This window comes from Phoxinus phoxinus, assembly GCF_949152265.1.
Source record: "Phoxinus phoxinus genome assembly, chromosome: 3".
Lineage (NCBI taxonomy): Eukaryota > Metazoa > Chordata > Actinopteri > Cypriniformes > Leuciscidae > Phoxinus > Phoxinus phoxinus.
The window spans coordinates 42,056,450-42,127,429 of NC_136878.1; the positions used below are offsets into that span (position 1 = coordinate 42,056,450).

At 39.3% G+C, this 70,980-nt stretch overlaps 6 protein-coding genes across 8 annotated transcripts; 3 read left to right on the forward strand and 3 right to left on the reverse strand.

Annotated features, from left to right (window-relative positions):
* Positions 1–3,137: 3,137 nt before the first annotated feature.
* LOC306995062 (sodium- and chloride-dependent GABA transporter 2-like) lies at positions 3,138–23,974 on the reverse strand. Of its 2 annotated transcripts, XM_079606285.1 has the most exons (14): positions 23,723–23,974; positions 22,457–22,591; positions 21,983–22,123; positions 18,176–18,263; positions 17,906–18,038; positions 17,069–17,203; positions 16,830–16,933; positions 16,618–16,742; positions 15,880–15,992; positions 9,793–9,930; positions 5,020–5,122; positions 4,825–4,925; positions 3,626–3,796; positions 3,138–3,397 (listed from the first exon to the last, which is right to left on the reverse strand). In XM_079606285.1, exons 1-14 carry the CDS (start codon positions 23,859–23,861, stop codon positions 3,275–3,277), a joined length of 1,749 nt encoding a protein of 582 aa, XP_079462411.1. In that variant the 5' UTR covers positions 23,862–23,974; the 3' UTR covers positions 3,138–3,274. The 2 variants fall into 2 exon arrangements, with proteins under 2 accessions (XP_079462411.1, XP_079462412.1); XM_079606286.1 differs by lacking the exon at positions 22,457–22,591 and having other exon boundaries at positions 23,723–23,938.
* A 3,943-nt stretch (positions 23,975–27,917) lies between these two features.
* Positions 27,918–30,772, forward strand: LOC306995063 (serine/threonine-protein kinase pim-1-like). Its single transcript, XM_079606287.1, has 5 exons — positions 27,918–28,368; positions 29,037–29,182; positions 29,325–29,703; positions 29,889–30,065; positions 30,184–30,772. Exons 2-5 carry the CDS (start codon positions 29,129–29,131, stop codon positions 30,321–30,323), a joined length of 750 nt encoding a protein of 249 aa, XP_079462413.1. The 5' UTR covers positions 27,918–28,368; positions 29,037–29,128; the 3' UTR covers positions 30,324–30,772.
* Positions 30,773–31,055: 283 nt separating this feature from the next.
* On the reverse strand, positions 31,056–33,898 carry LOC306995625 (uncharacterized protein; the record flags this gene model as incomplete). The annotated part of the gene is made up of 4 exons (XM_079607381.1): positions 31,056–31,185; positions 31,833–31,971; positions 33,435–33,575; positions 33,865–33,898. The coding sequence occupies 4 exons, from the start codon at positions 33,896–33,898 to the stop codon at positions 31,056–31,058; spliced, it is 444 nt and encodes a 147-aa protein (XP_079463507.1).
* Positions 33,899–37,028: 3,130 nt separating this feature from the next.
* Positions 37,029–38,845, forward strand: LOC306996275 (serine/threonine-protein kinase pim-1-like). Of its 2 annotated transcripts, XM_079608605.1 has the most exons (4): positions 37,029–37,393; positions 37,617–37,793; positions 37,912–38,000; positions 38,225–38,845. In XM_079608605.1, exons 1-4 carry the CDS (start codon positions 37,060–37,062, stop codon positions 38,240–38,242), a joined length of 618 nt encoding a protein of 205 aa, XP_079464731.1. In that variant the 5' UTR covers positions 37,029–37,059; the 3' UTR covers positions 38,243–38,845. The 2 variants fall into 2 exon arrangements, with proteins under 2 accessions (XP_079464731.1, XP_079464730.1); XM_079608604.1 differs by having other exon boundaries at positions 37,912–38,845.
* A 904-nt stretch (positions 38,846–39,749) lies between these two features.
* Positions 39,750–49,057, reverse strand: rwdd2b (RWD domain containing 2B). Its single transcript, XM_079607822.1, has 6 exons — positions 48,402–49,057; positions 46,975–47,231; positions 46,828–46,895; positions 43,975–44,340; positions 41,946–43,362; positions 39,750–40,083 (listed from the first exon to the last, which is right to left on the reverse strand). Exons 2-5 carry the CDS (start codon positions 47,167–47,169, stop codon positions 43,122–43,124), a joined length of 870 nt encoding a protein of 289 aa, XP_079463948.1. The 5' UTR covers positions 47,170–47,231; positions 48,402–49,057; the 3' UTR covers positions 39,750–40,083; positions 41,946–43,121.
* Positions 48,867–54,216, forward strand: zfpl1 (zinc finger protein-like 1). Its single transcript, XM_079607821.1, has 8 exons — positions 48,867–49,241; positions 49,609–49,717; positions 49,912–50,023; positions 50,205–50,398; positions 50,948–51,023; positions 51,687–51,848; positions 52,409–52,532; positions 52,790–54,216. Exons 2-8 carry the CDS (start codon positions 49,616–49,618, stop codon positions 52,974–52,976), a joined length of 957 nt encoding a protein of 318 aa, XP_079463947.1. The 5' UTR covers positions 48,867–49,241; positions 49,609–49,615; the 3' UTR covers positions 52,977–54,216.
* Positions 54,217–70,980: the final 16,764 nt, after the last annotated feature.

Below are 70,980 nucleotides of genomic sequence, written 5' to 3' on the forward strand. Positions count from 1 at the left end.
TTTCAGGTCATGGAGAGGGTTTAGCCTTGCGTCTGGCGGGCTGACACAGATGACCCCTACTTCTCTCCAGCCTCAGCGTCTTGCGGGGCTGGCAGGCTTCGAAGTTTCTACCACTGGCATCCGGGTCCCAGAGAGGGTGTTTCACACAGCTCTCTTTCTCAGCTGCCTTGGGCCCAGAGATCCTGTCAGGGCTTCTCCAGAATTCCCAGTGAAGACAGCCATAAAGTTTCCTGTCACTGCTGCTCCAAAACCTGCTGAGGCTCCACAGAAATCACTGTGAAGGTTCATTCTGCTGCAACTCCAGAAAAAAATTTCTACGGTTCTAGAGCTTTGCGTCAAATAAGCTCAGGTTGCTAAGCTTCCCAGAGGTTCCTGACATGACCACGTTTCCTCCCAATGGTGCAGAGGTTCATGCCACAGTTGCCAAAGAAGTTCCAGCCAATTTATATATACACCTGTGTGCCACATTAAAAACAAAATGTTTCTGAAAATAAACACTATGTGTTGTTTTATCAGGGAAACGTGATCATTTGGAAACATTAACCATTCCTATTATGCTTCAGTTCTAGAGACATTAAGCCTCTTATTTTACCAGTTTCACCAGGTAAGTAATACCAGGTAAGTGACATCTCAAAGTAGAGTTACACTATAAGGCCCTCCATTTAATATTTGAAGCCCAAAGTATCTACATGTGATTCACCTGCAGACAAGGTCCAAACGCCAAATTTGGCTTTAGCGAGGAAATAATGCTGGATTACCTGATAGTGGCAGATACCTTTATAGGAAACTATGTGTGTATATATATATATATATATATATATATATATATATATACAAGTGATTTACATGAAATTCTATGAATAACAAATTCAAAGACATACAACCCTAAACAAAATGTTTCAACTTGCACATTCTTACCTCAATGGGAAATTACTATTAGACGATTTGGTATTCCATTTTATAACCCTCCAGGAGATTGCAGACAGTCATAATGTAAAAAAATAATTATTTTAACTCGGTTGCCTTTATGTAAAACTGCCATTGTGAAAATGAAGAATGAATTAAGTTTTAAGTATTGTTAACTTCTCTATCAGTCTTTCGACCATTTTTGTTAATTTGCTAATTATTCAAGTAGTTTTCATGAGTATTCAACTCATTTGGGTTATTTAATTATTTTGCTGTAATTTCAAATAAACTTTGTTTTTACATAATCTGAGTCTGAATTTATTACACATAAAAAAAATATGCATAAAACTCATTCTGCTTTATAGACATGCTTCATTCTGGTATGTACAACGTTGATAGGTCAGGGTCTGTGACCGTCTACATATAATAATTAGCATGTCTTCATTAATGGGTGTCTACGCCTGCGTGCCTCGAGTGAGGACAGTATGGCGCCCGCCAGTGTAAGGTAGCAGGAGGTGCAGAGAGATGCATATGTGGGTGGAACAGTAAATTAGGCAAACTGAGCTGAGGCTGAACTGAGGTTGTGATCTGTGATCATTTCATTAACAATAAGTGCTCAGTGGTGGAAAGAGTACTAAAAAATTATACTTAAGTAAAAGTATTGCTACTTAAGAAATAAGTAGAAGTACTGGATAATAAGTAAATAAGTAGTTTGCTGAAAAACTACTAAAGTTACTACATTACAAAGTAGGCCTACTTAAGTGGTTTTCTATTTTTATCCAAAATGAGGCAATGTTAGCAATATGGAGCGTAACACATTCTCATTTAATTTGTTTCATTCATAGGCTACTGGAGGCCAGATGGCGCCCTGAAATATCTTATATTGCTCCATCCATGCAATAACTGCATCCTTGAATGAGCCGAGTTTTCGATTTACTTCAACTGCTCAGTGCTCTAGTAATATCAATGGTACGACCCATTTCAGCTTAAAATCAGATTATGAGCATAGCTCACTTACATTCACTAAAATATTGAAACTTAGAGATAATAATTCAAAAAGCGAGCGCCAGTGATTGGGGGCTTTGATTGGTTTTGAACTGCTTCAGACCTGTCAATTATTGGCTGAACTGCTTCAGACCTGTCAATTATTGGCTGAACTGCTTCAGACCTGTCAGTTATTGGCTGAACTGCTTCAGACCTGTCAGTTATTGGCTGAAGCGCTTCAGACCTGTCTGTTATTGGCTGAACTGCTTCAGACCTGTCAGTTATTGGCTGAACTGCTTCAGACCTGTCAGTTATTGGTTGAACTGCTTCAGACCTGTCAGTTATTGGCTGAACTGCTTCAGACCTGTCAGTTATTGGCTGAAGCGCTTCAGACCTGTCAGTTATTGGCTGAACTGCTTCAGACCTGTCAGTTATTGAGCAGTTGAGCACTGAGCAGTTGAAGTAACCAGTAATCGGGAAGAAGTCTGCTGCGGAGTCCGCATCAGTGCGGACTCAGCAAAAGTGCGCATTGAGGCCGCAAATATTGGCTGAACTGCTTCAGATCTGTCAGTTATTGGCTGAACCTCTTCAGACCTGTCAGTTATTGGCTGAAGCTCTTCAGACCTGTATGTTATTGGATGAAGCACTTCAGACATGTCTGTTATTGGATGAAGCGCTTCAGACCTGTATGTTATTGGCTGAAGCTCTTCAGACCTGTATGTTATTGGATGAAGCACTTCAGACATGTCAGTTATTGGCTGAAGCTCTTCAGACCTGTATGTTATTGGATAAAGCGCTTCAGACCTGTATGTTATTGGATGAAGCGCTTCAGACATGTCTGTTATTGGATTAAGCGCTTCAGACCTGTCAGTTATTGGCTGAAGCTCTTTGGACCTGTTATTGGCTGAAGCACCAAAATATAAATGTATCAATTATATTTCAAACAAAATTTACAATATAAAAACATAGCCTATGCTATTGGAAGAGGAAACAAGTGAATACAATAAAATCATGCTGACATATGTTCAGGTAAATGAAGGTAGATTTTAACTGAAAAGATGAACTACTGTATGTTATCAACACACTGGTATTTTTAATGTCAATCACAAGTTTTTTAAGTGGTTTATTTTATGTAGTCAATACTTTAATATATCTTGTGAATCATTAAATATTCTGTATCATTAAGTTTGACATTATGTAGAGATTATTGTCTTTCAGAAGCATTAATAATGCTCATTCAAACATGTAAAATTTCATCCATTAGTCTTTATTCTGCAGGAGATATTTTTCAAACACGTGCTTGCATATTTTTTGAACCAAGTCAGTTTTACTTAATTAAAAACAATAATTGTGTTTATATTTTATATTCTAAATATGTAATGCTTTAGTTTGTGTTGCTTCTGACTAAGTCTTTCATCTCGGCAGTGAAAGTTGTCTCCTGTATATCAGCTCGTTGCTTACAGGTGAGAGGGAGGTTTGTGTCAGGACTGCACAAGTGGCGCCAACGCTGTTAAAAAACAGACAAAGGGAAACAATTTATTTACATATTTATTTATTTATTAGCTTGCTTTGGTTCAATTATTAGTTTACATCCATCTTTTGCAAAGTTTCATTGTTTAATTCAAATGGGAATGTATAAACTGATTAAATGTATACCTCAAATGCAAATGTAAATGTCTTTTGATAAAAGCGTCAGCAAAATACATAAATAATGGTTGAACATTTTCATCCTCACCTGTTTCAGACTCCCTTTCCCATTACACATTTGGCCAAGCGCCCATCCAGGCACCAGCAGAATGGAGGACAGGGCCAGTAACCAGCCTAGTGCATAAGCCCAGTCCGGATACACATACAAGCGGTTATAAGTGAGAGGCTTGTACTTAACCATTGAACAGACAAAAGACACCTGAAAATGAACAGAAGTGAAAGATACTGTGAAGACAGAATGGAAAAAAAGAATGTAAGTAAGAACAGAGTATGTGGTTTTTGTGTACATGTGGTTTAATTTTTTTGTAAATTTAGAATAAAATTTAGAACAAAAGTTATTAACGTGGAAATGTTCGTAAGCAGATCTTTACGCAGATCTGCAGTGATGTTGAGGCAAATGTATGCAATGCATTTATTTATGTAACATTATTTCCCTTTTGTATAGTTAAAAAAAACATTGTTATGTGGGAACTATAACAGGGGGGGAATATCTCCACCGTGGAACACCGTGCACAGAAATGAAAACTGAACTACAGGTAGCCCTAATACACATTAAATGTAGTCACACAATAATGATGTAGTTAACATTAATAATTTGAGAACAAAATATATTTTTCACGTTTTGACGTGATATAAGCAATCGTTAGATTTAATCAGCATGATATAGCCTAACGTTACTGCAATGCTTCCCCCCACCCCCCGAATTTGGTCAGAACAAAAGTGAATGTTACTTACTTGTTCAGATGACATTTACAGATGAAAATTATAATGTTGGTTATACACTTTCAAAAAGTATACTCTGAGATTGCTGATGACAGTACAGTATCCACAGCGACAGGTTCTCCTCAATACATTGTGTTCATCCGCGCTGTTTCATGCCGATTTACTACCCACGCACAGTTAATAATTCCACGAATAACTACAATTGCAGATTTCAAACAGAGATGGCGACAACGAGGAAAAACGACGGACTGCAGCTTTAAAAACACTAGTTTTTTTTATGTGAGTATTTGCTTTAGCTAAATGTTGAATTTACCAGAATTGTGTATATTTCATTAATTAGTGAGATCTAAACAGTTTGAACTTTTAACTGAAATAAGGATCTCCTTTGATGGCACTGAGAGAACTGACTTTGGATTGGAGAATTGTTTAAAATCAGTTGAGAAAACCAGTAAAATGTTTGTTTGACCAAGTATAAGCATCTGTGAATCCAAAATATATACTTACCAGGGACACAAGAGGAGTCAGGTATTTCCAGCACAACATAAATATGTAGTTGGGTCGTGAATTTGTCATGTCTTCAATGACGTCAAACATTCTCGCAGCCCCTGTGGCATACAGTAGGAGAGGATGCAATGGATTTGACATTTTGCATTTAACTTTTCATTTAAAGTTAGTTCCTGAAGTTTGTTTGCAACTCACCAAAGACCCAACCAATGACCAGAGACTCGAACATAGACAGGAACAGCAAACAGGCTCCATTACAGGCATAGTAGTCAAACAACTGGAATATGTACATCCCCCCCTGCAGGACATAATAAAATATTGCAACTCTAGATATAGTGGAAAAAGTTTGATTTGAACTGTAATGCTTACAAGGTTAGAAATATGCTTGAATTGTTGTTGATTACACATATGATATCCATTGTTTATATCTAGAGGTAGTGGGCAGTTCTCAGAGTATAGATGCATTAATCAGGATTTTAACCTAATTTAACTTTTAGATATCTGTAAATTATAAAGTATAAAGGCCATTTATTAAATGTATTTATTTAATGACTGGCCTTAATCAAGGACTCACTAGATGTGCATCTCTCTCATAGTCTCACTGTCTAGTCTTGACATTGGGTCTCATTCATGAAACACGAGCAGAACGAATTTTTGTGTAAATCGTGTGTAAAGTGGTTCTGGCGTAAATTTTCGGATTCATTAAAATGTTCGTATTTTCCAAATGTTAGTTGGTACGAAAGAAATCTACACCTGCTCCCAACCACGTGTAAATAGTGCGTTTAACTTCCGAAGTATCCGAACGTTTTGCTCATTAATAAGGCTGCATTTTAATTCACCTAATCGGGTACATTTACACACAGCATTTTGAAAAAATATTATTAGCCTATATATAGCAATACATATGGTTTTTCTTTTTACTTTTATTATGAGAGCCAGTAATAGCATCTGCAAACAGTACACTTTAATAAAATAATTAATTGCTTTCAATAGGGCTGGGCTATATTTTTTCGAAGTGAACTAATTCGTTTTTTGCAGTCGCTTCATGTCGAACCATTTTCTTTTCACTTCTGGGACTGTTCGATTAACAGATGAAACTCCATTAACTGCATCTGTATGCTGCCAAGCTTCCTTTTTTTAGGACCTGATACGCCACTATAGGCTACGCTTGAAAATAAAATGTGGCGTTTTTAATGAACTTCTGATAATAAAACTTCAATTTCTGCATCTGAGAAATTGTTCTTTTTCATTCGCTTTTGAGAAGACATGTTGAAATCCTTCGTTTGGTGTCATAATATGATGCCCATATATAGTTGTCAGTCGGATTTAATGGGCGGGATTTATGGTAATTGAGAATGAGCGTGCACGCGCGTCCCATTTACGACTGATTGGAATTCATAACACACACACACACGTTTCACTATCACATCTGACGTTTACGAAATATTTGTGAATCAGGAGAAGAGTTTTCGGGAAGGTCTCTTTACGCGCAAATCACTCACATATTTACTCGTATATTTACGAATGTTTCATGAATGAGGCCCATTGACCGTTCTCACCACACTACCATTCCGTAGTGTTCCTTGCTGGTTGTCTTTCTTGGATTATCTCCAATTTCAACATACACTGCAGTATATAGCCAAAAGTATTGGGACACCCCTCCAAATCATTGAATTCAGGTGTTCCAATCACTTCAATGGCCAAAAAATGAAGCACCTAGGCATGCAGACTGCTTCTACAAGCATTTGTGAAAGAATGGGTCGCTCTCAGGAGCTCAGTAAATTCAAAAGTGGTGCCGTGATAGGTTGCCTCCAGTGCAATAAGTCCATTTGTGAAATTTCCTCACTGCTATATATTCCACGGTCAACTGTTAGTGGTATTATAACAATGTAGAAACAATTCAGAACAAAAGCAACTCAGTCACGAAGTGGTAGGCTACGTAAAATCACAGAGCGGGGTCAGTGCATGCTGAGGTGCACAGTGCGCAGAAGTTGTCATCTTTTGTCAATAGCTACAGACCGCCAAACTTCGTGTGGCCTTCAGATTAGCTCAAGAACAGTGTGTACAGAGCTTCATGGAATGGGTTTCCACGGCCGAGCAGCTGCATCCAAGCCTTACATCACCAAGTGCAATGCAAAGCGTCGGATGCAATGTTGTAAAGCGCGCCGCCACTGGACTCTAGATCAGTGGAGACGTGTTCTCGGGAGTGACGAATCACGCTCCTCTGTCTGGCAATCTGCTGACGAGTATGGGTTTGGCGGTTGCCAGGAGAACGGAACTTGTAGTGTAAAGTTTGGTGGAGAGGGGATTATCGTGTGGGGTTGTTTTTCAGGGGTTGGGCTTGGCCTCTTAGTTACAGTGAAAGGAACTCTTAATGCTTCAGCATACCAAGACATTTTAGACAATTTCATGCTACCAACTTTGTGGGAACAGTTTGGGGATGGCCGCTTCCTGTTGCAACATGACTGCACACCAGTGCACAAAGCAAGGTCCATAAAGACATGGATGAGCGAGTTTGGTGTGGAGGAAGTTAGTCCTGACTCTAATTCATCCCATAGGTGTTCTATCAGGTTGAGCCTGATAGAACACCTATGGGATGAATTAGAGTGGAGACTGCAAGCCAGGCCTTGTCATTCAACATCAGTGCCTGACCTCACAAATGCGCTTCTAGAAGTATGGTCATAAATTCCCATAAACACACTCCTAAACCTTGTGGAAAGCCTTCCCAGAAGAGTTGAAGCTGTTATAGCTGCAAAGGGTGGGCCAACTCCATATTAAACCCTATAGATTAAGAATGGATCATAAAAGTTAATGTGCGTGTAAAGGCAGACATCCCAAAACTTTTGGCAATTTAGTGTATCTCTTCTGTTATACTTACCAGTGTGTCTTGCAGTATCTGTAATACACGTATATATGATCCTCCACTTGAGTTTGTACCACCATCATGTCTTATTATATGCTTCCTGATAGAAGTCTAGACCATGAGCCCACAAGCACCAGCCCAGCTGGATCTGAACTCCACCGAGCAGCCAAGACCATCAAAACTCGGGTGCTGCAGCTCTGCCGATGTCACCCTGCTTCCTTATCCCCTCTGAAACCTCATCACGCATTGCCCACAGCCTCCATAATCCATGCCCAAAGAAAACACTCTAAATGTTGTGCTTCTGGTTCTTCCCTAGTGAATCCCTCTACAGTTCTGACTTCACCATCCATGTTTCTCAGCCAATTATCCAGTCCTCTGGCCACTACAGCTAATTATTCTGGCTCAAATGGACAGATGGAGAGTGTCTCTCCTCGATCCAGAACACAGCCAGACCCAGAGCGCAGCCCACCACCACCCTCGGCCGCAGTGAATTCGCTAGAGCCCCGCACACACGGAGAACGACCGGCCACCACGCTGATTGAGCCAGAGCCCGAAGAGGAAGGAACAGCGCCGACCATCGCCTTGGAGACGGATCCCCAGAGTGAGTATGACCAGGGGTGTGAGCCAGCGACATCAGTGGGAGAAGGAGTTCTGGTGGAATTGGACAATGAGGACTGGCTGATGGATTCGGACACGGAGGTACTGCCTCCCACCCGGTATTATCTGTCTGTTCTGAATCATCGCTGTTTCAAGACAGCACTGAGACTGTTTTGTTGACCTGTTGGGAATTGTAATTACCGTCATTGATCACGTCAAGCTTACCTCTGTTACCTCTTACCTTTTCCTCACCCGAGCGCAAGTATCCTTTGGCTCTGCATCCGACCTCTAATCCTTTCGCTCCACCTCGGCCTGTCGATCTGATGGCTAAGTCTTGGCTCTACCTCAAATGCGCGTAGCCACGGCTTCACCTAGGTCTCCAGTTCCAGCGATGTGGCTCAGGTCCATCAGCTCTCTGTCTGTTCCCTGGGATCCATGGGCTCCTGCTCCGTTGGTTGTCTGTTGGTTGTCGTCAGCCATAGCAACATCTACTCTGCCGTGGGCTGTCGTCACTGCCAAGTTGTGGGTTTGCTGCATCGGGCTCTTACGTCATCGCCACCGGGGTTTCGTTGTCCTCCTGTCACTGTCCCTTCGCCATCTCCTCTTCCGTCTCCTAAGCCTCCTCCATCTCTCCAGGCCATGAGGTTGTGCCTTTCAGGAGGAGGCGTTCTGTTACAAGATATCAGTTATGTTGGTTCTTAGATATGTTTTCAAAGACTTTTAGTTTGTATTCATTAGTCACACGTGTTCCTTTGTTTGAGTTTCCTGCCACTCATCAGTTTCCATGGATACTAATCTTCATAACAGCTGTTCGTCGTTTAGTTCATCACCATGTGTATTTTAGTTCCTCACCTTCACTCAGTGTTTGTCCAGTCTTGTTTGCGTTAATGTGTTGATACTACCTTCTGTTATTTGCCTGTTGGATTATTATAAACCCTGCATTTGAACTTTATCCTGATCTTCATCTGTCTGTCTGCAACCTTGCTAACACATTGGAGTCCTATTGTCTCAATGACAAAGGAAACCTCCAAAGCTCCATCCCTGCACCATCTTCTCACTGTAGCTCTCAGCCTCCAAGCTAAATTATGACTTATGACTTGTCCATAACCGGGAGTTGTTGGTAATCACGCTGGCACCGGAAGAGTAGCACCACTGGATTGAGGGAGCCCATGACCCATTTCAAATGATCACAGATAACCGCAACTTAAAGCTCCTTTGTGATGGAAAGCGGCTGAACCTTCACCAGGCCCAGTGTGCCTATTTTTTTTTTTAGCAAATTCTTTTATGCCACAACGTTTCATCTAAGATCTATGAACACAAAAGCAGATGTCAACTTCTGCTTCATCTTCTCATCTTCTACATTACTTCTCTTGGTTTGTCGTGCCATGCTGGATGCATTGTTGCATATTGATAAAAAAAATAATATTAAGCATGGATTTTGATCATCTCTCGCTCTCTTCCTCTCTCTCTGTCTCTCTCTCACACACTCACACAAACAGCCCTCTGACCTCTGTAACTAGGATGAGTTCTCCAAAGAAGCAAGTGAGACAGAAGAGCAGGAGGAAAATTTCTCGTCGACCAGCTCTGCGCAGCACCACGGGGAACAAGTCCATCACTGATGTAATTATACACTCCACTGCAACAAACTTTAAGGAATGCAACACAAATGTGTTAGAACTATGAAACATTTCTTTTGATAAGCTTATTGGTGTACTAATTATAACCTGACCTGTGTGATCAGATTTAGCAACAAAAAATATATTTACCTAAATAAGCAATTTAAACAAATACTACATATATAAAATATATATTTTTAATACAGTTTAATGAAAATTATCGGTTCAAAACAAGTTACAGTCTGCATCATTTGTGGTATAATGCTGATTAGCACAAAATTAATTCCTTTTCGAAACTTGAACTCGTATTGCGTCTTGCAAGACGCTATGGGGAAAACTCATTTTTCTCTGATTATCGAAGCCTTTTATTTAGAGATGTTCCAATACCCTTTTTCCCTTCCCGATACCTGGACTCAGGGTATCAGCTGATACCGAGTACTGATCCGATACCTGGGTGTGTATCTATACAGCTAAAATTCATACTAGCCCTGTATGAATTGATATAATTCTTGGTGTGCTTCAGACTTATCCCTTAATAAAACATGAACAAATACATACAGTGAACTAGAGTATTTTTATTATCTGACATACATTTCACAGCAATATATTACTTATTTTTCTTAAGTGAAAAAGAACTTCAAATGCAGCCACACATCTAATACTGTAAACTGAAAAAGGTATTTTAGTTTTACAATATAACTGTATAAAAAAGTGCAACAAATAAATCTAGGAATCTAAAAAATATGGTAACAATTCACAAAATTCATGGTTCGGTTCGATACGATACACTGGTGTCACGGTTCGGTACGTTTTCGATACAGCAAAAAGAAAGAAATGGCAGAGAAATTTCCTTGATTTACATTTTTTATTTTTTTTATTAAAACTAACATCATAAAGTATGATAATTTTTTACTTTATGCAATGATGGAGCTATATTTGACATATAAAACAAAAACAGCTCCTTATAAAAAAAATTAATGTAATGTTGATGTAGTTATAAACAAAGGTTTAATTTATTTCAGATTAACATTTGAGGGCATCAATTTTATTCATAATGTCAAAATAAAACCGACGTAGCGCTACTTGAAAGCACAATGTTTCTTCAACGTCAGCGCTGTTTGATCCGTTAATAACGGAGAAATGTGAATGCTTCTCACTAGATCTCGCAGCGATGTTATTACTTCAGTGGCGAATTCAAATGCTTTCTTTACTGGATCTCTTAGCGTTGTGTAGTAACCTTGTCGCTTGATCAAGATCGGCTCGCACTGCATTGGTCCAAACTGATAAATGGTCCGTGAAGCGCAGTTTTGTTCCACTCTCATTACGTTTGCCATTTGATGTTGGGCGCCAGCGTCTCTTACATTATGAGCGCGCTTGCCGCGCGCCTACATTTGAAATAACAAAATTTTGGTCGGCAGGAAAAATGGTCCAACGAACCGTGTTGAAGTTGCTAATACTTGCCACCCCTCGAAATTGCAGTATGGCATTTTAGACATGTCGCCGTTTTACTGACTGGTTGGTCCAGTCTGAAATACTGCCTAACAGCGGAAATGCTCTTCTTCTTTGCTGCTCTAAACAGTGGTTGCTTTTGACAACAGCACAACTTCCTGTGTTGCCACAAGCAACCACTGTTTAGAGCAGCGAAGAAGAATTGATCTCCGATTTGCAGTATTAAGCAAGTGCATAATAAAATGGTATTGGATCGGTACATGGGTAGATGTACTCGCCGATACCAATGCCAGAATTTGTACGCAGATCGGCACGCTCAGGCAAGCTGACTCTGTGCTGCTCTCAGGAGCCCCTCTGCACCCATCTGACGAGCACAGTGAGTGCATTCCGTCTTGGAAAATCCCATGCTGAAGCCGAGCTCACAGAGACAAGCTGCTCTCACTATGAGAGTATGTCTCCCTCTACTCTCCGATCGCTTTCTTTTCAGAGAGCGACTCCGCCCCTCGCGATCTCCAGGAACCTCGGAGGAAGAAAAAGCGGAGCCAGAGGACTGAGCGATCAGATATGAGTGAGCTCCCGTCTGCGCCAGTGTTGTGTGTAACGTAACTACTTTTTTAGGGTAAAAAGTAGTGTAATGCGCTACTACTGAAAATTTGGTAACAAAACGTAGGCCCTTTTTCAATTCGGTGCAATGTTACTTTTCCCAGGGACAGATTTGACAGCGACATTGCCTTCTCAGCTGCACACTTGCGCAATAGTCACAAGCTCCACACGGTAAGTAACAGAGGCTGGAAGCAGAGCAATCATGGCAAGCGAGAAGCAGCCAACACTAACTTTTGAGGGATGGAGGGATTCCCACTACCATTCAGATGCGAAAGAGAGCTCAGTTCAGAACTCACACGCTGTATAGCTGCCTATGTATACGGCTGCGCGCTTCGGGTGTGCGCGCATAGAATACCATACTACCGCGTTGTCACTCTTATTCAGATCTATACATGTCTGCTCTTCTCTTTCTCCCAGACATTTACATTACCACGAACGCAGCCGGACATCAGTTCTGACTGGATCTCTTCCCAAATCGTCATAGTTTTTGTCATTCAAAACTGGCTTTTATTTAGTTATCGTCTGTGAAAAAATGTCGTTGACAAAAACAATGACTATAACTATTCGTCAACACTATTAGGCATATGCCTATTCATTAACGGGCATTTCTTCATAAATAGTCAATTTTGATAAATGCATTATGCCTCCCTTGATAGAGTGAGTTGTGTGTCTGAAAACTAAGCTTATGTCTTCTATATCATTTTGTCCTAGGCTATCAAGATGCCATTCACACCGGTGTCGCAGAAAAAGTCGTCAGGAAACAGTGCAGACTCAGCAGCCAGCCAACCAAGCCAGTGCCTGTGACCGCTCAGCCACAGCCACTGTCTCCCGAACTGATTCCTGCCCTAGACACCCAGGGCAAGGCTTGGAAAGACATCCCTGGCGTGTCAGAATGGGTTCTAAACAAAGTGACACGAGGTTACTCGCTTCAATTCGCATGCAGGCCAGCTCGCTTAGAGGGCATATTCGACAATATAGTAAGGAGCGATGTAGTACACGTCCTCCGCACCGAAGTAATGAGGTTGCTGGCGAAAGGAGTTGTATAGACAGTTCCTCCTCCCCACAACAAGTCAGACATCTACAGACGCTATTTCTTCGTATGTCTGGTTCCAGTCGGGCTTCTCAGATGGTAAGAATAAAAAAGATGTTTTTATGGATAATGCAGAAATCCTTCCCATTTTTACAGCTTAGAGAGCAAGTGTAAAGTTGAAGGAAATAATTAGACAACTCTCAATCTTTCTGCACAGAATGCTCCCGCTTTATTCAAGGTTCCCTGAAGAGCGACCCAAAGCGGAGACTCCATCTGGATGAGATGCTCTCCCATGATGGTTCAAGGTACTGAGGCTATGACAAGCTAAAATGATTTTGAAGATATATTTATATTGGCCTATTTATTGGCTTTTTGTTAATTTGGCTTGATTATCTGAATATGGACATCAGCTTCTTTACATTACCATTCAGTATCTGCTGTAACTGTCATATACTTAAAGGTACACTGTGTAGGAATTTCTCCCATCTAGTGGTGAAATTGTATTTTGCATTCAAATGAATAGTGCTTTCCTCGCTTTTTCCAATGTGTGTTGCAACTACGGTAACCGTTATGTACCAAGAAGCTATAACGAAAACATGTCTTCTAATAGCACTTCATTGAGTTTAACTAAACATGCTCTACTGTTATGCTGCCTATATTAGGGCTGTCACTTTTTGTTCGAAAATCGATTGCACAATCGATCGGACCAACCAACACAAGTTTCGAAAATGAAAATAGGGAATCGATTTTAACGGCTTTCAGGACGCAGAATGCGCGACGCTGTTGCGCTTCAGATACAACGCGATTTGCACGATTGAACTTTGACCGCGGCGTGCGCACCGCTTGGTCGACCCAGCAACAAAACGTCTCGCGCTATCTGTAGCCTATTGAATGGCTCAGCCATTGAACCGCACAGTCCAATGACATAGATCTGACCAATTGTTGGTGTGTTTTGGAGGTAAAAACAAAAGAGCTGCTTTCACAAAACAGAATGTCTCGCAAGCCATTGAAATGAATGGGTCTCATAGCGCCGCGAATGCCGTGCCCTGTCTGAAAGGCGCTTTCTCTCAGAGCGCGTCCAGCTCGTCACGATACGCCCGCAGCGAACGCGCATCACACAGCAACTGCAGGTTCTGATAAACACACATAACAGCAAATTATAGCCTACTTCTGCATAAGGTGTCGCCAGTATTTAGAAAATTTCAAGCATAGGCTACAGATAGCTTACAGACTCGGGCTACAGGCTACGTAGGTGAAATTTGTTTGACATTTCTAATCGTGAAAACAGCCATGTTAAAGCCTGCAGTAATGTTGGTCATTGATGTTATGGCAGTCCACTCTGCTTTTCGAGAATGTTACACTCCTGTTTGTAATTGTACACGAAATTTCATGCCAATAAATCATCAGAAATATTGTGCGTCTCAAGCGCCCTCTTTACGTTCGTCCTAATGCCTGTTAGTTGTCCGTGGATTGGCCTATATTTGGCGTTGAAAATGGAAACGTCTTTAGACATTGAAAATCGATTTTACAATCGATTCAATGAACACTTATGTCTCGAAAAATCTAAAAGGATTTTTTCACAAAAGTGACAGCCCTAGCCTATATAATGAATTACACAACCAAGCAATGAAAAAAAGCTTGTAATTTAGACCATCACAAGGGCAACTTCATTGGCCCTTTCAAACTATTTCTCCTTCATTAGCTCTTTCCACCTGGGAAAACCTATCCCGATATTTACCCTTTGTTTTTTGAATTCGCCAGTCACGTTTCCTTTAAAAAAAAAATTTTGTGCTTTTTTGCTTTTTTTTGTCTCTCTCTGCTATTATAGTTTTTCAAGATGGTGGACCGACATGGAAGCATCCATGGACTTACCCGTCCCATGTAAATAAAGATAATAAATTCTTCAATTACGGGGATAAGTCAGATCATTGGCAGAGATAATTTTACACCAATGAGGACTTATTTATGAATAAAGACATTGATATTAGCTAATAAAATACTTAAAAAACAACAGTGTACCTTTAAACATAGAACGGCATGATTGAACTGATTCCCTATAGCGTCTAGCAAGACCCAATATGAGTGAATGTTTCGAAAGGGAACGTCTCGGTTACTAATGTAACCTAATGTTCCCTGAGATAATGGGAACAAGTATTGCATAGACAGCCGTTCCGCGGGATGCGCCCGATGGCTCGCGCAGATGCGCCGAATCGCCATAGGTTCATAGCCAATAAGCCTGCAAAGATCACTCCACTGTAATGGCTGTGCAGTAGCACTGTGTTATTGAATTAAAGGCTTCAATAATCGGAGAAAGAGAAGTTTTCCCCATAGCATTTAGCAAGACGCAATAATCGTTCCCGTTAACTCAGGGAACCAACGTTATTTTAGTAACAGAGACGTTTAGAATTGACCGTTCGCAAAAGCCACGCCCCTTAGTTATTGTTACTACGCCCGTCAAACAATTGAGAACCATAACCATGGCTGGGTTGAGATCCATACATTAAGTGATTGGTTTTGGAGTAATGCAGCAGACATATCCTCCAGTGCACGACAGAAAGTATAGACAGAATAGCGCACGGGAGCACATGCACAAAACAGTTTTGTAAAATTATATATCAATAATTTTTATTTGATCATATATCATTTTACAAAACTGTTTTGCACTGCATTGTGATGTCAATTACATTTTAAGGCTAAAGTGTCTAAATACTGTATATTTAAGATCTATATTTTGGTTTACATATAGAACATTTGATTGTATATGAAATACTGATTTTACTTTAACGTATAAAAATTAAACTATCAAGAAAAGTATATTCAACTAGTTTTATTATTAAAAATTACACTATGTATATTAAAGAGTATTAATAAAAGTGTATGTGTTAGTTTTAGCTCACCTGTGTATCTAGCCCCAGCAAAATAATCATGATGAAGAAACAAACAGCCCACAACTGGGGGAGAGGCATCATGGCTACTGCCTGTGGATAAGCTATGAACGCTAGTCCTGGACCTGACAGAGAGAGAGAGTGAGATCTGATTTTAAGCATTTTGTATTCTTAATCATTAATTTAATGTTGTCTTCACTTGCCTTATAATAGGCCTACCTTCTGCGTTTTAAAGCTGCAGTCGGCAAGATTTTTTTGATCATATTCACTGAAACTGACACTATGCTCCAACAGAACAACATAAATCGGCCTGTTATAGAAAAAAACCTGTGCTTCTACCTAGAGCCATTTGCTATTTGTTTTGCAAAAATCCACTACTCCCGGTTCTTCTGGTCCGATCAGCGCAGGGCTGTGTGAGATCTGACTGTCAATCACAGTTCGTGCACACGCCAAAGATCTCCCCTTGCACACGCCTGAAGTTCACAGGTGTGTTGGATTGTACGAAGCATGATGGCGAAAAGAAAATCTACTAACAAGCTTTCAATTCCTTGGTTAAAAACCAGAGCTAGGTCCAAAATAACCAAGGAAAAGAAAACACCGTGCGCACACACTGACGAGCACGAACTCAATGGTAGGGTGCTCGGCGGTAGTGGGGGAGGGGCATGAGAGTTGTAAACATTCAAAATTTTGGCTAAGTCCCCTCAATCTGCCAGACTTGCCGACTGCAGCTTTAATGAAATGTTTCAGTACCTGGTTCTGCCACCTCTTCAATGGGGACACCCTGCTCTTGGGCCATGAAGCCTAAGACTGAGAACACAGCAAAGCCAGCCACCAAACTGGTGCCGCTGTTCAAAAGGCAAAGCCACCAACAGTCTCTGATAGACATAGATTATACAAACACATAAGTTAAACAAATCCAGCAATTCATTTGTGCACTCATTTTCATTTATTTAATTACTAACCTGTAGCAGTTGTTGTTGTATTTATTATAGCTGCCTAGTACAATGAGAGTGCCAATACACACACTATAGGAGAAAAAGATCTGAGTTCCTGCCTCCATCCAAACCTAACAAACACACAGCACCCCAAGCTGTATATTAATAGTCTGGTGTTTTAAAGCTTTAATATGTGTTGCTACTTTTCCTTTGCATTTATGTGGTTATAAGGCATCAGGGAAGTAGAGGGCACATGGTGGGGTTACCTGTGGGTCAGCGAGACGGGCCGGTTCAGGGTACAGGTAAAACACAACCCCCTGCAGAGCTCCAGGAAGAGTCAACCCACGAATCAGCAACACCAGTAGCATCACATAAGGAAATGTGGCTGTGAAATACACCACCTACAGGCACAATACAATAATATAATAATATTGAAACTGAGAGCAGAGTAGCGTTAGTTCTGGCGGGTCACGTTAGTCAAGCTCGCATCAGCTGACTCTCAGCTGATCCAGATCTACCTATAGGAATACAACGCCTATTACCGTATACATATATAAGCTCCTTCAATATTATCAGCAGCTATCGCGTTTCTCAGGAGCTAATTACCCTCCTCCATCCCCAGCTCCTCCTCTCGCCCATTCAGGATTTGGCATTCTGATTCCCCTTGAATCAGAATAAATTCTCGAATTATGTTGGACTTTAAAATCTTGAATTAAATATATTTGTATACATTCATGGTGGTTCTGTTCTGTTTACCCCAAGGGGGGTTATTGGTGCTCTCCCTGCTCTTATCCATGCTAGGCTGCATGGATGTGCAGGGAGTTCTCGCCCAGAACGGAACCATACCGCCAATCCAAACTGTATGCTAACTGTCAATCATATTTGACGATAGTGGTCCTGACAGAAATAGAATAAAACATGAACTCATCCTCAAAACACAAAAAATCTACCTTTTCAACTGAAGAATAAAAAATATATATTTTTAAAGTCGATATATTTTATAATATAGAAAACAATGAGGAGAAACAATCTATGCCCAACTTTTAAAAATAAACAGGTTATTATCTCTAGACAATATTCTCTCAAATAATATTCTTCCATACCTTGCCTGTAGATTTGACTCCTTTCCAGATACAGAAATAACATATGATCCACACTGCAAAGAGACACAGAAGAATCTCCCAGTTGATCTTACCAATCTCCTCAATACCCCCAGAGAGAGCCAAAACTCTGCGCCTGTACAATGTGACAAGAAAGAGAAACCGTAAGCATTTTTTATTTTAATTCAAATTACCGGTAAGAGTTTTATTTAGTTTTATTTAGCTTATTGCTAATGTTCCTTGAAAACACTTTATCAATTTGCGTTTATTTACTCCCAGAACTCAGTAGCTGCAGGTGTTGAATTAATTAGAGATGTCCGGTTGAGGGTCAGATTTCTTGTTGCAAGATTTACACAGTCATCTAACAAAGAGAAATATATATATATTTTTAGTTTTATAGAATATTCAGCAGTGATTATTAGCAGATTTTTTTTTTTTGGTAATATGAAGACCATGCTTATATTGAATTATAAAGGAAATAAATAATATTTATTGGGCCCTATCTTGCACCCAGCGCAATTGACTTTGTACACCGACGCATGTATCATTCCTATTTTGCACCAACGCACAGAGGACTTTTCCCTCCACAGACGCACGTCGGTAAATTAGGGAATGAACTTGTGCTCCCGGGGGCGGTTTAGCGATAAGAGGAGGCGTGTTCTGGCGAAAACGCTCCCTGGTGCTATTTTGGAGTTCAAAAAAACAATTCCACCACTGACCAGGAAAAACCCAGTCTAAAGACAGTGGCGCGTTGCGCAATAGTCATATGCTATTTTAAGGGCGCATGCTTGGCCATTATGTAGCGTGTGAACAACGTGCATACACTTTGATTCTCTAATCTAAACGGGACGCAGCAGTTTTCATTTTTGCAAATCATACATTATTACAAGGAAAAATATTAACACACGACGGAAATCATTGTTGTGTCCATGAAGATGTGAAAAAATAGGCATAAATCTAGCTTACACATTTACCCAAATTATTACGCCTGTTTAACCGAAGCTAATTTGGGTGTGTTTCTCCCATCCCCAGACATTGTCACTTCTCTGTATTTTACGGACCTGACGAGAACGTCGGCCTCCTCGGCTGTGAACCGCTCCTGACGTGCACTGGCAAATCCGCCGTTATAATAGCAATCCGCCATGGCACAAGCGCGCCTGCTCTTAAAGGGAATGTGAGAGGACGCTCTGATTGGTTTATTTCACGTTACGCCCAAACCACACCTATGAATAATGAAGCTACTTCAGACCAACCCATTTTAGATTTGCGTCGGGCGCAAGAGTCATTTATCCCGCCGGTATAGCAACAGCGCCGGGATCCGCCCAGAAAGTTACTTGCGTTTCGCGTTTGATACTTGCATTTTAGATCGTTAAAATAGGGCCCATTATAATAAATAAATTAGAAATTATACAAATAATAAATTATATTGAATAAAGGAAAACAACCCGGTGGCCCACCGAGAGGAGGGGTGGAAGAAGGGCCAAACCAGACGGACTTCTTGGTAATGACTGGAACGGACACAGGCAATGATTTTAAGATTTTTGACCAGCTGGAAGTGGGCATTGCCATGGGATGCTCGATCTCTCTAATCCTGTTTGTAGCAGCCTTCGAGATTATCCTGATGGGGGCAAGGGTGATGGTTATGAGGTATGAAGCTACCATCAGGCCAAAAGCTAACACCAGTTAGAGATTATATGGACGACATTACCAGCATTCTCCAGACAGCAGCATGTACAACAAGACTGCTGAAGAGGATTGACGAGCTTGTGGGGTGGGCAAGGATGAAGATCAAACCCACCAAATCACGCAGCCTGTCCCCCAGGAAAGGGGTTAGAAGCGACCATACCATCTTTGTCGCAGGCAGTGAAGAAATCCCTTTGCTGGCAAATCAGCCCGTCCGTAGCGTGGTTCGTAATTACACAGCAGACCTCTCTGATAGGCAGATGGGAGAAACAGTGAGGAAGCAGCTCGCAGATGGCCTCGCCAGGATCAATCAGAGCCAGCTCCCCGGCAAGTATAAAGTATGGAGCTACCAGTTCATACTGGACCCAAGGGTGATGTGGCCTCTGAAGATGGCAAACAAGATGGATGGGCTAGCAAACTCATTCATCAGGAAGTGGCTGGGTCTGCCGAGATGCCCATCAGATGTAGACCTCTTCGGCAGGAACACACTATAGCTACCACTGCAAACCATTGGCCTGGGATACAAGCAGGAGAAGGCTCGGATAGTGCTGGAGCTGAGGGAATCCACTGACCAACTGGTGAGAGCAGCTGGCCCTTAGATACAAACAGGGAGGAAGAGGAAAGTTCAGGAAGAGGTCGACATGGCAATTAGCAGGCTGAAACATTGTGAAATAGTTGGCAGAGTCCAGGGGGGGTCGAGCAGGCCTTGGGAGGAGCAAGACCACCCTCTTCTGCTCAAAGGCCTCCAAGGAAGAGCGGAGAGCCATGGTGGTGGCAGAAGTGACAAGGACCAAGCAGGAGCGACCTTAACAACAAGGCGGTGTCTCAGAGCCGGCAGGGAGGCTGGATGTCATGGGAAGGTGTCACAGACAGACATTTGTCATGGTCTGATCTGTGGAAGATCCTCCAAGCCATGCTCAGCTTCCTGATTAGATCCCACCTATGACACCCTACCTTGTCCCAGAAACCTCCACCAGTGGTTCGGCACTGTAGAACTTTGCCCCCTTTGCAGTACCAGCAATGCAAGCCTCCAGCACATCCTGTCGGGCTGCAAGACAGCATTGTCCCAAGGCTGCTAGGTGGCGACATGATCTGGTGTTGAGGAAGCTAGCAGAGGTGGCAGAGTCATGTAGACAGGAGGCTAATAGTAGACCTTCCGCGCCAACGAGAAGTCCCATCCTGTTTGCAAGGGCCGGAGAAAAAATCAACCACCCTCACCAGAGAGCAACATCTAGAGTCCTCTCATCTCTCAGTGAAACATGAGGGTCGAACTGGGGAGGCAGCTCCAATTCCCCAGGGAGATCGTGGAAACTTTGCTCCGGCCAGACCTGATCATGTGGTCAGAGCCATGCAAGACTATCTTGTTGGTGGAGCTCACTGTCCCATGGGAGGGGGGAATGGAGGCTGCCAACGAGCGGAAGCATGCCAAGTAGCAGACCTGGTAGAAGACTGCAGAGAGGCTGGCTGAAAAGCCACCACGTGTCCCGTCGAAGTGGGATGCAGGGGCTTCGCTGGGTCCTCAACGGTTTGCTTGCTCCGCGAAATGGGTTGTACAGGAGCAGGGTGTCGAAAAGCTATTAAAGAACTGGCAGAGGAGGCAGAAAGGGGCAGCTTTTGGCTGTGGCTAAAGAGGAAGCATAGGGGATGGGGCCAAGACTCATTAAGACCTATGCATTATAAAAACAGTTATGGTTACATTTATTATTTTTTATAATTCCTTAAGTCAGGCATTTGCTTTTTCAATGTGCATACTCATAATCCATTATACACTGATTTATAAATGATCAAATATAAAATAGTTCCAGTTGCTGTACCAATTAGTTATCAATTATGTCTTTACATTTACATTAATGCATTTGGCAGACGCTTTTATCCAAAGCGACTTACATTGCATTTCAAGGTACACATTTACATTCTTATCAGTTCTTGCTTATGATTTCTTAACATTTGCTTTAGGAAAAAAAGTATGTATAAGAACACAACACGACTATTAATAACAATATATTCACTTACAGAAATAAATCTGAATGACTAAAAAGTTATAATTATAATATAATAACATTATAGCAATGCGGGTTGCATCTTTAGAAATACATTCATGGAACCATACGACTGAATAATTCATACTTATAAATCAGTGCATAATGGATTATGAGCATGCGCATTGAAAAAGCAAATGCATGACTTAAGGAATTATAAAAAATAATATAACTATAACTGTTCTTGTAATGCAGTATAGGTCTTAATGAGTCTTTATAAATGTATTTATAAAATAGTAATACTTATAAATAAGCATAAATGGCGTTATAAATCATTATAAGCATGGTCTTTATAAAAGTGTTAACTATTTTTTAATGCAGTGTTTTTGTTTTTGTTTTTTTTCGATTAGATTATCACCTGTGTTCCAGGTGTTGTCACAGCTGGCCCATGGTAGTTGGGCACTGAAAGAGAAGAAGAGGTAGAAAAGCGCCCAGGCCAGAATGATGATGTAAGACATGCAGCTGTACAGAAGAATCAGTTGTCCTGCATAGCCAATACCTGAAAAAAAGCAAACAGAAACACTTACTAAAAGAGAATAAAATGGAATTAAGTGATTTATCAGCACTCATCAGAACCCAAGACAAATGCAAATATTAAATATATTACATATTTTGCATATACAGCCAAGGGGAAGCAGCCAGGGGGTCCAACCAGCCTTACAGCAGTTCAGTATAGCTTATACATAAAGCCAAATACAATTTTGCAAAGCCAAAATTTGAATTTAGCACAAAAAAAAAGTTTGCATAAAGAAAAAAAGTTTTAATCTTTGTAATTCTTTATAAAGAATTATCTATTCCTAAATAAACTCAGATTTATTTAAAAAGGACTCGCCCTCAGCCAGTGGACAGAGGCGATGCCAACATGTAATGCCCCCTTCCTGTGTGTACTGTCCCATTGCAGTCTCTAGTAGGAAAAGAGGCACCCCACAGGTAACCATAAACACCAGGTAGGGTATCAGGAACGCACCTGAGAACACACCAGTACAATAATACATTATCTAATGGGGACATTAATTGCACTTTTTTATTATATAATGTTTTCCAGGTCCACTTATAATGTTGGTAAGATTTTTTCATAATTTCATAATTTTGAAACAAATGGCCATAGTGATTCAATGTAAATCACCCACTGCTTTGGTTGAGTTAGTAAACATTTTTTGCACATAAAATAAATATTATATGCTGTTATCGCAAACTGATCTTCTCCATCAGAAGTTTTTTTTTTAACAATGTGATTTTGCAGCATTGAGCATTGTAGCCAATGTTGAATGCATGAATACAATGGACAGAGTTTTATTCAGCGTGAGCTCACACACCAGAGTTCTTCACTCTTGTGAATTATCTCATCATAGCCAACAATGTAGTCAGACATGATGTAAATATGAGATTCATTGTGCAATGTAGACAGTTTCAATGATTATATGAGAATTTTGTAGACTAGAGTATACAGAGCTTTTGCCAAACTGAAGTGATTGACAGCTCCAGTGATTATAAAGTAAGCATTCTTTGATCGTTTTCTATATATTATTTAATCACAATTTGAATAGGGGGCTCAGCACTGTCACCTCGCAGCAAAAAGGTCCATGGATTGAGTGCCAGCAGAGTCTTAGTGCATGTTCTCCCTGTGCTGGTGTGGGTTTCCCTCACAATCTGAAGCCATGCAATGTGAGTGTGTATGTCTGTGTTTCAGTCCTGTGATGGACTAGCTGTGGTGGAATAGAAAGGCTACCTACATAGGACAAGCGGTTTGGAAAATCAAAATAATAATGTATCACAATCAGGCTTTAGAATTAACATGGTTATTTGCATGTTGCAGCATTATGGTCGCATCCGCCTTTCAGTAAAAGTGTACATAAATAATTATGCTCTACTGACACCATCAGGCACTTTGTTGAAAATAAACAGCAACTTAACAGATGACAGAATCCTTTGGAAGGTATGAAGATGATGTTCATCAACAACTAAGAACTGCACAACATTAGGAAAACTTAATTTAATAACTTTTTATACAAAGTGACCCTGTCCCGTCACTAACATGTTACAGTTATATTCAGCAATGTGCAGATATAATGAAATATGCATTTAGGCAGCATCATACCTCCTCCATTCCTGTAGCAGAGATAAGGAAACCTCCACACGTTACCCAGTCCAACCACATTCCCTGTCACAGCCAGAAGAAACTCTGTTTTACTGCCCCAGTACCCTCTCTCCTGTATTTGGTCTTCTATTCTGTTCATTTCCTCAGTTTTCACCAGTTCTGTCTGATCCCACAGTCCTGCTGTAATTGTACAGTGGTGGAGGATAATAATTAAGAAACAAGTTAGTGTGTGAGTCTAAAACTCGCAAATGCATCGTTTTTTATGATGGTTGGGTGAGCCTCAGGTAAAATGTATGCAAAGTAATACATTTCAAGAACATTTAAATATGTAAAACTTTCCATTTGTTCAGTCAGCAACTGTTAAAACTAAGTTTTAACAGTTAAGGTTTTACAGAGTTGTAACACCACTGGTCAGAACAGCAGTGACACATTCTTGTAAAGGATGAATTATTGGGCCCTATCTTACACCCTGCGCAATGCAGCACCAAGCGCGATGCAAGTGTTTTTGCTAGTTTCAGCTCGACGCAGATCATTTTGGCCCTGTCCCAAATGGCAAATGGTCTCCTTCTGAGTCCGCACTTTCGTGACATAACGCCGCTTTGACTGTGGGGAAGAAGTCTGCTGTGGAGTCCGCATCAGTGCGGGCTCGGCAAAAGTGCGCATTGAGGCCGCAAATCGACTCGCGAGCACCCTTCTGAGAGCTAAAATGACAAATGGGACACCATACGGTCTCACGGACTTAACGGACATTGTAAGTCCACAAGAACGAAAGTGCATATGAAGTGTGCCATTTGGGACAGGGCCTTTCACGTCCTGCGCCACGTTGTTTAAATAGCAAATGCATTTATGCCCATTTGTGCGCCCATGGGCTGCTGGTCTGAAAACGATGTGTGTTCAGGCGCATTGATGGCGCGTTGCTATTTTGAGGCAAGCGAAATAGACTGTGCCATTGACCAACTGAAACCTGGTCATGGGCCCTATTTTAACGATCTGAAACGCAAGACTGCTTCAAGACCTGTCCGTTATTGACTGAACTGCTTCAGACCTGTCAGTTATTGGCTGAACTGCTTCAGACCTGTCAGTTATTGGCTGAACTGCTTCAGACCTGTCAGTTATTGGCTGAACTGCTTCAGACCTGTCAGTTATTGGCTGAACTGCTTCAAGACCTGTCAGTTATTGGCTAAAGCGCTTCAGACCTGTCACTGCATGGTTCAAGTGACCCAATTCCGATTTTTACCTCTCATGTGGCACAGATCGGATATGACCGGCGAACGTGTAAGCAGGAAGAAAGCACATGGATTCCGGTTTTCTCGGATCGGTTTCAGGCCTCACTCATATGTGGAAATAAATTGGATATGAATCGGATACGTGCAATTGCGTGTGCCATGAAAGCATACAAATCGGATATTCGCCAGTAAATGCGAGTCGTACGTCAGTAAAAAGGGGGCGTCAACTCAGATAACTGTGATCAACTTATCAATGGCGCGATGGAGGACGAATTCTCTACACAGTAGAGTTTTTCTCCGCTTTACAAGACCAATGTTTTGCTGACCTTTGAAAATAGAGCGGAAAGTAAAAAAACACCGGATAATTAGAGATGTACGGATGAGCTCCAACGTCACCCGAATCCACAGCCAAAAACAAATCATCCACCCGCACCAATAATTTTTCTCTGATTTAAGTATCCGCACCCGATGGTCAAATTACTATTATTCTTAGGTTATGTGTTGTAGTAATGCGTGAGGATAAATTGATTATCATCACCTTCAACGGTGGTTGATGCGCGCATCTCTGGTAGCTATAATACACTGATGAATGAGCGAGCGCTGCTTTTAAATGAACATTTCTTTAAAACAAAATATATTTGACAGAATTTCATTTTTTTCTTAATGGCATAAACAGGCTTTACTCCCTTAAAACTTAAACTGGAATGGAACATGCTCATATTTTAGAGAATTGGCTGTTATTGGCTGAAGCTCTTCAGACCTGTCAGTTATTGGCTAAAGCTCTTCACACACACAATTCCATGCTTTCCCGGCATACTGAACCCAAAAGGTTCAGCTCCTTTCCAGAATGTTCTTCCTCTTCATCTTATTGTAGATATGATGGCTGCAGATCCAGAGTCTAGTGAAGGTCTCTTTTGACTTCATTGAAACATCCCTTCTTGGGATCGCGGACAGGAGCACTTTTACTGATATATGCTTGTGCATTTTCATTGATCCACTGCACAGCAGACAGAATACACACGTCACCGCTGCAGTTTTCAGACAGGTAGGTGTTGAGGTTGGAGTGAAGCAGCATCTGCTGTGATCTCCTGAGCTCAGAACATCTGAAATAGGCAAATTAAGAAAGAATCCAATTTAAATATTTACAATTTGGATCCTATTGGGAATTCAGATACTTTTTAGCAGGGTTCCTCAAATCCAGCCCTGGAGGGACTCAGGGTTCGTACAGATTTAAGAGTGAAATTCAAGCACTAATGTAAAGTAATTTGCGGTGATTTGTATGATTAAATCATCGTCAGTAGCAAAGACATTAAGGCTATATGTAATTTTTTTCGCTGCTAGGGGTCGCTAACCTCTAACAATTACAAAGGCGTAGCTTGATGACGCAAAATTCCAGCGGAATTATGGAACTTGTCATAAAGCTGATGGATCTAATAATGTTTATGGATGAGTGAATGCATTGATGTTTTTATCATGACTGTGGTATGAAGCAGGGCGCGATTGCTAATGAGAGACAGATAGCAGCGCCACACGCGAGTCCCGCGGATATAAAGGAATAAGGACATTAATCTACCGAACAGCCTGCAAGTGCTGAATTACTACTCACACAAGTACATTTGTGAGTCAGCTCAAACTTTAGCATCCATCTTTTCACATGCAATAGAAAGTCACTCTGTGTGCATCTCACAACATGAGACCTTTTTTGGAGATATACATTTTGTCCGTCTTGAGCCAAGGATCACAGTTGTGTAAAAACCTTGAGTCTAAAACGGTCTAGGAGTTATGAGCAATTTAGTATTTTTGGTTGTGGTAGCGCCACCCATGGGCCAATCGGGGTCATACTCTGATAGGTTCTCCCCAAATTGAGGCCTACCATCTGGCCAGGTTTCAAGTCTCTAGGCCTTACGGTTTGGCCTGCACGATCAGTTTTACAAATCCTTACAATTACAATAGGGTTTCAGCATTTCATGCTTGAACTCCTAATAATCTTTGTATGGAAGTCTATGGGAACGCTCTGGGCGATTCTCGGCCAGAGTGAAATCGCCCAAAAAGCGGTGGTACTCCACAGAAGGTGACGCTGATTGGACTATATCCAGAGGCAGAACAACAGTGACTGCTGCAAGCGTAATTCTGTGGTTGAATGCGAATGTGATTGAAAAAGTTCCTTTTACACTTTGGTGGTGCGTTGCCCAATCGCCCTAATGAAGAAACCACCCCTGAATTTCGATCATATCATACAATATATTTAATATATATAACCACTGTTGTCCGTTTGGGTCTTGTGGTTTTTATGTATTACTTATTTTATTTAACCAGGAAACATCTCATTTAGATTAAAATCTCTTACAAGAGCGTTCTGAGAAAAATGCCCAATGACACAAATGGTTAATTGTTAGCAGTGACTGACACACATCTACTCACATTTATTATGTTTTATTGTTAGGCCATGTTATGTATTTGTTCAGTAATTTATGTTTTTGATTAAAATTCTAAATAATTTTTGTATTATTACAATTATTGCAATGAAATTGGGCAAAGTTATGGGAAGTATAGCCTACTTGTTAAACCGAGGTCCTGACTCTCTGTGGTCATTAAAAATCCCAGGATGTCCTTCGAAAAAGAGTAGGGGTGTAACCCTGGCATCCTGGCCAAATTTGCCCCTTGGCCTCTGTCCATCATGGCCTCCTAATCATCCTCCTATACTGATTGGATTCATCACTGTCTCCTCTCCACCTGTAAGCTGGTGTGTGGTGGGCGTTCTGGCGCAATATGGCTGCCGTCGCATCATCCAGGTGGATGCTGCACATTGGTGGTGGTTGAGGAGATTCCCCCCTTCCATATGTAAAGAGCTTTGAGAAAAACTCAGAAAAAGCGCTATATAAATGTAACATGTCATAACGTGTCTCGTGGAGATCAAGGGGAGGTGGTAGATAGGCTCAGGACTCAGATATCATCCAAAGAGTATTTTTATTTACAAAATGAAACCAAAATAAATATACACTTGACTCAGTGCAAACTTTGATGTATCAACAAACAAAGGAAAACAAATTGCAACAGACAGCAAAATCTTCATGAATATATTCAGCAATTTGACCCCATCTTTACCTTCCCAAGGTTCAGTTTAGACCGTCTTATATAGCCTAGGGCAGGCTCATTACACTCAAAACCGTACCAACTGCAGGGGCATCAATACTAAAAACCTTTGTAGCCTAAACATGACCATTAACTATTCCAAAAATTATTAAAATAAACTCATTCAGCAACTTAAACTAAATGTAAACACCATAAGACATTTCTCCATGCCAACATTACCAAGGGTTAAGTTCCCTTCCCTATTAATAGAAATGGTTTAACCCGACACAAGAAAAAGGAAGCTGTGATCCCACCCCCTCCTTTAAGGAGTCACAAGAACAGGAAATGGTGAGTAGACAGCATGTAGGAATAAATACAGATTTTAAATATTAAATAACAAAAATGCATAACTAAAAACTTGTCTCTGTGTGGTTAATGAGAAAAAACAAAGGGAAACGACAGTAGACATAACATGTTGTGATGGCGGCTGATATGTGCACCTATCTGCAATCAACTCATATCTTAGATATGATAAGCATATCTTAAACTTATTATAAATGAATGTTATAGAATAATGAACCTAAGGGACTGCACCATAGTCAACAGAAACACAAAACCATAAATAACAAATGTAAAAAAAAACATAAGCCCATAAACAGTTAGTAATGATGACTTCGGCAATGATGACGTCATCTTAGCACCCGTCATCACACAACAAATTATTATTATTATTGAAAGTGAATATGTATAAAGAAAAGCATACGTACGTTTTAAATAATGCAGCTGTTTCTGCTGTAAGGTTTCTTTTAGTTTTTTTTTCCTCCATAATTTTAAATCAACATTTGCCTTTTTTTTGCACTTACTGTAAATAGTCATGCGACAAATTAATTTTTAAAAGTAAAAATACTACAAATATATTTCCTGATTAATATTCCATTAGAAGGAAGGTATGGCCTTCGCTGCAGCACACTGCTTCATTAAACCGTAAACAAATACAAATAATTGTGTTTTAATAGATCACATTTGCTGGAAATACGCCATTGGCAAGAAATTGGGGGAAGGAGCATTTGGCACTGTCTTTGAAGGAACCCGTTGCAAGGACGGCCTCATGGTAGCTGTGAAATTCATAGCGAAGACCAAGAACGAGCGATACATCAGCCTTGTACGTATACTGTGCTCTCTATATTTGCAATTTATAACAAATCACAGAGTGTAATATTTCAATAGATAGACAGACTGGGCTAAATCCTTATTTGAGAAACCAATCCTATATCTAACAATAATAAAAACTGTCATTCTTCTAGCCTGACCATCCCAAACCAGTTCCACTTGAGGTGGCCCTGACAGTAATGGCCAATGAAGGCCCACGCTGTCGCCATATTATAAAGGTGCTGGACTGGGAGGACCATCTCGACCAGTACATCATGGTCTTAGAACGGCCCTCACCCTGCATGGACATGCACATCTTTTGGGTGCATTACGGAGGCCGCTTCAGTGAGAAATTGGCCCGTCACTTCATGTGGCAGGTGATTGACGGAGCTGCCCTGTGCTGTTTGAGGGGTGTGCTACATCGAGACATAAAAATGCTAAACCTCCTGGTCAACACAGAGATCCTGGAGGTCAAATTGATCGATTTCGGCTGCGGTGATCTCATGAAAAGCTCATCCGACAAAAACTACTCTGGTATGCGTTATCTTAAAAACATACAGTATATTTTAGGATTTAAACTCTAGTGACCAGTTACGCCATGTCTTAATCAGACATAACACAGTGAGATATTTTAAATATACATTTAAATAAAATTAAATGCCATTTCAGTTCAAGTGAGAAAAAGCAAGCTTACACATGTGACAAACTCCTATATTCAGGCACAGCAAGGTATTGCCCTCCCGAGTACTTTGAGAAGGGCAAGTACTATGGGAAGCAGGCAACGGTGTGGTCGCTGGGGGTGCTGCTGTTTGCCATGATCATCCGCCGTTTCCCAGACAGCAGAGATATCGCTTTGATGGACCCTGATGTCTGGTTCCGGCCGGGCTTCTCAGATGGTAAGAACAAAAAAGATGTTCTTATGGATAATGCAGAAATCCTTCCCATTTTTACAGCTTAGAGAGCAAGTGTAAAGTTGAAGGAAATAATTACACAACTCTCAATCTTTCTGCACAGAATGCTGCCGCTTTATTCAAGGTTGCCTTAAGAGCGACCCAAAGCGGAGACTCCATCTGGATGAGATGAGATGTCCATCTGGAGTCACCCAGAGCTCTCTGTTCAGCCCGTCCCACAAGTTCCTCGCACTGTCGCCCTAGAAGTTTCTACCACTGGAATCCGGGTCCCAGAGAGGGTGTTTCACACAGCTCTCTTTCTCAGGGCTTCTGCAGAATTCCCAGTGAAGACAGCCATAAAGTTTCCGGTCACTGCTGCTCCAAAACCTGCTGAGGCTCCACAGAAATCACAGTGAAGGTTCATTCTGCTGCAACTCCAGTCCCTGCTACGGTTCTAGAGCTCCGTGTCAAATAAGCTCAGGTTGCTAAGCTTCCCAGAGGTTCCTGACATGACCACGTTTCCTCCCAATGGTGCAGAGGTTCATGCCACAGTTGCCAAAGAAGTTCCAGCCAATTTATATATACACCTGTGTGCCACATTAAAAACAAAATGTTTCTGAAAATAAACACTGTGTTGTTTTATCAGGGAAATGTGATAATTTGGAAACATTAACCATTCCTATTATGCTTCAGTTCTAGAGACATTAAAGGGATATTCCACTTTTTTTGGAAATAGGCTCATTTTACAACTCCCCCAGAGTTAAACAGTTGAGTTTTACCGTTTTTGAATCCATTCAGCCGAACTCCGGGTCTGACGCTACCACTTTTAGCATAGCTTAGCATAGATCATTGATTCTGATGAGTCCAGTAGCATTTCTTTCAAAATGACCAACGAGTTTCAATATTTTTCCTATTTAAAACTTGACTCTTCTGTAGTTAAACCGTGTACTAAGATCGACGGAAAATGAAAAGTTGCGATTTTCCAAGCCTATATGGCTAGGAACTACTCTCATTCCGGCGTAAGAACGACGCTGAGCTGCTGCTTGGAAAGCCACCATGAAGCTGGGATCCAAATGCTGGCAATGAATCCTGTCTCACTGGAGGCCTTTGTTGCTCTGTCTGTGACCTGGAGTTAAAACGGTGAAAAAATACAAAATATACTGTCAAAAATCTTTTGCAGGATAACAAATAAAATGTGCTTAATGCAGTAAGATGAGAACAAAATGGTATTCACCTTAAAAATATTATTTAATGCAAGTGAATCAACTTGACTACGTACTGTAGGGCTAATGGGTAACACTTTACAATCAGGTCCTATTAGTTAACATTAGTTAATGCATTACTAACATGAGCAATACATTTTTCTTATGTACAGTACTAAATAATTTTGTTAAAGCATTGTTAGCTCAGGTCTATTAAATAATATTAATAGATACAACTTTTGATTTTAATGTATAAATAAATGTTGAAATTAACATAAATTAGGATTAATAAATAATTTTTAAGAATTGTTCATTGTTAGTTCATGTTTACTAATGTAGTTTAAGTGTTTGCTAAGGAATGAAAGTAATTCCTAAGACTTCCTAAAAATAGCTCCAAAATATCTTATTTTGGTATTTTCATTCATGTTGGTGTTACAGTTTCAAATTATGAAAGGCAACTGATCTAACAATATTGCGTTTCTGAAGAAATAGTGCACATATTCGGACCTAGCAGCTTCAAGATCTTTCTGGGTGTGTAGTCTTATTTCATATATGAGTATCAGTTGAGTACCGGGCATAGACAGGTTTTTTTGGGTGAGGTAAAGGTGCATATCCTCGTCCTGCCACACCAGGTGAAGCAGCAGATCTCATGCTGGCTTGCTGAGGTGAACGATAGGCTTGCTGGTTCCATTGACCACTCTGACCTAAAGCTAAAAACAACAACAAAAAACTCTAGGGTTATATTTTATAAGACATGATCATGAAAGACATAAGCTTTGTCTGCAAACAAGCGGACTGTAATTAGGCTCGTCACTCACTAATTTATAACACCAAATTGCTATAAATTGAACAAAACCTTGCAGAGCTCATAACTTTCAGTGTGAAACCTCACAGATTTCCATATCACCCAATAATGAATGTATTATATTAAATTGCAACTACTATAAATCAGGGTTTCTGCAGGCCAATTTTAAGACTTTTTAAGATATTTAAGACCATAAGACCAAGTAAAGAAAAATTAAGGAATAAATGGAAGGGAACTCGATATGTCAATATGTTCTCTAAATGTAAATGTCTAGGGTGAAACACATTGAGTTGTATTAGCAACACTTCCAACAGATATCCATTACTTTTTTTTTTTACACACAAAGATTGAATCGCTCTGCTCTCAGCCACTAGAATATGGAAATAACTTTTAGTGTACCTTCTGCAAAAAAGTGATGTTCTTCCTCAGGAATTTTGTCTTGTTTTCTAGTGCAAATGTCTGAAGATTACTGGAGATACAAAATTGCATAAAATATGAAGTCTGGTTCTCTGTGAAATTGATCAAAATGAAGTGAGTTTATGATTAAAACAAGAACAAATATGTGCCTGTGGGCTCAGAAAAACTTACTGTAATTCAAAGGTAAGTTTTCACACAAAAGTTAAGCATAAACTTGCTTCATTTTGTTCAGTTTTTTAAGACTTTATTTTACATTTGCATCTCAAGTAAATGCATCTTCATTTAAAGATATTTAGATATTCGTATTAGAAAACAGGATAAAAAATACTGAGGAAGCACATTTTTGCAAATGCATGCAACATTTAATGCCACAACTTTATGAATTTAAGACTTTTAGCTCTTATTTAAAGCCTTAATTTGAGCAAGAGCAAATTAAGACTTTTTAATACCCACAGAAACCCTGATAAATATATCTGGCTTTATCCGCATTCATACAGTACTCACAAAAAGCGATATATATTATATAGAAAATCTCAAATGCTTGATTGTATGAAACACTATCATATCGACTATCTCTTAACTGCAAAATGAGCAAATTTAAATGTGCAAAATTAACATCATGACTTTCTGTAAAGATCCTTTGAAACAGAGTGAACGGCGCTATAATAAAATTGACTTGACATGATCTGTAAATATAATCTATGATGATCTGTCTATTGATTGTTTTCTGTACACTGTATAACTTATTTAACTTGAAACCACTTTATAATGCTGCACAAATTAAAGTTACATGACAAAGATTATTCAGTGTATTATAGTGTAACATAATGACAGAATATATTGAGTTGGAAAATGAATAGGAAGAACATCTGATGCATTGTGTGCTGCATCAGAACTTGGTACATGTTTATTCAGCATTCGATACGAGACTGACGCAGTGGAAACACATACTGGGAAGAGCAGAAGAGGAGGAGGAGGAGGATTGTCTCTCATTGTAGTGGTTGGCAGTGAAGAGCTCACTCTCAGAGGGATTAGATGTCAAAGGCAGCCTGCTCCTCTTCCTTTGATTAAACAGAGGCACGGAGAGACAGCCTGCAGAAACACAGAGAGACAAAAGTCTGCTTTGATTTCAGGCTCCAGCAACCTGAATAACACTAACTGCAGCAAAGTGATGTATTAACAAATTAGCAGTTTTTCAATTATTAGCCAGATTTATATACAAGGAGCTCTCTGGAAATAATACATGGCAAGTAATTTGATTATCTGGATAGTATGGAAGACATAGACTGACCCAACTCTTATTTTAGGTAACGTTAACGTTATTTCCAACCAAGTAAGTTAACATAGGAATTAATTATGTGACAGTAAATCCTAACGTTACCTGCGTTTGGTTTCTGGTTTTGATTCCTCCACATCTTGACACACACTCCTCACACTGTCTGAGAGGTGTAACAATATTATTGTGTAAAAAATAAAAAATAAAAATTATTACTATTAATTAATCTTTTATATGTATATCAGCAGTATTGGGGGGTCTGGTTTCTCATAAAGATTTAACGTTACTATTCAGTGTTTATTGCGTCGACTCGATGACAATTTGTTTGTTTTTTCTCACTCATTCAACTCAGCTCAAAAAGATAAGTATGGTAGAAATATGAACAAACAAAACATTTTCTATAATGAGTTTGTATGTAACGTTAATTGTCAAGCTGGGTTTTTTTTTTAAGATTTGCTGGCTAAATTAACTTTTCATTTACGTATCAAATTGTGCTTACCAGTACAAAAGTGCGTCAACGAAGAGAAAATATGTTAATTAGAAGCGTATATTCGATATTTTAAGATGTATCTTTGGTTTTATCCCGTATTAACTCTTTAGCATTGAAAAATGTTTGTTTATTGCGACGAAATCATTTTGGCGGCGCGAGGCCTGCTCGTGCTCTTGTGAAGTCCTACTCAACTCATCCCGCGAATCGGTTCTTTCGAACAGTTCATTTCAAAGAGCCGGAATTAGTAGCCAACTTTCAGCGGTTCTTCACGTCTCATTTTAAGCATTATCTCTACTGAAATGGTCTTGTCGTCTCCATAGAAAACTAGTACTATTAAAAACAAAACAAAAATGACTGGGGGCAAAATAGTTGGTTGGTGGCAAAATTATGCCACTGACACAGTTATTGTGTAAAAAATAATTTACGTACAATAAATATCAATGGCGTTGGCCCACAGTTTTGTTCCAAAGAACAAACCTATTCTGTACAGTATGATTTCAGGACGCACACTGGTTTTCAGCATGAAAGCATATCTGTCTGCCACCCTCATGTGAGTCTGAGAAAAAACACAAACTTCCCACACTTCAGGAGAATGTTAGGCTAATCCTCTAGTTTCAATGAGTCAAAAAAGGAAAAAAGAGAATGAGCAATAGGGAAATTCTAAAACCATATGATCAATTCAAATGAATATTAAATCTGAATGAGCCTATATGGCATAGTCCAATGAATGAGTCTTTGTAGGCTACAATTTTTCTGAATTCTGCCCTTTTAACTACCGAAATATTATATTTTTGTAATAGGCCCAGCTGTTGGATAAATACATTCTGGAATAGGATATAAGAGGCGACTTAATTGTCTCTATATGGCCTCAAAAAGTTTTGACAATTCACCCACAAAATGTATGTAATTTCACTGGATAAAAACCAATTGTCACCTACAAATGACTAGAGCTCTTTCAGAACTAATTTCTCTGAGCCATTCTTGCAATTACTTTTAACCAACTGTGAATATGTAAAGTCAAGATAAGATCAAAACAGATGTACTAGTGTTTGCATTTTGCCTACATCACAAAAATGAAACATGTCTTTATGCTTCCTACTGAAAATAAGTATAATTAACAGCTAAATGTTTAAAAACAAGTGAATATATATATATTTTTTTAATGACCCATACATTTTCCTATAGGCCAGACATCACTATTGACCACTGCTGTATGTATTGTATGTTTTAATGCGATCTTAATACATAAATACTTTACAAAACCATACACATATCTCACTAGACATTGCTTTAATGTTAGCGAGAATCTGCTGCTCTCAGCCTGTATGAGGCCTGATAACATCATAAATAGAACGTTGACGGGACAATATAAAGCGTGAAACTCACTGTCTCACTTTGTAGCGAGTAAGGAGTACAGATATCAACAGTGTTTTGCAGTTTTTGCGGTGTGTTTTTCAGTTGTTGATAGCGTTTTATCGTGTTCATTATGGGACAGCGACAATTTCGTAGAGTAGGAGTTGAGGGAGGAGGTGAGTGTGAGCAAGGGATAAATCCCCGAACAACACTGACACCCACCGACCACAAGGCGGAGCTCCATCCTCGTCCTGACGAGACGCCTGTGTGCATCGGTGAGGGAGGCGGGCAGGAGAGAAAGGAGAGAGGGACAGAGAAAACAAAGAATAAGAGGCAGAAAAAAGGGAGATTTCGGAGGTTTGCCTCTTTTTTCTTTCGTTCGTCTCGTCCCAAATCCACCAAAGCTCAGGATGAGCAGGTGGAGCAGTGTGAGGTGGACCAGGACACTGATGAAGCCCCATCCAGGAGGTGTACTGATGGTAAATGATGAGCTTTGAACAACACAAACTCTCTTAATCATTACACATGATATTTAAAAAAAGCACATCACACATTATAAAAAGGCAGATGAATGAATTTATTCACAATGTGATGAATGTTTGGATATAGATGAAATATAGTTTGAAGATGTGGCAGATGATATGATTTAAAACAAGCTTGTGGTTGATATTCCTCTCTTTAGATCAGACTTCTTTACAGGACATCATCTTTACTGTAGAGGATAATGATAATCAGGAACCTCCTTCCAGTAGTCCTGAAGTCCCCCCCACTGCCGAAAACCAGCAAGTGGAGGATGTCAAGCCTCAAGATCAGGACAGTCCAGCCAGTTCATCATCAGGTGACACTGGATCACATCTGCAGAGACAGCTGGACGGTGACAAGATCGTGAGGATCGAGGGTAAGTTTAGTGTCCGACAATAAATATCACACACACACACACTCACTCTCTCGATAATTTTTTGTTTGTTTTGCATTTAAATAGTCATGTGCCAAATGGATTTTTAAAAGTAAAAATATTACAAATATATTTCCTGATCAACATTTCATTAGAAAGTATGGCCTCGCTGCGGGACACTGCTTTATTAAACAGTAAACAAATAAAAAGACATATAATTCTGTTTTAATAGATACTATCAGCTGGAAATACGCCATTGGCAAGAAATTGGGGGAAGGAGCATTTGGCACTGTGTTTGAAGCGACCCGTTGCAAGGACGGTCTCATGGTAGCTGTGAAATTCACAGCGAAGACCAAGAACGAGCGATACATCAGCCTTGTACGTATACTGTGCTCTCTATGTTTGCAATTTATAACATTTTAATGTAAATCACAGAGTCCAAATACAGACTGGGCTAAATTCTTATTTGAGAAACCAATCCTATATCTAACAATAATAAAAACTGTCATTCTTCTAGCCTGACCATCCCAAACCAGTTCCACTTGAGGTGGCCCTGACAGTAATGGCCAATGAAGGCCCACGCTGTCGCCACATTATTAAGGTGCTGGACTGGGAGGACCATGTCGACCAGTACATCATGGTCTTAGAACGGCCCTCACCCTGCATGGACATGCACAGCTTTTGGGTGCATTACGGAGGCCGCTTCAATGAGAAATTGGCCCGTCACTTCATGTGGCAGGTGATTGACGGAGCTGCCATGTGCTGTTTGAGGGGTGTGCTACATAGAGACATCAAAATGCCGAACCTCCTGGTCAACACAGAGACCCTTGAGGTCAAATTGATCGATTTCGGCTGCGGTGATCTCATGAAAAGGTCATCCTACAAAAAATACTCTGGTATGTCTTATCTTTAAAACATATATTTTTTTGGATTTAAACTCTAGTGACCAGTTACGCCAAGTCTTAATCTGACATCACACAGTGGGATATTAACAATACACTAACACAACTTTCAAAGAATAGTCAATATTAATATTATTTTTGTTGAATAAAATGAAATGCCATTTCAGTTAAAGTGAGAAAAAGCAAGCTTACACATGTGACAAACTCCTATCTTCAGGCACAGCCAGGTATTGCCCTCCCGAGTACTATGAGAAGGGCAAGTACTATGGGAAGCAGGCAACGGTGTGGTCGCTGGGGGTGCTGCTGTTTGCCATGATCAGCCGCCGTTTCCCAGACAGCAGAAATATCGCTTTGATGGACACTGATGTCTGGTTCCGGCCGGGCTTCTCAGATGGTAAGAACAAAAAAGATGTTCTTATGGATAATGCAGAAATCCTTCCCATTTTTACAGCTTAGAGAGCAAGTGTAAAGTTGAAGGAAATAATTAGACAACTCTCAATCTTTCTGCACAGAATGCTGCCGCTTTATTCGAGGTTGCCTTAAGAGCGACCCAACGCGGAGACTCCATCTGGATAAGATGCTCTCTCATGACTGGTTCAAGGTACTGAGTCTAAGACAAGCTAAAATGATTTTGAAGATATATTTATATTGGCCTATTTTTTGGCTTTTTGTTAATTTGGCTTGATTATCTGAATATGGACATCAGCTTCTTTACATTACCATTCAGTATCTGCTGTAATTGTCATATACTCAATCCTTATACATGGCACAGATGTATATACCTCATGAAAAATGCACCATTAATGCCTTCTTATTGTGTTTCAGGTCATGGAGAGGGTTTAGCCTTGCGTCTGGCGGGCTGACACAGATGACCCCTACTTCTCTCCAGCCTCAGCGTCTTGCGGGGCTGGCAGGCCTCGGTTGCGTCTGGCGCCTTGGCTTGAGGCAGTAGTTTTAGCGTCTTGCGGAACTACTTGCCTAGGGATGTGTGCATATTGTAAATAGTTCGTTTAGTTTTACTTAGTTAAGTTAGCCCCTCCATCTCTCCAGCCTCAGCGTCTTGCGGGGCTGACAGGCCTCGGTTGCGTCTGGCGCCTTGGCTTGAGGTGGTAGTTTTAGCGTCTTGCGGAACTACTCGCTGTTAATGGTAAATAGTTAATTTAGTTTTAGTTAAGTACTGCACCATCCAATCATATTTTTAACAATGGAGTCACCCAGAGCTCTCTTTTCAGCCCGTCCCACAAGTTCCTCGCACTGACGCCCTAGAAGTTTCTACCACTGGCATCCGGGTCCCAGAGAGGGGGTTTCACACAGCTCTCTTTCTCAGCTGCCTTGGGCCCAGAGATCCTGTCAGGGCTTCTGCAGAATTCCCAGTGAAGACAGCCACAAAGTTTCCTGTCACTGCTGCTCCAAAACCTGCTGAGGCTCCACAGAAATCACTGTGAAGGTTCATTCTGCTGCAACTCCAGAAAAAAAATTATACGGTTCTAGAGCTTTGCGTCAAATAAGCTCAGGTTGCTAAGCTTCCCAGAGGTTCCTGACATGACCACGTTTCCTCCCAATGGTGCAGAGGTTCATGCCACAGTTGCCAAAGAAGTTCCAGCCAATTTATATATACACCTGTGTGCCACATTAAAAACAAAATGTTTCTGAAAATAAACACTGTGTTGTTTTATCAGGGAAATGTGATAATTTTGAAACATTAACCATTCCTATTATACTTCAGTTCTAGAGACATTAAGGCCTTGGTTTCACCAGGTAAGTAATACCAGGTAAGTGACATCTCAAAGTAGAGTTACACTATAAGGCCCTCCATTTAATATTTGAAACCCAAAGTATCTACATGTGATTCACCTGCAGACAAGGTCCAAACGCCAAATTTGTCTTTAGGGAGGAAATAAAGCTGGGTTACCTGATAGTGGCAGATACCTTTATAGGACACTATATAAAAAGTGATTTAAATGAAATTCTACAAATAACTACTAATTACAAATGCAAATGGAAGACATACAAACCTAAACAAAATGTTTCAACTTGCACATGGTACAGCTTACGTCAATGGGAAATTACCATTAGAAGATGTGGTATTTCATTTTATAACCCTCCAGGAGATTGCAGACAGTCATGTAACAAATAAATTATGTTAACTCTGTTGCCTTTATGTAAAATTGCCATTGTGAAAATGAAGAATGAATTAAGTCAGAGCAAAGTCAGTCTTGTTAACTTCTCTATTAGTCTTTCGACCATTTTGTTAATTTGCAATACTTGCATTTGCAAGTAGCCTATTGCAGTTTTTCACAATTCATTTGGGTTAATATTTTGCTGTTATTTCAAATAAACTTTATATTTACATAATCTGAGTCTGAATTTATTACATATGCAATTAAAAAATCTCTAAATGACAGAAATAGCCTGTCTCCAACCTTCAAGCTATCGCCTTTACACATCTTATTTACAACAAATACGCTGTACGATAGAGTATTACAATATGCCTTCAGAATACAGTGGTTGCTTGTTTCTTTATAATTAATTTCTTTAAGGAATCTTTTGATTAAGAGACGGTATAAAAGTCTGGAGAGTCAAAACTGCTTTGTCATAAGGGCGTTCGATGTGCATAAAACTCATTCAGGTATGTACGATGTTGACGGGTCAGGGTCTCTGACTGCCTACAATTTCGCCTTTGGCTAAGCCACACCCTAGAATGTAGATTGACCAATCACAGCGCAGCCAAGAACGAGCTCTCACAGTCCGACACTTTTTCACAGCGCTCCATTGACAGGCGTCTCATATTTTTGGTATCGGCAGGCTTTTACTGTCGTAGTTTTATCAAAAATATGGTTAAACGGCATTTGTAACACAGATACGCGTTTCCCAGAGAGGTTGGTGTCCGTTTTTGTCCCTTCCCAAAACCGAAGTCAAATCCTGACAAGTGAATTAAACTGTGTGGACGTCCTCACAGTCAGCTAAACCCCTCAAGGACCAAGCACACTTTTGTGTGCTCTAAGATAAATTTTGCTTTTAAAGTCGGCATGAAATCAAAATTTACCCTATTTACTTTATTAGCGGATATTACTAGTCTTGTGGTGAACAATTAATCCGTGCAAGTTAATACACGGGAAAAAATTGTTTGCCGAAGTTATCTTTAATCAAAGTCTGAAAAGTTACTTCCGGGTCTGGAATGGTTCTTTTTCTGATGATATAGGCTTGACTACTTGGGTTGCTTAAACGCTTAACCACTCCCCTCAGACCGTTACTCTGCTATGGGCGAAAGATGGAGAGGAGGAGCGCTAAAGTAAAACCCTGCCCTCTGTTCAATATTCCGTTTCACTCGGAAATGCGTCACAACACTTGAGAAAAGTCGTTTTCAACTTCCGGTTCACGCGGACTTTAACCTTACCAGAGCCCGTCTACGGAGAGCCTGTTCACTCCCTATTAAGTCCTATTGTACCGAATTTTGGTTGTAGTTCCACCAGAGTTCCACTGGGGGCGATCGCCCCGGAGTGCAAAATGAATGGGATTCTATGGGGCTAGACGGCTAAATTTGTCCCTTTCAGCCGATTGCCGTTGAGAAATCTCAGATTTGATTGTAGGTTTGGCAAGTTCAACATGGGTTATAGGTCGAAAATTGAATGAACGAGTACTTATGTCCTTTCGATTTCTTACAGGTTGAGTTGTTGTTGCCCATAACACGCTAGCATTCTGCTAATGAACGCTGATTGGTCAGTGAAGGACTGGTTACGACCAGAGATACCGCTTGATGGCATCGTGGTATCTGAAGCAGGAACAGAATGTATTCTAGCAGAAACTCTTCTAGCACGTGTATTTACCTGTGTCAGCTGTGCTGGCGATGCCTCGAGAGAAAAGAAAGTGCAGAGCGCGAAAGCACCACAGTGACTGAAGGATTGCCGTAAAGCAGTATCTCTGGTCGTACGATGTGTATGACGTCATTGACATTTTGAAAGACTTTTTAAAGCAAATAAGTGACTCTAAAAAATCTAACACCCAGCAATTTGCAATTTCTTTGCATCTCCTTTCGAATACAACATTCAAATTACTAGACAAAAAATTATATCTTGAGAAAAGTGGATTTTGAGGGGTATAGCTCCATAGACCTCCATTCATTCTGCACTCGTCCTGTGAGCGCCCTCATATGGAATCAGAGTGGAACTGCAACCAGTCAGAAGCCGGAAGTGTAGCGAGAGTGAACCTTCTCCCCTTATTAGACATTCTCTGACCTTACTGTGAAGTTATACTAGTTAGACAGTTTTAGGTTATGATTTCGGTTCTCTACCCTAATTGTTGATACGCTAGCACACGCTGCTAATAAATTTTTACGCTTTATACTCGCGTAGTCCGTTTGCTTTGTAATAACGATTGTAGAAGTGAATAGAGACCTACCCAGCTTTGCATGAACAGTGTTGCTCCTTGATATTGTTAGTCCCAGCCTCCGTCTCGATTAGTAGGATGCGGTGGTTCATTTTTTGACTGTGACCATAACGTTTTGCCTCTATTTGGATGCCTTGTGGTTGCTTGCGTTTCGTTTCACCTCTTCATTAATGGGTGTCTGCGCCTGCCAGTGTAAGGTAGCAGGAGGTCAAACAGCACATCTAGGTTGTGATCTGTGATCATATCATTAACAATCAATAAGTGCTTTAGTAGAAAGGGATCTAATATTCGGCAAGCCAAACTTTATCATTTGAGTGATCTGCAGAGTCCTTGCAATAGAGAGCAACAGTCAGGTTCTGAAAGTAAAAACTCTACATAGGGAAATTGATGTATGGCGATAACTTCAACGTTGACGAACTTTGGTGAAACTTTAAAAAACAGCCCTACTGTGAGCTACAACATTGTTAAGCGATAGTAATTGCTTCTGTTGAAGCCATCATCCTGCAATATTGCAACTCTGGAATCTAAAATAATTATTTCTAAAATAACCGTGTAACAGCGGATTTTGTGGTGGAAAAACTACATTACAGATAATTTCAGGGTGATTTCTGTATAGAAAATTACACCAATCAGAGAGCGCGACACGCAAAACACACCAAGCTCTTTAGCTCTGCTCACTTCCATGAAGCACTATGAATGATGTACGGTAACCAAGTCAAGTCTCCCTATGCTCTCAAAATACTTAAATATTTGTTCATAATGCTTCATGGGATTGTAGTTCCTTTCCTCACAACAGCCGTTAAGTACAGTCTTGTACCTTTGCATTTTTGTCTAATTTTCAACTACTTTTTTGCTTTAAATTAAAGTTTGTGATGTCATGATTCACCTCGTAGCTGGTTGGTTTGGCTCATTGCTTTAACAGAAACTTTTTACAAATCCCAAAAGGAAATTTTTTAAAAATACTTAGAGAACCAACGCTGCTGAAAAAGTGGGCAGGCAATAATGCACCATATGAGAGAACAGTATGAGAACAAAATTGTGTTCCTCAAAGGGAAGATAAACTCCATTTGAAGTGAGTTGCTGAAACACAAAATTCCAAAGACAGCACAAGTAAATAAAACATCTTTACGAAGATGAGAAATTTTATGATTGATGGCACAGGTGTATCCTTTTGAGACAACAGTGATGCAGAACCACAACTCTACTAATATGTGTGGATTGCACATTTCATTGTCTTTACTATAAAATTGGTTTCCAGTTTTAAAATGTGTAATGTTGTCAATATTAAGCCTAAAAATAAGGCAAAAATAGAAATGATGAGCACACAAACAAACTATTATCTTCCCTCAATCCCAAAGTACATTTGAAAGATATCAGCACATCCTTTGTCATTAAGGAACTGATAAAGCTGTCCAAGGTCCATGTGGTTTCCTCTGGTCCCGTGAGGTTCAAAAATGGCTTCATGAAATCCAGTGAACTTGCGAAGGGAGTCAGTTCTCTCCTCCATCGAGCAGTTTTCCAAAGAGACATCCTCTCTGTGACGAATCATAATTCTTTTCCATGTTAAAACTTTCACCCTGAAAATACATTTAAAAAAATGCACCAATAATAAAAATTTCGCTTTGCCATCACAGGAATATATTATATTTTGAAATATATATATTTTTTCTTATCATCAAAGAAATGCAGCCTTGGTGAACATAAGGGACTTCTTTCAAAACAAATCTTCTTCAACCTTTTGACCAGTAGTTCAATATAATAATTAAAAACAATTTGAAAATTAAATTAAGATGGTTTGTGTCAACCATAAAGAACGGTCAATTATTAGTTGCAGAGAACATAAAACCATCAAAATTAAAAGTTAATCTACTGTATATGAATTGGCCTATATCAGGGGTTTTCAAACTTATATTAGCAAATTGAAGCACTTAAACTTATGTCTAAAACAAGAAATGTTTTATAGTCATCTAAACGACCATGAAACACAAACACCCACAGGCCCCTAATATAATAAATGAGATCCTCATTTTTGTCAAACCTATACACACACAGGCACACAAACAAAAACTATTTTAAATGAGGTATTTATCTCATCTTTGGTATTTTGAGTTTGCACTCAAAAGGCGTATTCACAAAAGAATAGGTGTTGATTTGATTGATTTGGTTTATATTTCAATTTCAATTCATACCTGGCCCAGAACTCATCGCAAGCAGACTGCAGACCCTCCACACACACAATACCAGGCTTTCCCGGCATACTGAACCCAGAAAGGTTCAGTTCCTTTGCCCATTCCAGAATGTTCTTCCTCTTCATCTTATTGTAGATATGATGGCTGTAGATCCAGAGTCTAGTGAAGGTTTCTTTTGACGGCATTGAAGCATTTTCCTTCTTGGGATCGCGGACAGGAGCACTTTTACTGATATATGCTTCTGCATTTTCATTGATCCACTGCACAGCAGACAGAATACACACGTCACCGTTGCAGTTTTCAGACAGGTAGGTGTTGAGGTTGGAGTGAAGCAGCATCTGCTGTGATCTACTGAGCTCAGAACATCTGAAAACGGCAAAAAATGATTATCCTAGTAAACATTCAGAAAGAATCCAATTGAAATATTTATAATAATTTGGAGTGAAATTCAAGGACTAAAGTAAAGTCATTTGTGGTGATTTGTATGATTAAATCATCGTAGGTCAGCAGCAAAGACACAGTTAGATTAAATGAGAAATCCATAAAGTATGTTTTATGCATTCAATTATTGCTTGTTTGCATACAATTCTGTATTTGTATTCTATTGTGCATTTTTGTTAATTTTGAGGAATACTGAATCTGAATGTTTGGTGCGTGTCAAGGGAGAAAAAAACACTTGCAGAAAACAGCATCTGTCTTGTTAGTACAGTATATTTAAGCAAATACACATACAATCATGGTCAGAATTATTGGCACCCCTGGTAAATATGATGAAAACTGGCTGTAAAAAATAAATCTGCATTGTTTATCCTTTTGATCTTTCATTCAAAAAATTGGCAAAATTCTAACCTTTCACTGAAGTAAAATAATTGAGGGGGGTCACATTATGAAATAAATGTTTTTCTCTAAAACATGTTGGCCACAATTATTAGCACCCTTTTATTAAATACTTTTTACAATCTCCTTTTGAAAAGATAACAGCTCGGAGTCTTCTCCTATAATGCCTGATGAGTTTGGAAAACAACTGACAAGAGATCAGAGACAGTTCCTTCAGAATCTCTCCAGATCCTTCAGATTCCCAGATCCATGTTTGTGCTTCTTCTCTTCAGTTCACTGCACTCACCAGGTGAGATGTATTTTTTACAGCCAGTTTTGATCATATTTACCAGGGGTGCCATTCATTCTGACATGACTGTACTGAATATAATTCAAACCAATCGTTTCACGAACACAGAGATTTTTTCTTATTCTAAAAAAACAAGAACTATGCATTACTGCATTAACTACAGAAAAACAAAGGCTATTATTTATTCTTTTGGGTATTTTTGTTTAATAAAAAGTAATTTAATGATATCAATGAAAGCAAAAGAAAATCACACATATTCATAAACCCATTTCAGAATGCATTGCAAATAGTTGTGCAAAGTAAATGAGTATACTAAAGATTTTACAGTGTCAGTCAAGTCACCTTCATTCATATACTGTCGCGCTTTTAACAATATAGATTGTTTCAAAGCAGATTTACAGTGATAATAGGAAATTAAGTAATAGATTGGTTTGGCTTTACAGCAGCTCTTGAATTAGGTTATTGTCCAGCTTAAGTAAGTTTTTGATTGATTCACTTCCATTGGAAAGATCATTAGTTATTAACTTAGGCGCCGCTTACACGACACCGCTTTAACTGAAAACAGAAAACTTTTAATGCGTTTAGGCCGTTCATTTGCACGACAACGGTGTTTGGCATCTAACACTAGAACAGCTAAACGCATTGCCTAGAGTTCAGTATTCCACATGCGTATCTTTACATTATGATTACCACTGTATGTAATCGCATTTTAAGTTTCATTACAAATCAGTTTCAAGTTACATTTAGGGTACTAGGAACTGATTAGTGCAAACATCAATGTCTTATTTTTGCATTGTTTTTAGCTTTTGTGTTTTTACTCCTAAATGTTCTTGCTCTTATCATGAGTACTTCTACGTGTGCTTGCATGACATACTAAGTAATGAGACTCACAATGCACAGCGAATCCAGGTCATTTTAAGGTCATAATATTCATTCATATTTTTGTCTTTTTTTAAATCACCCTGGACGTTCTAAGAAAAAAAAAATCAAGCATTTACAAGGATGATGTTTCAAGCACATTTTAAACCTTGAAAACGTAATGGTTAAAATCAATCAAAGAAATTTTCTAAACTTTCAAAACTCTCAAAGTACCCAGGTGGCTATTATTATTCCCAATTGGACAAAATATTACTGGAGATCATCAAATTTGCAAATTTGAAACTCGATTCTATTAGCCTTAAAAAATTAAAATACAACGGTTCATTGTTTGTTAATGTCACTTCACAGGGCATTAACTAATGTTAACAAATACAACTTTGATTTTAAAAATGTATTAGTAAATGTTGAAATTAACATTAACAAAGATTAATAAATGCTGTCGTTATTAAATGCTGTATATTAAAGTGCAGTTCATCATTGGTTCATGTTAACTAATGTAGTTAGCTAATGTTAACTAATGAAACCTCATTGTAAAGTGTTACTGATTTAAGTTTAAATCAGTACTAATTTATTTCACTTTTGAACACTTATTCGCAGAGGGTAATAGGTATAGTGTCGGCCCACATCTGGTACACATGGATTCCAGACGTACCAGATGTGGGCCGGATCTGGGCCGACACCGTTGCTGTATGGGTTTGATCCCACCGGAATCCTTCAGGACTATTATCAAATTATCATAGAAAGTCCAATAGGAACTGTCAGTGTGTATTCATGTATATCACTGAGTAAACAATCAATCAAAACAGCTTATGAAAAATATTAATTGGAAACTTAAAATATTTAAATACCTGACAGTAATATCTGGCAACACTTTCGGGTAGTCAGCTGGGTAAGTGCACAACAATGTAATGCTCACCTATCAGAAAACAAAGATTGACATAAGAATTCAATGATGAAGAACAAAGAGTGCATTTGAATGGATTTCCCACACTTACTGCAAGGTTCTCCACCTTCAGCTTGATGTTGAATTGGGGTCTGGAACTGGGGGGAGTATGAGCTGAGCCCTCCACATAAGCCCTGAGCTCTGCATGGGAGAGCTCATCCACTTGTAACTCTTCTTCACCAGGAAACATGCTTAATAGCAGCTCTATCTCTGCACATTGTGCCTCTGCTTCCTCTGAGCAAGTCATAGTTCCAACATTTGTATCAAACTCAAATCCAGAGTGCTTGCAGAATATTTGTGCACACTCTTCTGCCAAGACCATATATAAAAATAAAATAAAAATAGAATTAGTGGTTAGAATGGATGCAAGCATAATTCATAATTACATTTTCACGTGACATCACATCCTTATAAAATTTCCCTACCTTGAAATGCCAGTTATTTTCACCAGTTTTGTACCAAGTACTAATATACTAAAACAGTGATATTAAAGACCAAATTCATTACACACCTTATACAGGCGAACCAATGCACCCAGAATATGAACGCAATTTGCCAACAAAGCTTTTTTTTCATAGAAAACTATTATAAAGAAAATGCCTAATGCATCAAGACAGTGGACAGTAGACATCCCTTGGTAGAAATCACGGCACTTTGCATGTAATGTATCAATTACACCATTATATCCGTAGGTGGCGACAAGTGACTGCTAAATTTTTTATAATTGAATCATTCATTAAAACCGATTTTGTCAATATCTAATTGCTTACATTTTTTTTTTTTTTAAATAGACTGCATTATTATCAGAACATGTTATTTGTCTATTCCAAATCGAGAGAGGATTGTGATCTCTATTTTAAACAAACAAAAATCGTGATTCTCGATACCCATAATTGTGCAGCTCTAATATTTAATTTCATATTTTAAAATTACTGTCTCAGTTGCATTAAGGCACGTTATTAATTTTCCACGGTAAGCTTATTAGAATTTTCCTGCTGGTTTTAGTGTTTGAAATACTGCAGCAGGGAGGCTAACGTTACTGTATTAAGATCCAGTGCCCAAAACCTGCAGTTGGCTCACATATCTTTGTTTTTCTTCTAATTCGTGGCTTTAACAGCTTAGGCAGCTGATTTGTTGTCACAGTTGCACTTTTGTTCAGTTGCACTACTGCTCACAAATCACTGGTTTTATAACTTATGTTATGTTCTGTCATGCTTAGCAAAATAAACATGATAAAAAATATAGACTTCTCTGTATTGGTATTTAAATAGAGACTAATTATATTTTGAACTTTGATCCTTTTACAAGCGGCGTTGTATTACGCAATGCATAAAGTATTGAATGAAAAGTTAGGGTTACAAATATTGCATCTAATCAACTTCATCTGTCATAAAGCACGCAAACACATGCACACGTCACTACATCAAGTAGAAAAGTGTCCGATGTTCTGAAACGGACACACAGGGTTTTTATTCATACCTTTTTCGGCACCAGTCACGGTCCTTCGTGATCTATCTTGTGGACAACTCACAGGGAAAAGCTCGCATATTATATTCACCCAGCTTCTTGATGCCGTCCAATGTTCAGAATTCAGCTCACGTCACTTCTACTTCTACTTCTTCTTTTCTTTTTATTGGCGGATGGCAGACCTTTAGGTGCATTACCGCCACCATGCGACTCCTAATGTTTTTAAGAATCCCCAAACTCCATTTCATAGGGATTTTTCCATATTTCTAGCCAGTAAATTTCCTAATGATATTATATTAATTTGTGCTCAGCTGTTTCTTGTTAATTTAATTTACATTTCCCTGCAGGATGCTTTTTGTCAAAATTGTCATTCCTCTACTGACTTGCAATTATTAATTCATCCCTTCTTTTAATACTGAATTCCAATCTCCTGTTCCCACATTTGTCTGAATCTTATTCACCAGCATTCCCCTATCCGGTCACTCCCAGTCATACACGCCTGCATTTGGATTCGGGGTAGTTTCAAAATAAGAGTATTGACTTTTTTGTGTGTAAATCTTGGGACGTTTTGGCTGACGATATTTATAACAAAATCAAATAGCCAGGACTAATCAAAAACGCACAAATTAAAATATGCATACGAAATGCGTATGTATCTCTTATATACTGTCTATGGTATTTATGCGACACTGATTTATTGTGTTTAGTGACGCCATTGCTCTGCGACGGTAGCGGAAGAGACGTGGCAAAAAAGCAATCTGACGAGATGTTAAAAAAATATTGAGGAAAGTATTCGAGAGTGTTGATATTTGCTTCAGCTTGGTTGACTGGTGTCTCCATTTATATTTGCAGGTAAATATAATATTGTTTCACTATCAGTATGTTGATTAGTTTGCGGGAAGTTTGATACAGTCGAGCAGTTAACCATCCGTGGACTGTCACTGTCAGCTCGGTTATGTTTACATTTAACGTTACCTTAGGTGTGACGGAATTTTATCAAATCATGGCACACTTTATATGTTAATAACCAGAAAAGACAGTTTGAATTAATACAGTACATTAAGTGCCGAGAAGAGCTGCATAGTTTAAAAAAAGTTTTATATTTAAAATGCACATTTTTAGGAGTATTTAGAATTAACCCTCGAATCAAGTCTAATTTATTGTACTCGAGTTAATATATGGATTCTGGATGATTATATATGGATCTTTTGCTTGACAGGGAGATCATGGGTTTGTGCAAGTGTCCTAAGAGGAAGGTAACGAACCTGTTCTGCTTTGAACATCGTGTCAACGTGTGTGAGCACTGTCTTGTATCCAATCACAACAAGGTAAGTGCTTTAATATTCAGCTAAAATTCATGACTGAAAAAAAGCGATAGTCCACCCAAAGGACAAGGATGAGGAAATGATGACAGAATTTTAGCTCTTGGGTTGACTATCCCTTTAGGAAGAATATACAGTGCATTTGGAAGATTTATACACAGATAAAACTCTTCTGTTTCCTGTTACTCTTATTTGTACAGTGTATTGTACAGTCATACCTACAGTGGCTACAAGACAGCGATTACAACTCCAACTGCAGCCTGTGCAGCCAGCCCTTACATTCCCAGGATACTGTTCGACTAGTTTGTTATGGTGAGAAGCTACAGAGATATAATCTCTTCTAGTGAACTGACAGTAATGAAGCATTTTACACAGTAGTCTATATGAATGTCTGCATTGGTGTGGCTTTTATTTGGTATATTCTGGGATAGACTTTATTATTGGGATCATTATTTTATCATTTTCATTTACATTTCATTATTTACCATGTCAGATTTATTCCACTGGTCATGTCTGAATGAGTTGGCCTCCCGTCAGCCTCTCTACACGGCGCCTGCTGGGTACCAGTGCCCAACATGCCAGGGTCCTGTGTTTCCACCCCCAAACCTGGCCAGTCCAATTGCAGACATGCTGAGAGAACTACTGTCCTCCGTCAACTGGGCTAGAGCAGGACTGGGCCTTCCGCTGGTGAGGAAATATGCCATCAGTTATGAAACACCACTTCACAACTATAGACACACCTACCTTTTCCACACCTGAGTTAAATAGTAATAGTAAATAATCAGCATTTCCACAAATGGAAGTAAAGGAATTATGTAATAAAATTATTGTATATTTAAGCTTCTTTAGGGACACTTTGTCTGCACATTATGGATGTTCTTTCATTTACTATCATGAGGTGCATCTACAGTTTTAAATATTTAAGACTTTATATCAAGGCAAGCATTAGCCATTAGATGTATTGATATTTGAAAATGAGATTGGAGTAGGACAGAAAGACGTTTTAATTCAATTAAATTGGTTTAACATTGAATGAATCAATTCAGTAGGATTGAGTGACTTGTCAAAATAATCACACAAATTTAAAGGCCCAATGGCACTTATATTAAGGCCCAGCAAACTTTTAGAGTAAATCACCTTATCTTATCTTGTTCAAGACATTTGTCTTTCAACATTAAGTATTAACACTGATTTAGCCATTAATTTGCATTTGCATCTGGACTTCTTTCTGTCCAGATTGAAGACCCACCAGAGAGGGAGGAAACCTCAACACATGATGTTACGTGCTACTCTGAATGGTCAACTTTTGAGAGTGAGTTTGTCTTAATTGTAATTTAAATTTTTAGCAGGGTTCCCCCCACACGCCCCATGGACATCTGTGATGCGTTTTTTCAGTCACGGAAACATCATGGAAGATCAGAGAAATATATTTTACTATAATAATTTTGTGGAAAACACTCCTACCGGTCAGTACTTAGAATTGCTGTCAAATACAAATATTCATCAGGGATGTGTTTTTGTTATTTATTTGCATTTCCCTATTTCATGCATATTTTGTGCATGGTTTGCTCCTGACAGCACTGCAAGGGCTTGCTTAACCATCTTCCACAGCTGTTGTGTTGGTAACAAAAGAAAAGCTTTAAGGTCTCTCTTGATTTCAATCAAACAAAAAATCACTGTATGGTTAAGAAATGTAGACTGTCTTAGCTAAATTTTTTTCATATATAATTTTTTTTTCATATATATATATTACCTGCGTCAGTGTAGCGACTCTCTACTAACAATGAAGCTGTGAGTTTAATTACTTAAACATCATACAGATTTGGAACAATTTGAGGATGAGTAAAAATTTACAGAATTGTATTGCACACCTTCCTACCAATCAGACTTGAGTATTCAGACAGACCATGGTATAAAAAAAAGTAATACTAATAATACTAGTAATACTAATTTAACAAACATATCTGTGTTCTAGCCCCTGCAGTGGATATAACGATGTCATCCCCCACACTCACCAGTCTACCACCCCATCAGGATGTGGAGCACATCCACAATAACGGAGAACTGAGTGCCCAGAAACACTCTGTCATCAATATGAGCACCACCTCTACCACCGACACGGTCACTATTAACACAGGTATCCTCCACCACTGACGTACTGTGGCATGAATATGTAACTATTTAACAAATTCATTTTTTTATTTTATACGATCTTGCTACATAAATAAAATAAAAAGTGTGATTAAATTGGATTGTGACTTTTATTCAGACTAGGATACTAGTTCATGGCATACTAGGCAGTAAATAATGAATACCTTATGTGAAATAATTGTTGCAACAATAAACAATGAATGTGCAAATTTCAGTAGAATACTTTGTCACACTTTGTCACATTACTACTTTGAATGTTTAATACAGTGAATGATGTGAGTGGTTTATTGATCCAATGTAATTGATCAACGGTTTGACCATTTTTAATCCTTTTTTTTTTTCATTAATAAATTATTACACTTCGGCAACTGTGTGAAGAACAACAGGTTTAAAATCACATTAGATTTATTTATTTGTCACTCAGGAAATAGAACTTGGTTGCATTGCATTGTGGGATATAGTATCTCACGTAGTGTGTTGTAAGTGTATGACAAAGTATAGTCTCTAATATATACTTTGTTGATTTCTTGCAATGCATCTTCTCAGCTACTTCCCCAAGAAAGGTGTACGACACACGGGATTCAGGAAACAGTGAAGTCATGCAGATTGACTTTGATGACGATAAATATCGCAGACGACCTGCCCTTAGCTGGTTTGCACAGCTCCTAAAGTGAGTGTCCTCAGTCTGTGGCTCAAATTAATTTATTGCAAATGTTTGCTATGGCCTAATCCTATTTGTTGTATACTGTAATATATTTTCACCTGCAGTTTTGACAGCATTTCTTTTATACAACTAGTACATGTAAATCCATGCAAATATTTTTTACTAATCACTACTATTTTACTCATTTAATTGATTTAAATTGATTAGGGTAATTTTTTTTTAAATTTACAAATATGCTTGTGTGCATTTATTCTTTTTCCTAGGAATCGTAGTAACACTAAGAAAAAGGCCCTCACATTGAAACAGCGAATCTTCATGTTGCTGTTAGTTGGAGTGATTGGTTTCTTCACCCTCATCATCATCATGGCTAAACTGGGTCGGGCCTCTGCTGAGTCAGACCCGAACCTGGATCCCATGCTGAATCCCAACATCAGGGTAGGCAACATGTAACGGATCAACTTCCAGCTAAAGCTCAATGTGTGGATTCAGCGTGGAGTTTGACTTTACTGGTAAACCGTGAACTGGAAATGCTGGAGAAGGAATGCTCCTCAAGATTCTGGGACTAGTGTGAAGATACTGCTGTTTGGATTGTGCAAGGAAAGTGTGACTTAGTGGTCAACTTGAGAGAAGATAAAGATGGAGATGGTCAAGAAGTTGTTGCACAACAAATCTCCTTTTTCTCTTGAGTGAGATGATATAGGCTATATAAAAGTGTGTGCAACTGTGTTTCATTCAGTTCTGTAACTCTCCCTGGCATACCCTTCTTAAAATTGGGATCAAAGATTTTATGTCATTGTTTTGAAATCTTTAATCATTTCTTATAATATGCACAGAACTCATTAGGAATTTGTGAGATTATTGCTTCTCTGAGTATAAATGGTTATGAGGTGTCTTCTTTTTTTTTTTTCTTTTTTTTTTTAGTTGATTGCCTTTAATTGCTGATTCATTTAAATCCCTGCCTGTGAATAGGCTTTTGCTGATTTATACTTCTCTTGGCAGTGGACTGTATGGACTGTAAAACTGATTTGCTAAAGCATTTTGAAAATGGTTTTGGTTGGCAAATTGCAAAATGCTTTAGTAGATACAGCCTTAAATAGACAGATGCAAACTGTACTTGGTGAATGAAGTGTCTGGGCCATATTTCATTCAAAAATTATATTTTGAATTACAGAAATTAAGCCTATTTTATGGCTATTACATTTTTTTTTTATTGTGACATTATTATTATAAAAATTATATGGTCTCTATATTTTCATAACTTTTTAATCAGCACAAATTAAACTCAGTACAAGAAATACAATAATGCACACCTACAAAAGTACCTTTTATTGTACTGTACAATTTAAATTATATAATTTTGTTTTCACTACTGAGAATTCAGAAATGAATATTTTTGTTCTTATGCTAAATATACTTCATTATTATATTTATATTCTTTAGAGAAAAATATTTATTATTTCTTTTGTTTTGAAATATGACCCGAACATGTTCTTTACAGATTCACACAAACAGCCTTTGTATAGAATAATTTAAAGTGTGCTGTATATGTTTGCAAAACTCACCCCAGCAATCCAAAGCTCATATGTATCTGCAGATAAACATTGGTATTATTCGCCATTCTTAAATATCCTTGTTGCATTTCTTGACTAGCAGTAATTAAAGGGTTAGTTCACCCAAAAATGAAAATAATGTCATTAATGACTCACCCTCATGTCGTTCTAAGCCCGTAAGACCTCCGTTCATCTTAGGAACACAGTTTAATTTTAGATTTAGTCCGAGAGCTTTCTGTCCCTCCATTGAAAATGTATATACAGTATACTGTCCATGTCCATAAAGGTAATATAAACATCATCAAAGTAGTCCATGTGACATCAGTGGGTTAGTTAGAAGTTTTTGAAGCATCGAAAATACTTTTTGGTCCAAAAATAACACAAAATAAGACTTTATTCAGCATTGTATTCTCTCCCGGGTCTGTTGTGAAGCTCGGGCGCACCAGATAACACGTCATCAGCGTCTTACGCCATCAGCGTAACTGTGAAGGATTGACAACAGACCCGGGAGAGAATACAATGCTGAATAAAGTCTTATTTTGTGTTATTTTTGGACCAAAAAGTATTTTCGATGCTTCAAAAACTTCTAACTAACCCACTGATGTCACATGGACTACTTTGATGATGTTTTTATTACCTTTCTGGACATGGACAGTATACCGTATATACATATTCAATGGAGGGACAGAAATCTCTCGGACTAAATCTAAAATATCTTAAACTGTGTTCCAAAGATGAACGGAGGTCTTACGGGCTTAGAACGACATGAGGGTGAGTCATTAATGACATTATTTTCATTTTTGGGTGAACTAACCCTTTAACAGCATTTAGAGGTTGTCTTTATCCTTCAGCTCCAACTGTATCTCAAGAAAGCGATCTTCTGGGTTTTCCCTACAGTGATTGCTTACTTGGAGGGCCTACCATAATAATTACATCATCTCTGGTTGTGGTTTAACTATATAACATGTTTTTTTGCAACTTCTCTGTGTCCATGTATTTCCACTTTTGTCATAATATACATTATTGGGTCAATCCATCTCATGTGTTACAATGGAGGTTGCTTGAACATTTTTATCATAATTTAGTTTTGAGTGATTACCTCAATGTATTGGTATTGCATAATTTAAAAAAAGAAACACCAAAAACAAAGTTGTGCAACATTAATTTAATTATTTATTAAAATATTGTTTTATAATTGTTACAACCGAAGTACCAGAGGTACATATCCAAGATAAAGGAGCCTTGAAATATCATCTTGGAGTCATTAAAATAATTGTAAGACTTTTTAGGTTCCCCTTGAAGGGTTGCCCTTATGGTCCCAGTGAATGTCACAGTCAGGGATTCCACTTTAGAGCAACACAATGCTAGACTGAGAAATGTTCTGCCCAGAATTCAAAAGAATTGACTACAACTCATGAGTAAAAGTATATGTCACTTTTGGTTCAGAGAAAATTCGAGGAAGTTGATTATGGATAAGGTGTCAAGCTTGAGAAAACTAAAATACAAGCTATCTTAGAGTTCTGAAGCTTGGGAGATGTTTGGCACCAATCCCTTTCATTTGAACGGGAAAGCTATCTGTTGGTGATATATTATCAATTAGAAGGCTTTACTGGCAGGAACAACAGCCAGTAATGTGATAAACCACAAGCCAGAGACACAGAATTCCTAAATCAGGAATGCTGACAATAGGCCATGTTACAATAGGAGTTCCAGCAATTTGCCAAGCAGTACAAATTCCAACATGTAATTTCCAGTCTATTGCATGCACACACGAAAAGGCAGAAAAGGGAAGGTACACCCTCAAATGACTTCTCAAAAAAGCTGTGGATGATGGGTCAGATCCATACCTCACTTCCCCATTGGACTGTTGTGTATCGCCAGCTGAACTGTTAATGGATCGTAAGATGTACCACCCTTCCATATTTTTCTGACACTAAACTAAACAAGGGTCTGTAGCAGAGAAAAAAAGCTGAAAAATGTAAGCAAAAGAGCTGTTATTATGATACTCCCACCTCTACGGAGCCCGTAGTGAGAATTAATGCATACACATGGAGCAAAAAAGCAACTGTGTTTGAAAGAATGAATCCTAGATCTGACAAAAGTACAAACAGAAACTGGTCAAGTGTTCAGAAGAGCCTGACCTAAACTGTCACAGAAACAAAATAAACATTCTGATTTACCTGTGATAAGATGATCTAGAAGATGAATCTAGATTCTAGAAGTTTTTGTGTTTAATGACACATAGTTTTGAATCCATTTAGTTTAAAATGTATTGTCTTGAAAATTGCATGTGTAGTTTAATTTGAATTATGATCTATAAGTGTATCTCTAAACAAAAGGAGATCAGTACTGTTTGTTAGATGTCCAGGAATGGTTTTGCAAAACATGATGTTTTATTAACAAAGGTTGGGGAAGAGCACGTTCAAATGATCTACCCAATCAGTATGGTTGTAGGCCTATATATACTGTATATATACTGTATATGAAGCCGACTCACCTCCTTTCCTCGACAGTCTTTTCTGCATTCCTCCTCCACCCCGACTCCTCACTCTCGGCTAGTTCCTATCCCAGCCAGGGATACGGGGGAGAACTCTCAAGCCACATTCCAAGCTTGGAGCCCTCCCCCGGACAGCACGCCAAATACGCATAGTCTTATACTCTCTCTGATTATTTGTAAGTGTAAACTTGTGAACAATGCTATTTATGTTTAAAGCAATAAAAAGAATGAATGAATAAAATGCACATTCTGTACTGTATATTGCAATGCATTATTTACCCCTACTGGCCTCAATAACACCTCTTCTAGCAGCAACCTGGTTTTCCTAGGCTCAGGCCTGCTTAGCTTCAGTGGGCTCCTCACTTCTTATTTGTTCATCCTTGTTTCCTTTATTTGCTTCCTTTCCTTGCGTCTCAGCTCCACCCCCTTAGGATGCGAGGGAAGGATACGCCTGTGTCCTTGCTCATGACTTCTTTGGAAGCTTCCTCACTCCTCATTCCTCGCCTCCTCATGGTGCAATTCTAGAATTGAGATGTCCTTCAAGATGGCTGAGTTCGATTGGTTTCTGGGTCACGGGTTGGAGGAGGATGGAGGAGCGAGGAAATGATGAAGCATCAAATTGAGTATTGAGAAGCACCTATTACGTCATTACACAACATTTAAGACTTCCAGCAGTTGCCTATAATGTACATGCAGTTTATTAGAATGACAGTACTACTCAAATGCAGCACTACTCAAATGCAGCAGTACTAGTCTAGTAAAACTGCAATTGTAGGACAAGACTTTGGAGCTCAGCATTGTGCAGTTGACTCACATTTAGGTAATCAAAAACCTTTGAATGTACTACCTACTACATAAAACTATTATTTAATTCCATGACTGTCAATTTCTTATGGATTTTCCAGTGGCCAAATGGATAAGGCATCAGCCTTTGGAGCTGAGGATTGTGGGTTTGAGTCCCATCTGGGTCATCTGATACTGTATATAAAATCAGTGGCATGTGTCCAATCATGTCACAGTCTTTAATTGCCACTTGCTAAAAGGATTCTTGTAGATATTTCAATATACAGACATTTGTCATTTAGCTTGAACTTTGAAATGATTTCCAAGAAATACCTTTCTTCTAAAAGAGTATTGTGGGTTTGATTCACACTTGCATTGTTTAAAAAAAATTTCCGTGGTGGCGGGTGCCTACAATGTACAGACAATATATTAGAATGTACTACTCAAATACAGCAGTACTAGTCTAGTAAAACGGCAATTGTGAGACAAGACTTTGGAGCTCAGCATTGTGCAATTGACTCATATCTAGGTAGTCAAAAACCTTTTTCAATAGTACCACCTACTATGTAAAAATATTGTTTAATACTTCGGAGCTGAGGATTGTGGGTTCGAGTCCCATCTGGGTCATGTGAGACTGTGCAGAAAACCAGTGGCATGTGGCCAAGCATGTCACAGTCTTTAATTGTCACTTGCTAAAAGGATCCTTGTACATGTTTCAAGATACAGACATTTGTCATTTCAGCTTGAACTTTGGAATGATTTCCAAGAAATACCTTTCTTCTAAAAGAGTATTGTGGGTTTGATTCACACTTGTTTAAAAGGTTTTTCGTGGTGGCAGGTGCATAAAATGTACAGTTAATTTATTAGAATGTACTACACAAATGCAGCAGTACTAGTCTAGTTAAACTGCAATTGTGAGACAAGACTTTGGAGCTCAGCATTGTGCAATTGACTCATATCTAGATAGTCAAAAACCTTCTTCGGTTGTACTACCTACTATTTAAAATATTGTTTAATACCATGACTGTTATATTCTTGTGCAGAAATACCCATTTCGCTATCTTGAAATTGTGGCCCAGTGGCCTAATGGATAAGGCATCAGCCTTCGGAGCTGAGGATTGTGGGTTCGAGTCCCATCTGGGTCATGTGAGACTGTGCAGAAAACTAGTGGCATGTGGCCATGCATGTCACAGTCTTTAATTGTCACTTGCTAAAAGGATCCTTGTACATGTTTCAAGATACAGACATTTGTCATTTCAGCTTGAACTTTGGAATGATTTCCAAGAAATACCTTTCTTCTAAAAGAGTATTGTGGGTTTGATTCACACTTGTTTAAAAGGTTTTTCGTGCTGGCGGGTGCATACAATGTACAGGCAATTTATTAGAATGTACTACACAAATGCAGCAGTACTAGTCTAGTTAAACTGCAATTGTGAGACAAGACTTTGGAGCTCAGCATTGTGCAATTGACTCATATCTAGATAGTCAAAAACCTTCTTCGGTTGTACTACCTACTATTTAAAATGTTGTTTAATACTATGACTGTTATATTCTTGTGCAGAAATACCCATTTCGCTATCTTGAAATTGTGGCCCAGTGGCCTAATGGATAAGGCATCAGCCTTCGGAGCTGAGGATTGTGGGTTCGAGTCCCATCTGGGTCATGTGAGACTGTGCAGAAAACCAGTGGCATGTCACAGTCTTTAATTGCCACTTGCTAAAAGGATCCTTGTACATGTTTCAAGATACAGACATTTGTCATTTCAGCTTGAACTTTGGAATGATTTCCAAGAAATACCTTTCTTCTAAAAGAGTATTGTGGGTTTGATTCACACTTGTTTAAAAGGTTTTTCGTGCTGGCGGGTGCATACAATGTACAGGCAATTTATTAGAATGTACTACACAAATGCAGCAGTACTAGTCTAGTTAAACTGCAATTGTGAGACAAGACTTTGGAGCTCCGCATTGTGCAATTGACTCATATCTAGATAGTCAAAAACCTTCTTCGGTTGTACTACCTACTATTTAAAATGTTGTTTAATACTATGACTGTTATATTCTTGTGCAGAAATACCCATTTCGCTATCTTGAAATTGTGGCCCAGTGGCCTAATGGATAAGGCATCAGCCTTCGGAGCTGAGGATTGTGGGTTTGAGTCCCATCTGGGTCATGTGAGACTGTGCAGAAAACCAGCTTGGTGGGTGCATACAATGTACAAGCAATTTATTAGAATGTACCACACAAATGCAGCAGTACTAGTCTAGTTAAACTGCAATTGTGAGACAAGACTTTGGAGCTCAGAATTGTGCAATTGACTCATATCTAGATAGTCAAAAACCTTCTTCGGTTGTACTACCTACTATTTAAAATATTGTTTAATACCATGACTGTTATATTCTTGTGCAGAAATACCCATTTCGCTATCTTGAAATTGTGGCCCAGTGGCCTAATGGATAAGGCATCAGCCTTCGGAGCTGAGGATTGTGGGTTCGAGTCCCATCTGGGTCATGTGAGACTGTGCAGAAAACTAGTGGCATGTGGCCATGCATGTCACAGTCTTTAATTGTCACTTGCTAAAAGGATCCTTGTACATGTTTCAAGATACAGACATTTGTCATTTCAGCTTGAACTTTGGAATGATTTCCAAGAAATACCTTTCTTCTAAAAGAGTATTGTGGGTTTGATTCACACTTGTTTAAAAGGTTTTTCGTGGTGGCAGGTGCATAAAATGTACAGGCAATTTATTAGAATGTACTACACAAATGCAGCAGTACTAGTCTAGTTAAACTGCAATTGTGAGACAAGACTTTGGAGCTCAGCATTGTGCAATTGACTCATATCTAGATAGTCAAAAACCTTCTTCGGTTGTACTACCTACTATTTAAAATATTGTTTAATACTATGACTGTTATATTCTTGTGCAGAAATACCCATTTCGCTATCTTGAGATTGTGGCCCAGTGGCCTAATGGATAAGGCATCAGCCTTCGGAGCTGAGGATTGTGGGTTCGAGTCCCATCTGGGTCATGTGAGACTGTGCAGAAAACCAGTGGCATGTCACAGTCTTTAATTGCCACTTGCTAAAAGGATCCTTGTACATGTTTCAAGATACAGACATTTGTCATTTCAGCTTGAACTTTGGAATGATTTCCAAGAAATACCTTTCTTCTAAAAGAGTATTGTGGGTTTGATTCACACTTGTTTAAAAGGTTTTTCGTGGTGGCGGGTGCATACAATGTACAGGCAATTTATTAGAATGTACTACACAAATGCAGCAGTACTAGTCTAGTTAAACTGCAATTGTGAGACAAGACTTTGGAGCTCAGAATTGTGCAATTGACTCATATCTAGATAGTCAAAAACCTTCTTCGGTTGTACTACCTACTATTTAAAATATTGTTTAATACCATGACTGTTATATTCTTGTGCAGAAATACCCATTTCGCTATCTTGAAATTGTGGCCCAGTGGCCTAATGGATAAGGCATCAGCCTTCGGAGCTGAGGATTGTGGGTTCGAGTCCCATCTGGGTCATGTGAGACTGTGCAGAAAACTAGTGGCATGTGGCCATGCATGTCACAGTCTTTAATTGTCACTTGCTAAAAGGATCCTTGTACATGTTTCAAGATACAGACATTTGTCATTTCAGCTTGAACTTTGGAATGATTTCCAAGAAATACCTTTCTTCTAAAAGAGTATTGTGGGTTTGATTCACACTTGTTTAAAAGGTTTTTCGTGCTGGCGGGTGCATACAATGTACAGGCAATTTATTAGAATGTACTACACAAATGCAGCAGTACTAGTCTAGTTAAACTGCAATTGTGAGACAAGACTTTGGAGCTCAGCATTGTGCAATTGACTCATATCTAGATAGTCAAAAACCTTCTTCGGTTGTACTACCTACTATTTAAAATATTGTTTAATACTATGACTGTTATATTCTTGTGCAGAAATACCCATTTCGCTATCTTGAAATTGTGGCCCAGTGGCCTAATGGATAAGGCATCAGCCTTCGGAGCTGAGGATTGTGGGTTCGAGTCCCATCTGGGTCATGTGAGACTGTGCAGAAAACCAGTGGCATGTCACAGTCTTTAATTGTCACTTGCTAAAAGGATCCTTGTACATGTTTCAAGATACAGACATTTGTCATTTCAGCTTGAACTTTGGAATGATTTCCAAGAAATACCTTTCTTCTAAAAGAGTATTGTGGGTTTGATTCACACTTGTTTAAAAGGTTTTTCGTGGTGGCGGGTGCATACATTGTACAGGCAATTTATTAGAATGTACTACACAAATGCAGCAGTACTAGTCTAGTTAAACTGCAATTGTGAGACAAGACTTTGGAGCTCAGCATTGTGCAATTGACTCATATCTAGATAGTCAAAAACCTTCTTCGGTTGTACTACCTACTATTTAAAATATTGTTTAATACTATGACTGTTATATTCTTGTGCAGAAATACCCATTTCGCTATCTTGAAATTGTGGCCCAGTGGCCTAATGGATAAGGCATCAGCCTTCGGAGCTGAGGATTGTGGGTTCGAGTCCCATCTGGGTCATGTGAGACTGTGCAGAAAACCAATGGCATGTGGCCAAGCATGTCACAGTCTTTAATTGCCACTTGCTAAAAGGATCCTTGTACATGTTTAAAGATACAGACATTTGTCATTTCAGCTTGAACTTTGGAATGATTTCCAAGAAATACCTTTCTTCTAAAAGAGTATTGTGGGTTTGATTCACACTTGTTTAAAAGGTTTTTCGTGCTGGCGGGTGCATACAATGTACAGGCAATTTATTAGAATGTACTACACAAATGCAGCAGTACTAGTCTAGTTAAACTGCAATTGTGAGACAAGACTTTGGAGCTCAGCATTGTGCAATTGACTCATATCTAGATAGTCAAAAACCTTCTTCGGTTGTACTACCTACTATTTAAAATATTGTTTAATACTATGACTGTTATATTCTTGTGCAGAAATACCCATTTCGCTATCTTGAAATTGTGGCCCAGTGGCCTAATGGATAAGGCATCAGCCTTCGGAGCTGAGGATTGTGGGTTCGAGTCCCATCTGGGTCATGTGAGACTGTGCAGAAAACTAGTGGCATGTGGCCATGCATGTCACAGTCTTTAATTGTCACTTGCTAAAAGGATCCTTGTACATGTTTCAAGATACAGACATTTGTCATTTCAGCTTGAACTTTGGAATGATTTCCAAGAAATACCTTTCTTCTAAAAGAGTATTGTGGGTTTGATTCACACTTGTTTAAAAGGTTTTTCGTGCTGGCGGGTGCATACAATGTACAGGCAATTTATTAGAATGTACTACACAAATGCAGCAGTACTAGTCTAGTTAAACTGCAATTGTGAGACAAGACTTTGGAGCTCAGCATTGTGCAATTGACTCATATCTAGATAGTCAAAAACCTTCTTCGGTTGTACTACCTACTATTTAAAATATTGTTTAATACTATGACTGTTATATTCTTGTGCAGAAATACCCATTTCGCTATCTTGAAATTGTGGCCCAGTGGCCTAATGGATAAGGCATCAGCCTTCGGAGCTGAGGATTGTGGGTTCGAGTCCCATCTGGGTCATGTGAGACTGTGCAGAAAACCAGTGGCATGTCACAGTCTTTAATTGTCACTTGCTAAAAGGATCCTTGTACATGTTTCAAGATACAGACATTTGTCATTTCAGCTTGAACTTTGGAATGATTTCCAAGAAATACCTTTCTTCTAAAAGAGTATTGTGGGTTTGATTCACACTTGTTTAAAAGGTTTTTCGTGGTGGCGGGTGCATACATTGTACAGGCAATTTATTAGAATGTACTACACAAATGCAGCAGTACTAGTCTAGTTAAACTGCAATTGTGAGACAAGACTTTGGAGCTCAGCATTGTGCAATTGACTCATATCTAGATAGTCAAAAACCTTCTTCGGTTGTACTACCTACTATTTAAAATATTGTTTAATACTATGACTGTTATATTCTTGTGCAGAAATACCCATTTCGCTATCTTGAAATTGTGGCCCAGTGGCCTAATGGATAAGGCATCAGCCTTCGGAGCTGAGGATTGTGGGTTCGAGTCCCATCTGGGTCATGTGAGACTGTGCAGAAAACCAATGGCATGTGGCCAAGCATGTCACAGTCTTTAATTGCCACTTGCTAAAAGGATCCTTGTACATGTTTAAAGATACAGACATTTGTCATTTCAGCTTGAACTTTGGAATGATTTCCAAGAAATACCTTTCTTCTAAAAGAGTATTGTGGGTTTGATTCACACTTGTTTAAAAGGTTTTTCGTGCTGGCGGGTGCATACAATGTACAGGCAATTTATTAGAATGTACTACACAAATGCAGCAGTACTAGTCTAGTTAAACTGCAATTGTGAGACAAGACTTTGGAGCTCAGCATTGTGCAATTGACTCATATCTAGATAGTCAAAAACCTTCTTCGGTTGTACTACCTACTATTTAAAATATTGTTTAATACTATGACTGTTATATTCTTGTGCAGAAATACCCATTTCGCTATCTTGAAAGTGTGGCCCAGTGGCCTAATGGATAAGGCATCAGCCTTCGGAGCTGAGGATTGTGGGTTCGAGTCCCATCTGGGTCATGTGAGACTGTGCAGAAAACCAGCTTGGTGGGTGCATACAATGTACAAGCAATTTATTAGAATGTACCACACAAATGCAGCAGTACTAGTCTAGTTAAACTGCAATTGTGAGACAAGACTTTGGAGCTCAGAATTGTGCAATTGACTCATATCTAGATAGTCAAAAACCTTCTTCGGTTGTACTACCTACTATTTAAAATATTGTTTAATACCATGACTGTTATATTCTTGTGCAGAAATACCCATTTCGCTATCTTGAAATTGTGGCCCAGTGGCCTAATGGATAAGGCATCAGCCTTCGGAGCTGAGGATTGTGGGTTCGAGTCCCATCTGGGTCATGTGAGACTGTGCAGAAAACTAGTGGCATGTGGCCATGCATGTCACAGTCTTTAATTGTCACTTGCTAAAAGGATCCTTGTACATGTTTCAAGATACAGACATTTGTCATTTCAGCTTGAACTTTGGAATGATTTCCAAGAAATACCTTTCTTCTAAAAGAGTATTGTGGGTTTGATTCACACTTGTTTAAAAGGTTTTTCGTGGTGGCAGGTGCATAAAATGTACAGTTAATTTATTAGAATGTACTACACAAATGCAGCAGTACTAGTCTAGTTAAACTGCAATTGTGAGACAAGACTTTGGAGCTCAGCATTGTGCAATTGACTCATATCTAGATAGTCAAAAACCTTCTTCGGTTGTACTACCTACTATTTAAAATATTGTTTAATACTATGACTGTTATATTCTTGTGCAGAAATACCCATTTCGCTATCTTGAAATTGTGGCCCAGTGGCCTAATGGATAAGGCATCAGCCTTCGGAGCTGAGGATTGTGGGTTCGAGTCCCATCTGGGTCATGTGAGACTGTGCAGAAAACCAGTGGCATGTCACAGTCTTTAATTGCCACTTGCTAAAAGGATCCTTGTACATGTTTCAAGATACAGACATTTGTCATTTCAGCTTGAACTTTGGAATGATTTCCAAGAAATACCTTTCTTCTAAAAGAGTATTGTGGGTTTGATTCACACTTGTTTAAAAGGTTTTTCGTGGTGGCGGGTGCATACAATGTACAGGCAGTTCATTAGAATGTACTACACAAATGCAGCAGTACTAGTCTAGTAAAACTGCAATTGTGAGACAAGACTTTGGAGCTCAGCATTGTGCAATTGACTCATATCTAGATAGTCAAAAACCTTCTTCGGTTGTACTACCTACTATTTAAAATGTTGTTTAATACTATGACTGTTATATTCTTGTGCAGAAATACCCATTTCGCTATCTTGAAATTGTGGCCCAGTGGCCTAATGGATAAGGCATCAGCCTTCGGAGCTGAGGATTGTGGGTTCGAGTCCCATCTGGGTCATGTGAGACTGTGCAGAAAACCAGTGGCATGTCACAGTCTTTAATTGTCACTTGCTAAAAGGATCCTTGTACATGTTTCAAGATACAGACATTTGTCATTTCAGCTTGAACTTTGGAATGATTTCCAAGAAATACCTTTCTTCTAAAAGAGTATTGTGGGTTTGATTCACACTTGTTTAAAAGGTTTTTCGTGCTGGCGGGTGCATACAATGTACAGGCAATTTATTAGAATGTACTACACAAATGCAGCAGTACTAGTCTAGTTAAACTGCAATTGTGAGACAAGACTTTGGAGCTCAGCATTGTGCAATTGACTCATATCTAGATAGTCAAAAACCTTCTTCGGTTGTACTACCTACTATTTAAAATGTTGTTTAATACTATGACTGTTATATTCTTGTGCAGAAATACCCATTTCGCTATCTTGAAATTGTGGCCCAGTGGCCTAATGGATAAGGCATCAGCCTTCGGAGCTGAGGATTGTGGGTTCGAGTCCCATCTGGGTCATGTGAGACTGTGCAGAAAACCAGCTTGGTGGGTGCATACAATGTACAAGCAATTTATTAGAATGTACCACACAAATGCAGCAGTACTAGTCTAGTTAAACTGCAATTGTGAGACAAGACTTTGGAGCTCAGAATTGTGCAATTGACTCATATCTAGATAGTCAAAAACCTTCTTCGGTTGTACTACCTACTATTTAAAATATTGTTTAATACCATGACATTTGCGCATGCGTCGCGAGTGAGCGCTGTGTTTGTATTTGAAGCTCCGTCGACTTGATTCATAAATCGTTGATTTTGTTCTTTACACTCATTTATAAACGAGCATTTTCTATTTTTCCAGCGTGTAAACATATCTCCGATACTACTCTCTATAAAAAACAATCGGATTGCTTTGATATCGCTAGTTATATCCAACTTTCCGAACTTCCGTTACTATCTCTAACGATAGCCCGCTAGCATTGCACGCGTGGCCTCGCCTATCGACCGTCTTATTTACACTCGAATCACTGAAATCGCTTGTTTGTGTTGGAGTTTGTGTTTGTGCTTCGAAATCGCTTGTTTGTGTTTGAAGTTTGTGTCTGTGGTCGAACCGCTTTGGTTGTGTTTGGAGTTTGTGTTTAAATCGCTTGTCTGTGTTTGAAGTTGTGTTTGTGCTTCGAATTCGCTTGTTTGTGTTTGAAGTTTGTGTCTGTGGTCGAACTGCTTTGGTTGTGTTTGGAGTTTGTGTTTAAATCGCTTGTCTGTGTTTGAAGTTGTGTTTGTGCTTCGAATTCGCTTGTTTGTGTTTGAAGTTTGTGTCTGTGGTCGAACTGCTTTGGTTGTGTTTGGAGTTTGTGTTTAAATCGCTTGTCTGTGTTTGAAATTTGTGTTTGTGCTTCGAATTCGCTTGTTTGTGTTTGAAGTTTGGGTCTGTGGTCGAACCGCTTTGGTTGTGTTTGGAGTTTGTGTTTCAAATCGCTTGTCTGTGTTTGAAGTTTGTGTTTGTGCTTCGAATTCGCTTGTTTGTGTTTGAAGTTTGTGTCTGTGGTCGAACCGCTTTGGTTGTGTTTGGAGTTCGTGTTTCAAATCGCTTGTTTTTGTGTTTGTGTTTCGAATCGCTTAACTGTTAACGTTAGTTTGCGAGCGTGTGAACATATCTCCGATACTACTCTCTATAAAAAATAAATAAAAAATAAAAACAATCGGATTGCTTTGATATCGCTAGTTATATCCAACTTTCCGATCTTCCGTTACTATCTCTAACGTTAAGTTAGCCCGCTAGCATTTGCACGCGTGGTCTCTCCTATCGACCGTCTTATTTACACTCGAATCACTGGAAGGATACGGGTTCTATCCATGATTTCAGTCCTAAATTAGTAGTGATATTGGTAGCATCACTGCTAATTTATTGTTCATCTGTCATAATGGCGAATACATCGTATGTGTGTCTACCTCTGAGTGCAGGTGAGGACACGTTTGAGCTGCATTCGGTGCGGTTGGAGCTGGAGTCCGTGGAGAAGCAGATCCGTGATCTGCTGGGGAGGCAGGCCGAGCTGCGAGACCGACGATCAGCGCTTGAAGCATCACGCGCCGATGCTCACAAGTCAGTGGTTAGTAACTTTTCGACTCCGGCCTCCTCTACTCCGTGTATTTCTCTGCACAGGACCCGAGCATCCCTGCCCTCATTCACCCCGACACCGACACAGCACCATGGACCCTGGGTGATGCCACAGCGGAAGACACGAGCCAGGACCAGAGCAAGGACCTCTCCGCCCCTCCCGGTCTTCGAGATCTCCACCCGGAACCGCTTCTCCCCTCTTCGCGAGACGGAACGCGACGACGCTGTGATCATCGGCAGTTCCATGGTCCGGCATGTCCGCGCTACCTCAGGTAAAGGTATGGTGCGCACTCACTGCTTTCCTGGTGCTCGTGTTCTCGATGTCGCTGCGCAGGTCCCCGAGATCCTGAACGGTGACGAGCGCGTCGGAGCTGTCGTGCTGCACGTGGGGGTGAACGACATCAGGCTGCGGCAGACGGAGGTTCTGAAGAGGGACTACAGGAGCCTGATCGAGACGGTACGCAGAACATCGCCTGAAGCAAAGATCGTCGTGTCTGGACCGCTTCCCACGTACCGACAAGGACAAGAAAGGTTCAGTAGATTGTTTGCACTAAATGAATGGTTGATGCCATGGTGTAATGAACAGAGACTGCTCTTTGTAAATAATTGGAATCTGTTTTGGGAGCGACCTAGGCTCTACCGTGCTGATGGCCTGCACCCCAGCAGAATCGGAGCGGCAGTTCTGTCGGACAACATCTCCAAGACGTTACACACCATATGACTAGTAAGTCAAAGTCCAAATCACATTCTTTGCTGTCCCAAATTAATTGATATAAGTACCAGTGTAGAACACTATATAGAAACAGTGTCTATTCCTCGTTTAGTGAGGCCAAACAATAAATCTACTGTAGGATCTAAGAAAAATCTAATTGTGATTAAACCAGAAAATCTCAATATTAGTGAACAAAAACAATTTCTAAAGCTAGGTCTTCTAAACATTAGATCGCTTACACCTAAGGCGGTTATTGTAAATGAAATGGTCACTGATAATAGCTTCGATGTACTCTGCCTTACTGAAACCTGGCTTAAACCAAATGATTATTTCGGTCTTAATGAGTCCACTCCACCAGGATACGGTTATAAGCATGAGCCCCGTCTGATTGGTCGTGGCGGCGGTGTTGCAACAATCTATAGAGATATTCTTAATGTTACTCAGAAAACAGGTCACAGGTTTAATTCGTTTGAAGTACTTGTTCTAAATGTTACGCTCCTAGATGTAAGAAAGAAATCCCTATTATCTCTAGCCTTGGCTACCGTATATAGACCGCCAGGGCCTTACGCTGATTTCCTAAAAGAGTTTGCAGATTTTCTCTCAGATCTATTGGTCAATGTCGATAAGGCAATAATTGTTGGAGATTTCAACATACACGTTGATAACACAAATGATGCGTTAGGAGCTGCGTTTACAGATTTATTAAACTCCTTTGGGGTCAAGCAAAACGTTAGTGGTCCCACTCATCGTCTTAATCATACTCTAGATTTAATTATATCATATGGAACCGATCCAACCAATATAGATATTATACCGCAAAGTGATGATGTCACTGATCATTACATGGTAACTTGCATACTACCTACGGCTGAAATGTGTCATGTTGCGCCACGTTATCGACCAGGCAGAACAATCCTTCCAACCACTATAGATAGATTCTTGAATAGCTTACCTGATCTATCTCCGCTCCTCAGTGAACCCAAACAAACAGATGAGCTAGAGGAAATGACTAGCAGTATGAGCACCATTTTCTCTAGTACATTAGAAACTGTTGCACCAATTAGACTAAAAAAGGTTAGAGAGAAAACTAAAGCACCATGGTACAACAGTGCTACGCATGTTATCAAGAGAGAAACTCGTAACTTAGAGCGCAAATGGAAACAAACTAATTTAGAGGTCTTTAGAATCGCGTGGAAAGACAGTATGTCACGTTATAAAAAGGCTCTAAAAGCAGCCAGGGCTGAGCATCTCCGCAAACTAATAGAAAATAACCAAAACAATCCAAGGTTTTTATTTAACACTGTGGCTAGATTAACAAATAAACAGACATCACCTGAACAAAATATTCCGTTACATTTTAATAGTAATGATTTCATGAATTTCTTCACTGAGAAAATAGAAAGCATCAGAAACACAATTGTAAATGTACAATCTTTGACAGCGTCTTATGATTCAGCCTCAATTATCGCCCCTCAAGAACAACTACAGCGCTTTACAACTATAGGACAGGAAGAGCTAAATAAACTTATCACTGCATCTAAACCAACAACATGTTTATTAGATCCAATACCCACTAAACTACTGAAAGAAGTGTTACCTGTAGTGGAAGAGCCTCTTCTCAATATTATTAACTCGTCTTTATCTTTAGGACATGTTCCAAAAACATTCAAGCTAGCAGTTATAAAACCTCTTATTAAGAAACCACAATTAGATCCAAATAACCTAGCAAATTACAGACCCATTTCAAATCTTCCATTTATGTCTAAAATACTTGAAAAAGTTGTGTCCGCTCAATTGTGCTCTTTCTTGCAAGAAAACGATATCTATGAAAAGTTTCAGTCTGGATTCAGGCCACATCATAGCACAGAAACTGCGCTGGTTAAAATTACAAATGATTTACTTTTAGCTTCTGACCAAGGCTGTATCTCAATACTAGTTTTACTCGATCTTAGCGCTGCGTTTGACACTATAGATCATAAAATACTCTTAGATCGACTTCAAAATTACACTGGTGTTCAGGGACAGGCATTAAGCTGGTTTAGATCGTACCTATCAGACCGTTACCATTTTGTCCATTTAAATGGGGAAAAATCAAAGATAACGTCAGTAAATTATGGAGTGCCGCAAGGATCTGTATTAGGCCCCCTGCTATTCTCAATTTATATGCTGCCACTTGGTAATATTATAAGAAAACATGGAATAAGTTTCCACTGTTATGCTGATGACACTCAATTATATATTTCATCTAGACCAGATGATAACACTAAATTATCTAAAATGACAGAGTGTGTTAAAGATATAAAATATTGGATGACGTGTAATTTTCTTCTATTAAATTCAGATAAAACGGAGGTATTACTGATTGGTCCAAAAAACTGCCCACAAAACCTCTTACAATACAACCTTAATCTAGATGGACGTCCTGTTACTTTATCCTCTACAGTAAAAGACCTGGGTGTTATACTAGACCGCAACTTGTCTTTTGAAAATCATATTTCAAATGTCACAAGAACAGCCTTTTTCCACCTTAGAAACATTGCTAAGCTACGTAACATGCTATCAGTTTCTGATGCAGAAAAGTTAGTTCATGCATTCATGACCTCGAGACTAGATTACTGTAATGCTCTATTAGCTGGTTGTCCTGCATCCTCAATAAACAAGCTACAGTTAGTCCAAAATGCAGCCGCTAGAGTTCTTACTAGGTCAAGAAAATATGATCATATAACACCAATTTTATCATCTCTACACTGGTTACCTATTAAGTTCCGTATCAATTACAAAGTATTGTTACTGACCTATAAAGCCCTAAATGGTTTAGCTCCTGTGTATTTAA

Excerpts from the sequence above, each read along its gene's own strand:
- LOC306995062 (XM_079606285.1), bottom strand. The coding sequence starts at position 23,861 with ATGAACAGAATAGAAGACCAAATACAGGAGAGAGGGTACTGGGGCAGT. Across the intron at positions 16,934-17,068 it reads CCCGTCTCGCTGACCCACAG|GTTTGGATGGAGGCAGGAAC; the intron begins GTAACCCCACCA and ends TGTGTTTGTTAG. Across the intron at positions 3,398-3,625 it reads GGAAAGGGAGTCTGAAACAG|CGTTGGCGCCACTTGTGCAG; the intron begins GTGAGGATGAAA and ends GTTTTTTAACAG.
- zfpl1 (XM_079607821.1), top strand. The coding sequence starts at position 49,616 with ATGGGTTTGTGCAAGTGTCCTAAGAGGAAGGTAACGAACCTGTTCTGC. Across the intron at positions 50,024-50,204 it reads TGTTCGACTAGTTTGTTATG|ATTTATTCCACTGGTCATGT; the intron begins GTGAGAAGCTAC and ends TTACCATGTCAG. Across the intron at positions 52,533-52,789 it reads TGGTTTGCACAGCTCCTAAA|GAATCGTAGTAACACTAAGA; the intron begins GTGAGTGTCCTC and ends TCTTTTTCCTAG.
- LOC306995063 (XM_079606287.1), top strand. The coding sequence starts at position 29,129 with ATGGTAGCTGTGAAATTCATAGCGAAGACCAAGAACGAGCGATACATC. Across the intron at positions 29,704-29,888 it reads ATCCGACAAAAACTACTCTG|GCACAGCAAGGTATTGCCCT; the intron begins GTATGCGTTATC and ends TCCTATATTCAG. Across the intron at positions 30,066-30,183 it reads CCGGCCGGGCTTCTCAGATG|AATGCTGCCGCTTTATTCAA; the intron begins GTAAGAACAAAA and ends CTTTCTGCACAG.
- rwdd2b (XM_079607822.1), bottom strand. The coding sequence starts at position 47,169 with ATGACTTGCTCAGAGGAAGCAGAGGCACAATGTGCAGAGATAGAGCTG. Across the intron at positions 46,896-46,974 it reads TGAAGGTGGAGAACCTTGCA|GTGAGCATTACATTGTTGTG; the intron begins GTAAGTGTGGGA and ends GTTTTCTGATAG. Across the intron at positions 44,341-46,827 it reads TTGCCAGATATTACTGTCAG|ATGTTCTGAGCTCAGTAGAT; the intron begins GTATTTAAATAT and ends TGCCGTTTTCAG.
- LOC306996275 (XM_079608604.1), top strand. The coding sequence starts at position 37,060 with ATGGCCAATGAAGGCCCACGCTGTCGCCACATTATTAAGGTGCTGGAC. Across the intron at positions 37,394-37,616 it reads ATCCTACAAAAAATACTCTG|GCACAGCCAGGTATTGCCCT; the intron begins GTATGTCTTATC and ends TCCTATCTTCAG. Across the intron at positions 37,794-37,911 it reads CCGGCCGGGCTTCTCAGATG|AATGCTGCCGCTTTATTCGA; the intron begins GTAAGAACAAAA and ends CTTTCTGCACAG.